Source organism: Prunus avium, chromosome 1 (genome assembly GCF_965620075.1).
Source record: "Prunus avium chromosome 1, drPruAviu1.hap1.1, whole genome shotgun sequence".
Taxonomy (NCBI): Eukaryota; Viridiplantae; Streptophyta; class Magnoliopsida; order Rosales; family Rosaceae; genus Prunus; species Prunus avium.
The window spans coordinates 58,181,446-58,232,100 of NC_142284.1; the positions used below are offsets into that span (position 1 = coordinate 58,181,446).

General features: G+C 38.6%; 4 protein-coding genes and 1 pseudogene across 5 annotated transcripts in view; 4 read left to right on the forward strand and 1 right to left on the reverse strand.

Moving 5' to 3' along the window:
• Positions 1–10,876: 10,876 nt before the first annotated feature.
• On the forward strand, positions 10,877–16,286 carry LOC110772079 (disease resistance protein RUN1-like). Its single transcript, XM_021976459.2, has 6 exons — positions 10,877–11,348; positions 11,452–11,986; positions 12,388–13,474; positions 13,682–13,960; positions 14,089–15,075; positions 15,417–16,286. The coding sequence occupies exons 2-6, from the start codon at positions 11,466–11,468 to the stop codon at positions 16,053–16,055; spliced, it is 3,513 nt and encodes a 1,170-aa protein (XP_021832151.2). The 5' UTR covers positions 10,877–11,348; positions 11,452–11,465; the 3' UTR covers positions 16,056–16,286.
• Positions 16,287–16,393: 107 nt separating this feature from the next.
• LOC110772043 (glycine-rich domain-containing protein 1-like) lies at positions 16,394–20,636 on the forward strand (annotated as a pseudogene).
• Positions 20,637–30,022: 9,386 nt separating this feature from the next.
• LOC110772044 (uncharacterized) lies at positions 30,023–33,398 on the forward strand. Its single transcript, XM_088247330.1, has one exon. It carries the CDS (start codon positions 30,030–30,032, stop codon positions 33,168–33,170), a length of 3,141 nt encoding a protein of 1,046 aa, XP_088103456.1. The 5' UTR covers positions 30,023–30,029; the 3' UTR covers positions 33,171–33,398.
• Positions 33,399–36,043: 2,645 nt separating this feature from the next.
• Positions 36,044–39,906, reverse strand: LOC110772067 (uncharacterized). Of its 2 annotated transcripts, XR_015832850.1 has the most exons (3): positions 38,228–39,906; positions 36,480–36,598; positions 36,044–36,443 (listed from the first exon to the last, which is right to left on the reverse strand). XR_015832850.1 is itself a non-coding variant. In XM_021976443.2 (2 exons), exons 1-2 carry the CDS (start codon positions 39,729–39,731, stop codon positions 36,579–36,581), a joined length of 1,524 nt encoding a protein of 507 aa, XP_021832135.2. In that variant the 5' UTR covers positions 39,732–39,906; the 3' UTR covers positions 36,044–36,578. The 2 variants fall into 2 exon arrangements, 1 of the variants encoding a protein (XP_021832135.2); XM_021976443.2 differs by having other exon boundaries at positions 36,044–36,598.
• A 10,390-nt stretch (positions 39,907–50,296) lies between these two features.
• Positions 50,297–50,655, forward strand: part of LOC110772104 (oxidoreductase, zinc-binding dehydrogenase family protein) — a 6,794-nt gene continuing 6,435 nt past the window's right edge. Inside the window, exons 1-2 of the mRNA XM_021976500.2 lie at positions 50,297–50,457; positions 50,559–50,655. The exon at positions 50,559–50,655 is cut by the window's right edge and continues 119 nt beyond it. Of these exons, the coding sequence (XP_021832192.2) occupies positions 50,377–50,457; positions 50,559–50,655 (178 nt within the window). The 5' untranslated portion in view covers positions 50,297–50,376. The remainder of the gene's footprint in view (positions 50,458–50,558) is intronic.

Here is a 50,655-nt window from a genome sequence, read left to right on the forward strand (position 1 = left end):
ACAAGTGTTACTTACAAGTCTATAATAATGTATAATTATCGGTTCATCTGTGAAAAGTTTGTCTAACAAGTGTTACTTACAAGTCTATATGCTTGTTGATTTTTATTTGGTATATTTGAGCATATGAAACAAAAAGTAGTATATGTTTCATCAATAATTACTATCGCTTTTTTTAAATTAATAAAAAAAAAAGGATTAAGATAAGCATTACCACAGCATATTACAAGTAATTAAGCTGGACATCAAGTTGGAAACATTGCTCTTTGCATCTTTATCATTGGGATAAGATTTGTTGATAATCGCTTTCGTTTATAATGCGATGACAAGAATTTAGCACCTAATCTTTGGAAAAAAAACATCCAATCTTCTCACAACAAAAGTGGGTTAGCCCCACTTTCCACTAACTTTAACTTGTTTAATTTATGTTTACATTTTTGGTCTCCCATTATTGGACTTAACAGTGCAGACCACATAAATAGACCACATTCTTGTACTTTTGCCAAGGAATTTCAAGGGACATTAATCCCTGCTCAAATTTGATGCAGGCTATTTTGGTCAATTTCACTATCAGACATGTTTGACTTGTTTTGTACTTGCTTCCCCCATGGTTAACTCATCACCTCCTGCTCCTTACATTAAATTAGCTACAAAACTATTTTTGGTTATTAAAGTAAAAAAAACACAAGGGAAGCCAAAAAACAAATAAATAAATAAAACATGAAAAACAGGATTAGTAGCATTAGTGGTGGAGACCTCAAATTGGTGATTGAGAAGGAACTTTTTGATTCTGATGTGGCTGATAATAACCAACGGTTTTCCATACCGATGAAACAAGTTAAAAAGGATTTTCTTAGCGAAAAGTATCAGACTGAGTTGAAGCTACGTAATGGTCACAATCAGAAGCATCTTATTGGTATACCTGTTAAAGTGTTGGATCCATCTCTAAAGGAGTACACTTTACGCCTCAAGAAATGGACCATGGGAGGTAGTATTGTGTACAATTTGGTTTTAGGTTGGAGGGAAATTGCCAAGGCAAACAAATTGAAGACCGGTGATACACTGCAGCTATGGTCATTCCGAGATAACTCCAACAAGCTTGGCTTTGCACTCGTTAAAGTTAGCACCACAACAATGGAGGTTGATCAAAGTGGACTTGGTGCAAGTACCAGTAGCCAAAATGGGACAAACAGTCACACTCTCTCAACTGCAAAAGTAAATTCACTGAAGACATCTGATGACACAGTGCAGCGTTGGTCGATCAAGTGTAAATCCCAGTTTCGCTTTGCACTTGTTAAGGTTAGCAAGACAAAGGTGGAGGTTCAACAATGTAGACACGGTGCAAGCACTTGTAGCAGTGGCCAAAATGGGCAAACGGGCTCCTCCATTTCATGTATCAGCCATGACTGTTAATTAGCACATGCATATAATGAGTAAAGTCTTTTATTTTTAGAGATTCTTTTGGTTTCTTGCCCCTGAAACCAATTCTTTGATTCATTATACTGTAAATCACTTTATATATATATATATATATATATATATATATATATATATATATATATATATATATCTTTGTGAAAGATTGAGTTGTACGGTTGTAATCTCTTCAATGGAATTTTTCAAGGGCTTTTCTCTCTATACCCAAATCATGTTGTGACCAGTGTTCTTCTTTCGCCGCCTCTTCACACTCTTCTGTCCATGTGTCCAGTTATGATGATTTTCCTCATACATTATATTTGGAAATGGAATTTATTAATTAGATTATAGATACCTTAATTTCTAATTTATTCACTGTCTCATAATTTTTATATCTATGGTTGTTGTCAATTTTTCTTTTGCGCTGCCAATTGCACTGCTGCTGTTAACTGGAGGATAAATGCATTTGAATAAACTAAGCTCTCCTTGATTTGAGTCCCCATTTTCCCAATCTCGCAGCCCACCATTTCAGATCGAATTAGGAAGGGTTGAATATAGAAACATAATCTTCTGGTTTACTGTGCATCATTTAGAGTTTCCAATGTCCAAGTCCTTGGAGGATGCTAGTTTTGCTTATTTCTCATCATGCACATTCAATACAAAGTTGTTTCCTTAATCTTTCAACGTCAGCGAATATTAGACTGATCTCTGCATATCTGTATACTTACACACATAACTGGTATAAAAGGTAATGTCCCTTCACTCAGCAAATATGTATACATATTTAGGCTCATCAACTGGTTTATAATTATAATCTCTCTATGATTTTCTTCTGTCATGAAGCAATTGGTGTTATGTTTTTAATTCACGAAGCAACTGGGTGGAATTCCTTGCTCTGTATAACTGAATCCTCGGATTTATTGTTTAACTCAGCCATACTTTTAAGTTCTCAGATTTTGCAAGTGATTTTTCATCATATTCTTGCATTAAAGCAAAATCATTTTCTGATGTTGTTTCTGATCATTATCTCATTGAATCAATTTCTCTTAAAAGTCTGTTTGATCTTCATTGAATAGCACCCTACCTGAGCACATTCTCATATTTTACTTGGTTCTTCTAAAGGCACTATGTTCCAATATACTGATTAAATACTTTATTTGAGGCTTCATTTGGAATTGCACATGTGAGAGTATTTTTGTTAATCACTTGATGGAAAATAGAAAAAAGGAACAGGCTGAGCTGCTGAGGTGTATATCACTTCCCGTAACTCCCCCAAGAGATGCAGGACTGCTAGAACTTAAAAAAAGCTTTTCTTTTGTAAATTCATGTGCAAGATTAATTCAAGCCACAATGTTCTGCTAATTCCAAGACTTCAATTCCCAGATTGGCAGCAAAACCCAATTTGCAATACCCTTAACAAAGCAACAAAGCCATCAACACAGGTTTACATTTATTCAACCACCAAATCTTACTAGGAAAGGAGAAAGAAAGTTAAAAAGAAAGCACCAACAAGACACACAAATTTCAACATGCTCCATCCGATTGGCATAAAACTTATTCATTGGATCATAGAGATCAGAAAACCATCTTCACCCCTTTCTCATAATCGGGCATATGTGCCATCCGTCATGATACGAGCCAGCTGCGTTGAGTTTCCCACAGTTTCATCATACTTCTTCCACCATGCCATGAACCTGCTATACTTCAAGAAAATATCAGGAGTTACTGCAAAATTCTTGAGGGCATCCAACACATAATTTTCAAACACTACCAACTTTTGCTTGCATTATTGTTCCTTTTCTTGAACACTCGTTTGTCCATTCTCTCTAGTTTAGCTGATTGCAACAGATAAAGAGCCTCCTCACTCTTCCGTTGAGTAGTTGGCTAGAAAGACCCCGGAAGTGACCTTCCTCAAGGTGGATGTGTGGACGAACTGATGACTTCCGAGGAGTGGGATGTGGAGGCACTGCCTACCTTTCTCTTCCTCAAGGAAGGCAATATGGTGGACAAGGTTGTGAGTTTCAAGAAAGACTAGTTACAGATCAGTATTAATTCAGTAAAACAACTTAGTCATCATCAAGAAAAATAAAATGACAAGTTTTTGTTCTTTCATCTCATTGCCAGACTTTGAACTGTAAATCATCCATAAAACAATACTAATGCAACTAATTAAATGAGTTCATTATTAATTACATAAAATGTACATGGCCCAAAAGAAACAAAAGAAAACATCAGTGTGGATATGAACGACAGAGGTTTCTAAAGTAGTTCCTTCCCCCATATGCAAACAAACGTACGTAAAATGAAGCTAGCTACTCATGCATGACAGCCCATCAGCATCTCGATGCAGCTTCTTGGACAATCATGTCATCTTTCTTTGGATGCCTCTATACAATGAACTTGTACATAAGTTTCCCTCAACATACCATTTTTCCCAATTGATCGGTATTGAACACGAGGCAAAAGTTTACACACAATTCTATTCTGGTAATTCAATCCAAACACAAAGAAAAAAGTGAGGGGGGGTAGGGGGAGGCACTTGCACAGCTGTTTGGAATCTAACTTGTACGTACCTTGACTGATATGAATCAAAATCCACAAGCCATTCATGTGAAACAAATAATTTGTACGATGTTGTGGGGATTGGACTGGTTTGGCTCTAACCATACAAATTACAATTAAAGTTGGACCCCCAAGAATTTCAACTCACATGCATGCATGTTATATCCCCTTCCGAATAAGTTTGATGAAGAAAACCATATCTTTTAAATTGTAGGCAACCTTGCCTTTCATTTGGAATTTAGATGGTTAACAAACTTGCCTTTCATTCCAAATAAGTAAAATGAAGATAGAGAAACAGAGGAGAAACAGAGAAGAGCAGAGAGATTTGAAACAGAGAAGAGCTTCGTCTGCTGGTTTAAATGATGACTTGGATGAAGATGGGATTTGTTCTGTTTTTCTCTTTGAGGCATGAAACGTGTTATTTGTCTCGTCTGTTTTTCTCTACTTGGCTAAATACTTGAGCTGGAATGGAATGAAAAACAACATACAATTGCAAGCACGTCCCTTTTATAAGGAGATTACAACACCAAAGTCTTGATAGCATTAAATGCTATTGTAAAGAAAAATCAAATATTGCTGCAGCCAAAGTTCGAAGAAACCTCCAGCAGCATGTTTTAACTGTAAAAACATGTGGATAAAAAGTGATGCTCACAAAGGAACCTATTTCACCTACCCATATGCGTTGGAATGACTTGCGTTTCCAACCCTACATATATAGATAACAAACTCTCAAAAGCATAAATTCCATAACCCAAAATATTCACAAACTTCAAATATCAAATTAAAATCCGATAATCCTATAACATAAACTCATAATCCCATCAAGACCCAAGATAATTCAAATAATAATAATAAATTATCTCCACATGCAATTTCCATAAAATACTATATTCCACAATTAAAATAACAATGTACTATCATAAACAAATCCAATATCACCCAGTCCATATACTTTAATAATAATTCTAATAAATAATAACCCTTAGAAATTCCATATCCTCATTAATCCAAATTAAATCAATTTTCAATCAAGTCACATTTATGCAAGCAATTCCATATTTGAAAAATGAAGTACACTTAAAAACAAATGTCCACTCACAACAAGTCCAATGATGCTCAATCCTGAGAGAGCTCTTCTTCTGGAATACGTAAAGCAAGAGTACCTATTCGAAAGAATAAACGGGCTTAATTAATACGTGTACCCAAAAACGAACTTTAACTCAAAACCCTAGTTCCCGAGTCTCAAAGTAAGTGTGCATGACTATCGGGGAGTTTCTAAGGCCAATCTAACGTTTTTTGAAAGGTGAAACGACCTCGGAAGACTCACGGTCAACCAAGTAGTCAAACTTCCCATATTGGTCAACAGGGCCCACGAACTCCGATTCCCGATTCAAAAGTCCCTACGAGTTCAACAAAGTTAACTAAACATGTCTCATAAGTTTGGTCTCGATCAAGTGGTCGAGCTAAGCCAATCGCACGATCAGTCGATCGCTTTGCCTAATCCTAGAATCAATGATTCGGAGTATCCAGGACTCCGATTCTCGATCTATGAGTTCCTACACGATTCTAGAGATAAGAGAACAACATATTTGAAATTGGGACCGATCTAACGGTTTGAACTTATCGAACCCGCATATCGCATATTATGTGCAATATCCGTTCGACTGTTAGACAGTAACCAATTCCAAATCCGAGTATACTGTCGTGCTCGAGACGACGTGGGGAGTGTTTTAGAACACCATGGCCAGCTGTAAGGTGGCCCACAAGTTCGGTTAGGATATTCCTATAAGTTCACAATTCTACTTAACTTTGGAACAATTCAACAATCCACAAAACCTCAAGAATTTAACCTCTAAAATGGATTTCCAAAAATCAAACATCTTAAATATTTACATCTATCCTCTGAATCGGTTTGAAATCCTCAATTCACCTCCCAAGGAGAACAACCACCAAAACAGCACATGGAAACAAGGAACTTGTTCCAGTGTGTACTAGTTCCGTGATGGCTACACTTTCTGGATGACCACGGATTTTGGATATGTTGTAGACAACATAATTATCAACAACTTGCATCAAGAAACGTGTTTCATCTGAGCAAGGGAAAGTGACATGAAAGACAGAATCCAAGCCTACATCAACAGAGCATACAAGGATGAACATGTTACACTTAGATACGTCTTGAGATGGCTATACTTCTTGGATGAAGCTCCACTTTTGATAGACTATAGCCAAAACATAGATAAACAACTTTGATGAAGGGAAATATGCCATTAGAGCAGAGAAAGGCTACAGGTATATATACATCTCCAATGTTCTTGAACTTTGGATATGTTGTAGCTCTCAACCTCAACAACAACCTTTGTGAAAGAACAGAGGTGCAAATCGCAATAGAAACACAGATGCAAAGACAAATCCGTGCATAACACAGAATACCATGCAGAGATGAGTTGTTCATCCTCCAACTGGGGTTTGAGGTCTTTATATTTCTCCGCGTGGGCTAATTTTCGGATATGTTCTACTAGACATCCAGATGAACAAGTTTGGAGGAGAAGATATTTCGTTTTGAGTTCAGGAGAGAGGGGTTTCAAATCAATCAACAAGTCTGACGTGAAGAAGGAGAGCTGGAGAAGAGAAAGATGGCGAAAGAGTAAGAATGGTCAGACTTGGGAAGAGGAAGGAATAAGAATGTTTTGGAAGTAACAATTTGACCATGCGTGGGAAATATAATAAGCATGGTCTGACATTGGGTTCTTAAATTTTCACTTCTCCAAAATTATGATTGTGTCACTGCACTTTCGTAGATCACAACTTTTCTGTTAAAACTCCAATTTGAGCCCACTATATGTCTATGAACTCGTATCGATCAGTCCTACGCTACAATGCCACTCATTTCCTCAAAATCCTTATGGATCAAAAAGTGACCAAAGTGCCCCTACTCCCAAGAGCAAAATTGTACTTCTACAAATGAATAAATGTAAATAAAAACAATTAAATTGGGTCAGGGTGTTACATTCTATTTAAAGAGTATGGTCGGGCGGCTATACTGTTAAAATATTATATTTTAAGCGTATAGCCATGCGGCTATACTTTTAAAATATTTCATTTATAGAATATAGCGTGGTTATATTTGGAGGCTAAAATCCGACAACAAACCACTTGTTAAAATCTACCTCAAGGCGCACTCAATTAACTAGGGTTAGGTATGATTATGTCGTACTAACCGTATATTGAGATCGAAACTCTAATCATAAAACTCTAGGTCAAGTTACGTGAGCTAATCGAGTCATAAGTGCCCCATAGTAGGCTTAAGGTTTGGGTTCGCAGCTTGAGAAAGGTTTTGGAACAAGTTTGGAAGCTAGGATTTTTGGTTCGAAACTTGGATTTAGCCTAACTAATTTTATATTTAAAAAATTAAAAACAAAGTCCACAAAATAATTAAAATAATGAATTATTATTTATTAAATTATTTGTGAAATCAAATAAATATTTAAATATTCACTAAAGAAATAATTACTAAGTAAAGTAATTAAAAAAGGCTAAGATATTAGTTAATTACATATATATTAAATTAAAGAATTTGGCCAAAAACAAAAGTAAAGAAACTAATTTTTAATTTTTAATTTTTTTTAAAAAAAGCAAGAAAACCTCTCTCGATGAAATTGCGTCGGCTTATGTCTATACCGGCAAATATTTGTCGGATTAGACCCTTTCAGACAAAATTTACCTCGATGAAATGTTGTCGAGAGAGGTCTAATCTGTCAAATATTCGTTGGGATAGACTTGTGTCGACGAAAGTTTGTCGGGAGAGGTTTTTTAAAAATAAATGTCCCATGACACTTTGGTAGTGTGTGTGAGAGAAACTCTTTGTCTTGTTGTTTAAAAAAGCAATTGTTGTCTAAAACAACTTGATGTGTGATCCTAATGTCGGTTAGAAAAAGACATCCACTTTTGCTACCAATTATAAAAAGGCTTATTTAGACCAATGCTCCCCAAAATTATAGTCAAATTTCACTTTGCCTTCCAAATTTAAAGTGGCCCACATTTTCCATTGACTAAGGTTTGATGACTTACTTTGTCCTCTGCTATTAACTCCATCAAAAAGTCTATTAACTTTGATGACGTAACACAGGTTTTTTGTAATTTCATATACATGGATCATTATTCACCAATTGAGTGGGTGATGTGGCAAGTGGAGCCCACCTCCACATAAATAAAAATATAATTAAATTTTATAATAGTTAAAAATAACTAAAAATTGACAACAAAAAATCAAATAATTAAAAAACCTCCATCATCATCTGCCCAGATTCGTCCCAAATAACCCAAGACCAAAACCCAATCTCCAAACCCTAAATCCCCCATCTCCCAAACACAATCCCCTCAATCTATTTGAAACCCCCCTTCTCCAAACCCCAAAAATCAAGCACCTCAACACAAGCTCAACCAAAAAAATCAACCTAAACCATAACACACCCACAAACCCAATCCACAAAACCCACCAGCCCTTTTCCACCATTGGCTCTGTTCCTCTTCTCAGAAGCCAAAGTTGGCATCTTTTCCTCATCGTCATCTCTCTTGCAACTCGCCAAGAACAGAGACATGAGCGAGGTTGACGTGTGGGGTTTTGACCGCAGTCTCATGGTCAAAATGGGATGCGGTGGTGATGGGGTTGGGGATGACGATGTCGTGGCAGTCGAGCGAGGTCGACGTGTGGTCATGGGGAAATGGGGGAGAAGAAATCCCAATTGGGGTTGGTGGGGCGCTGGGTTCTGGCATCAATCCCATAATTCTCTTATTTTTTTCTTTCTTTTTTGAACATCGATCTTGGTTTTCCTTTTATATAAAAAAACCAAGCTCAGTGTTGGATGGAGGAAGCTCCCCATGGTTTGAAGTTGGAACCTCCTTTCCAGTTTTAGACAAAAGCAAACACCAAAAAGTAGAGCTCCAGGGATATCATTTAGAAATCACTGAGTTTTTTCTTTTTGGGTTTTCTATCTCTCTGATTCTCCGTTCCAGCAAGGTAATTTGTGGGTTTATGGGCTGGAGGGATGGTGTTGTTGGTGCTGTAGAGATGATGATGGAGGGACGGTGTTGTAGAGATGGTGTTGTTGGTACTGTAGAGATGGTGATGTGGTTGTAGAGATGGTGGTGTAGAGTTTTTTTTCCTGATTTATTTTAATTTTTAGTTATTTTTAAAGGCTTTTTATCACAAATGGTCCTTCACATTTACGAAATTATCACGAATGGTCCTTGAGGTTTTTTTGTGACACTAATAGTCCTTAACGTTTGGGCTTTTTATCACAAATGGTCCCTGCCGTTATAAATTCTGTTAAGTGTGATGTGAAAAATAAGTGAAGCCCACCTGTCCAATTACATTGTGACATGTGGATAAAAAATAATTTTTTAATTTTTTAATGAAAATTCCATATTTATTTATTTTTCTGCGGGAGAGAGAGACGGAGTAAGAAAGCGGGATGAAAAATTGCAGAAAAATAAAAGGAATTTTCATTAAAAATTTATTTAATTATTTTTTTATCCATATGTCACAATGTAATTGGACAGGTGGGCTCCACTTATCATCCATGTCACACTTAACAGAATGTTTTAACGGCAGGGACCATTTGTGATAAAAAACCTAAACGTTAGGGACTATTAGTGTCACAAAAAAACTTCAAGGACCATTCGTGATAATTTCATAAACGTGAAGGACCATTTGTGATAAAAAGCCATTTTTAAATATTAGAATATTTAATTATGTTTTTATCTATGTGGAGGCGGCTCCACTTGCCATATCACCCACTCAATTGGTGGATAATAATCTACGTGTAAGAACTTACAAAACTACCCCTACTACTTCATCAGATTTAACAGAGTTTGAGATGAAACTGACGATGGGCAAAGTGGATCACCAAACCTTAGTCAAGTAGGAAAAGTGAGCCACTTTAAATTTGGAATGTGAGATTTGACTATAATTTCAAGAGCATTGGTATAAATAAGGGCTCGTTTAGGAGTGCTTCTTCCCGAAGCGCTTATGCTAGTAGCACTTATGTCAGTTGCGCTTATGAAATAAGCGCTTCTACAAAGAAGCAGTTTGTCGTTTGGATGTCACATTTAAAAGTGCTTTTACACTACATAAAAGCCATTTTGATATTTTGTTGAGTGTTTGGCTGACATAGTAAAAGCGCTTTTAAAAGTACTTTAAAAAAATTTAAAGAATCCCAAAATATTATAATAAACACAGGAAATAAAAATTCATAGGATCCCAAAATAAAAACACGACTTAAAAAAGTATGAACTTCCCAAATTAAATTCATAGGAAATCTAAAATAACAACACAATTTGTAGACATAAGTGAGACTCAAGAGGGTATTAAAAAAAATGGAAAAAGTTTGAGGAAAGATGAGGTTTGCAGCAACAGCAAGAAAGGAAACCCAAGTTCAAACAACCGAATTGTCCCTTGCATAATATATGAAATTAAAAAGGAATTGGCAAGAACCACCTCAAAATTTTGAATAACACCGTCTTGAAGCTCGTAAATAAGAACAGTACAAGAAGAAAGGAAATGACTTTGCTTTCATTAAGAGAAAAAGAGAGAGAAAAAGAAAGAAAGGGAGGGTATTTTGGCATTTAAAAAAATTAAATATGGGTATTTTTGGCATTTTAAAAGTTTCATTAAAGGGAGCCAAGTGCTTCCCTTGTTTTTGTCCTGCAGCGCTTTTAAGAAGAAGCACCTCTCAAGTGCTTCTTCCAAAACCACTCCAAGTGCTTTTGAATCTCACCCAAAGCGCTTTTGCAATTTTTGCCAAACACCATTTTTAAAAGACAAAAGCGCTTTCACCCATTTAGAAGCGCTTTTCGCTACTTCAAAAGCACTCCCAAACGAGCCCTCTTATTTACACATTGACAAAGACTTCCAAGTCAAAAAGAAAAAAGAAAAAAAAAGAAAAATCTTTCACACTTCCAGTCCTTGCTTTGGACAACAATTGCTTCTTTATGCATCGAACATTTGTTTTTTCCATTGAATGGAATTCGTTCTAAAAGAATACTATACTATTAAACAGCTAGCAGAGTTTCCCTTTTTTATTTTTATTTTTCTGTATCAAACAACAGAGTTTGGTACATCTTGATTCCTGTCATTCATTAGCCATAGGCATAGGCGCATCACCCAACCCTACACCTCTGCATAGAGTCAACGGCATATGAGTGAAGGCAATTATGTTCTTTTACCTATGAAGGTGTCAAGTTTTCATGAAATTTTGTATGGAATGGGAGCAAGTTGTTTGACAAAATGCCTCAAAGAAGACAACCTGCTCTACTGCTCTAATATTTTCGTTCTTCTCTTTGGGCCGTGCAATAGAGGAACTAGGTAGAAGGTATAGAGTTTGTGTTACTAATTTGTGCATAGATATGTTTATATGATTGTGTTTTTTTACATTTCAAATTCAATTGATGTTCACTATTATTGACATGTGGTAGCTTAGTGTTCTTCTATGCAACCAATGCGTACCAGAAAAACCGATGAGGCCTCCTCTTCATCCTCATCATCCGCCTCCTCAAAACGTTGGAGGTACGACGTGTTCATAAGCTTTAGAGGCGAAGACACACGCAAAAACTTCACAGGCCACCTCTACGTGGCACTAAAAGAGGCTGGAATCAACACGTTTATTGATGATGATGAGTTAAGAAGAGGGGAAGATATAGGAGCCGAACTTGTGCGGGCAATCCAAGGGTCTAGGATCTCTGTCATCATCTTCTCCAGCCGGTATGCGGATTCTGGATGGTGTCTTGAGGAGCTGGTTAAGATCATGGAGTGTAAAAGAACACTTGGGCAAATAGTTTTGCCAATATTCTATGATGTTGATCCCTCAGATGTCAGGAAACAGACTGGTAGTTTTGCACAATCATTTCATAAACACAGAGATACAGATCATAATAAGGTACAGAGGTGGAGAGCTGCTCTTCATGAAGCTGCAAATTTATCTGGCTGGGATCTTAGAAACACTCTGGATGGGTAACTACTAAATTTCCTTAGAGAATTTTAATTTTAATTCTTTTTGTTTCTTTTCCTTGACCAAGTTCTTACACACAGCTATGAGTTCTTTTCTTAAATTCTGTTTTTAAAAATTTAATTGCCAACATCATGTACATGAATTGGTTTTCTTAGGCCTCTATATTTATATGTGATGCCTTGAATGATTATAATAAGAAAGCTTAAACTGTTAGGTCTACATGTAAATGCTCCAATAACTTAAATTATTAGAAAGTGGGTCAACAAGTGTTATATTATTACAAAGTTCAACAGAACTCGAAGATTTTGATTTATATCAATTCGATGAATAAGGTATTAGTTTAATTTGCTCTTGTAGTTTAACAATTCTAGTTTTGCTTTAATTTGAACTTACAAAATACCAGGCATGAAGCAAATTTTATAAGGAATATCATTAAGGAGATCACTAGACGATTGAACAACACCTACTTACATGTAGCCCCCTACCAAGTTGGAATAGATTTTCGCGTGCAAGCTCTCAGTGAATGTTTGGGCGTTGGATTCGATGATGTTCGCATAATAGGAATTTCCGGTATGGGCGGAATGGGTAAAACAACAGTTGCAAAAGCGATATATAACGAATTTTACGATAGGTTTGATGGTAAAAGCTTCCTTGAAAGGGTGAGGGAAAAGCAACTGGTTGGCCTGCAAAAACAACTTCTTTCTGATATCTTGAAACCAACCAAGATAAAGGTAAGTAGTGTTGCTGAAGGGATCAATGTGATAGGAAAAAGGCTTGGAAGCTTAAGGGTACTTCTCATAGTTGACGATATAGATAGTGTGGAGCAGCTAGATGCTTTAGCTATAAAACATGACACCTTTGGTCAAGGGAGTAGAATTATTATAACAACAAGAGATGAACATTTGCTAAATACACTTGAAGTTGACCAGATATATCGAGTGCAACCAATGGAAGAAGAAGAAGCTCTTGAGCTACTTAGCTGGCATGCCTTTAAAAATGGTTCTCCAAATCAAGGATATTTCAAGCTCGCAAGAGAAGTTGTTGATTACTGTGGAGGATTGCCACTGGCTCTTCAAGTTTTAGGTTGTTTTTTGGGTACAAGAAGCATAGGAGAATGGGAAAGTACATTGGGTAAATTGAAAAAAATTCCTTGTCATGAAATTCATAATCAGCTCAAAATAAGCTATGATGGGCTAAGTGATGACTACGAGAGGGATATATTCCGTGATATAGCTTGTTTCTTTATTGGAATGGACAAGAACTATGTCACACAAATATTGGATGGTTGTGGCTTTTTTGCGGAAATAGGAATCAAGGTCCTGCTTGAACGTTGCCTTGTAATTGTTGATGAAAAAAACAAGTTGATGATGCATGATTTGCTTCGAGACATGGGCAGAGAAATTGAGCGTGCAGAGTCTCCTAAGTATCCTGGAAAACGGAGTAGATTGTGGCATCCTGAAGATGTAAAATCAGTATTGATAAACAAATCTGTAAGTACTCTCTCAATCAAATTTTATGCATGAGACATCCAATAAATTGTATGCTCTCAATGTGTCTGTAAACAAGTTGATTTCATTATCCATATGACTGTATAGTCTAAGAGAGAACAAAGGAAAAGTGATTTAATTTGTAGTGTATCAACCATTTTTTCATGCAAATAACGTTCTTATTTAGAGTATTTTTTTTTCTTTTAACAGGGAACTGAAGAAATTGAAGGACTTGCTTTAAATTTGCCAAGTATTGAAGAGACTAGTTTCAGTACAGAAGCATTTACAAATATGAAGAGACTGAGATTGCTCAAACTCAACTACGTGAAACTCACTGGAGAATACAAATATCTTTCCAAAAATTTGAGATGGCTCTACTGGTATGGATTTCCTCTAGAGTTCATACCAAAGGACTTGTGTCAGACAAACATAGTTGCTATTGACATGCAATATACTAGCCTCAGACAAGTTCTTTGTACAGATTCGGAGGTACGTGCAATGTGGCCTCAATGAAATCATCAATTCCTTCCTTCTGGTATTGTACATAGCATCATATTCTCTTTCACTTCTTTTTGGATTTTGATTTATGTTTTAATTATTTTGGTTTTGTCTAACAGCTGCTTGAGAAGTTGAAGATTCTAAATCTCAGTCATTCTCATTACTTAACACAATCACCAGACTTTTCAAAACTCCCAAATCTTGAGAACTTGATACTCAAAGATTGTAAGAGTTTGTCCAAGGTTCACAAGTCCATTGGAGATCTCAAAAATCTTACTTTGGTAAATTTGAAAGACTGCCAAATGCTTAAGGGTCTCCCAAAGAGTTTCTATAAGTTGAAATCTGTTAGAACTCTTGTTCTTAATGGTTGTTCACGATTTGAAATCTTGGATGAGAAGTTAGGGAAGCTGGTATCATTGACAACTTTTCTTGCAGATAAGACAGCCATAACAAGTGTACCATCTTCCATAGTACGTCTGAAGAAGCTTGAACAATTGTCTCTATGTGAACTGAAACGGTCTTTGCAGCTACCTCCTTCGTTACGGGGTTTGTGCTCTTTAACGCATTTATCTCTTAGCAACTGCAATTTAAATGCACTTCCTAAGGATCTTGGGAGTATATTCTCATTAAAAAGATTATATCTACATCAAAATAGTTTTCATAGCCTTCCAAACCTCAGTGGCCTTTCCAACCTTATAACGCTATCATTGGATGACTGTAATTTAACTGATGATGCAATTGATTCTATGAATCTTGGGAGTCTATCTTCTTTGTGCAACTTAGGCCTTCGATACAATCATTTTCATACCCTTCCAAGCCTGAGTGGCCTTGCCAAGCTTGAAAATCTGTATTTGGATCATTGCACAAACCTTCGTGAAATCAAAGATTTACCAACAGGTATGGAAAACCTATTCGCCAGTCATTGCACTGCATTGGAAAGAATGCCAAAATTTTCAGAAATGCCACCGGAATATGTGGAAATAGATGATTCCCCCAAACTCATTGAGTTTCCAGGCTTGGATAAGGCGTTAAACTTGGGCATGTCATTATCAATGAAAAGGCGCAATAATATCAGTGATATCCTTCTTGAGGAGGGCATGCTACAGGTTCTCTCTCTCTCTATATATATATGTATGTATGTATAACTGATGTTATCTTTAAAATCTTAACTGACCAACGTGAAGTGTTTTCAGACAACTAAAAGTGCTTAATTGGAACTGTTTAACAGAAATAGTTACTAGTGTTAATGAGTTCTAAAAGCATTTTTTAGTGCTTTCTCAAGAAGCACATATCAAATAATTCCTCAGAAGCGCTTCTAAGTGCTTTCTCAGTAAGATGTGATAGATTTATTGTTTTGCAACGCTTACAACATGTGTGTATATCTATTGCTTATGCACAATATGTGTTATATTTATTGCTCATGCAAATCTTTCTCAACATTGTATAGGGATGGAATGGACCTACTCAACTTATTCTTGGTGGAAGTGATATTCCCCAGTGGTTCAAGCATGTTGGGGAAGGTGGCCAAGTCCATTTTGAAGTGCCTCTTGGTTGTAGTTTAACATCTTTGGCTATATGCATGGTTTATTGTTCTTGTGATGCCAAGTTAACTACTGCTTCCTTTTGTGTTATTAATCATACCAAGTGTGCTAGTTTCGTAGCCAAAATAAACTTCTTAGGAGCTTCCAGTGAAGATTTTCTTTGGCTTGGACATTTATCAAACTATGAGTTGAGTTTGGAAGGGGGCGACTCCGTGGATGTTCTTGCAGAAATTCCAGGTTTCTGGGTGAAGAAAATAGGGATCCGTCTAGTCAATGACAAATTTATCAATGAAAAGGATTCGTTTGATATATGTTATTCCATCCCATACTTGAGTCCCCAAAGAAGATTTTCTGTCGATGTTGATGATGATGACGACAATAAGGACAATGAGGACGATGAGAGTGATGATGATGATGACGATAACGACGAGGATGAGGATGAGGATGAGGATGAGGATGAGGATGAGGATGATGATGACGATGACGACGACGATGACGATGATGATGATGACCAAGACAGCACACCTCCAAAAAATAAGGTTTGATCCTAGTATTGGACCTGGGTAAAGAGAAAAGGTGGACCATTCCACTTTTTGTGCATGGAGGGGCCAAATGCCTAAAACAAAAAGACTTTTTGAAGTAATATTTTGAGATTGGTAGCTCCTATCAGCTAGTGTGGCTGGAATGGTAGCGTGGTGTTTGAAATTACTTTTTTACACTGGTGTTGTAATTGTCATTCTTTCTTATTAATGCATTTGAATTTTCTTTTATTTTTATTTTTTTAAAGAAAGAAACTCGATTGATCAAATTGATAGCACAATCCAAAGTCCTTAAATTAATTCGAACTTTTCTGTATCCCTTCCCCGTATCTAAATTGAGGCACAGAACAATCCCCATAATTTATCCATGTGAACCTTCATGTGAAGGCGTATATATAGAAAATACACATTTTTATTGGCTTTCATTTAGACTATCGCTTGCACTCAAAAAACAAACCTTATGGACCTCACATACAACTCATGAGCACCATATTTTCTTATGTGATGTTATAGTCGAATGCCTGAACTGAACCAACATATATTATGCTTTTCTTGTTTGGTCGGTACTTTCCTTTTTTAGGGAGGAATGGAGAGGAAGCAAGAACTAGAGTGGTCTGAAGCGCAGAAGATTGTGATAAGTGTTGCGTCGATTCAGCTGCACCAAAATGGATTCAGCTGCATCCTCAACTTGTGATACTCGCAAGTGCACGAGCCGTTCGGTAGTATAGCATATGTAAGTGCGAGGTCGATTCCACAGGGATTGGTGATTGAATAATCCAATTCATTTTTCCTACACAAAACAGAAAAACAAGAAAGAAAATAAATAAAACAAGAAAGAAAGAAAAGAAAATAACTCAAACAGATAAGTTCCCAAGTTCAATTAGATTAACGGATTGATTCTAGCTAAAGTATGATTAAGCCATGGTGTCTGGTCCTAACCTTGTATTCCTAATTCCCTAATTTGATCATCTGTTGTCTAACCTAAACTAAGCATTAGGAATCCATTAAGCATAGAAGAACATTTTAAACAACCAAGTATGTATCTAATCCCTGTTGTCGAATGTCCATACGTACTCTTCCTATTCATAGTTCAATTCGAATTAAAGCATGATGTCTACTCTTAATTCAAACCAAGATAGCTAACATGCAAGCCTAAATGGTGATCAATCATTCAAACTAGCATATTAACTTATAAGCATGATGAATAAGAACAAAAATCATAATTGAAACTTGGAAACTAATTAAACTTGAAACTAAAGAAAAGAATTTACATAACAATGAAAAGTAAAGTTGAACTAAGAAAAACTTAAGGAGAATTTCAGCACAAAGATTTTATTACAACAATTGAAAACTAGAAAGAGAAACTAAAAGAATTTGAGGGAGAGAAGGGAGGGGAGCTCTAGAGAAGTGTTTGAGAGCTCCCCCTTTTGGGGGTGTGTTTTGAAGCTTGAAGACTTCTTTATTTATAGGGCTAAGAGGGAGGAACATCATGATGAAATCCAACACCACCATTCCTCTTTTAATACAATCCATAACTCCCACTTCATCTTGTCTATGTTAGTGTGGTTGGAATCAATTCCATCCTATACTTATTTTGCTGCACCTCAAGCTTTCTTCACATGGGATTTCAAAGGTGTTCAATTGTGGCTGCCTTTTGCTGCCAACCCATGTGGGTTTTCTTTTGGTTGCTAGAAAAAACGATTCTTCTGAACCAGGCTTGGTGTAGGAAGGCCTGAGGTTTCAATATGTATCCAATGTGGCTCAAATTTGGATATGTCATAATAGACACCCATTAGAACAACTTTTATGGAGAATGTATTCCCATCTGAGCAGTACAAGTGTACGTTTTGGGCCTTACAAGTTGACTGCTGAAAATAGACTGGAATTGACAATGCATTGCAGTCAGCTTGTGGGCTTGTTTTGGGCTTGATCTTCCCTCCTAAAAAATCTGGAAAAATCTGGATCTTCAAACCCTTTGAATTATCTTTCCAAGAATATGCAGCCCAACTCAAGAAAAAATCGGAAAGACCTTCAAATGTCATTTTTAGCCCAGTAACGCAGATGCTGCTGAATTTGACCTTAAGCTGCCAAAACTTGCATAACTTCCTCTAGGAGACTTGGAATCATGAACCGTAAAATGCTCCAGAAACTAGACTTCCGCATCTTTCCAATGATATATGGCTCATCATCTGGTTCTTCTTGAGCAAGTACAGTCCAATTCGTGAAGTTGACTGATCTGCAGACACCGTTTTGAGCTAACTTGTCTCCAAAATGCATTTAATGAGTCTCAAGCTTATTACACTGAAACAAACACAAAATTTATTAAAAGCACAAGTTTAACTCAAAAACATAACCAAATCATAAATTAGAAGGGTACAAAATGATATGTAATTATGCACTGATCAATAAGCCGAGACCTTGTGGCAGCAGCTAAACAGCAGCTGCAATTTCTTGACGTTGTTGATCGAAACCGGCATCTCTATGACAGCCCTGGTTTGTACAAGGCCATTAACCGGTATGCAGATTAAAAAGTGATTTTGTTGCTATTGCTGTGGTGTTACTTACAATACATGAATTTTCATAGCTCAAATTACTTCATGGTCACAACTCCTAGCACCTTGTTTTTGCAGCCATTTTGTCTTTGTTTGTCTTGGGAGCAAATCCCATCTTAACAACCTTATGGTCCAAAGAAAAATCAAATTTCCGATTTAAGAAAAGAAAATAAACTTTCAGAATCTTCTAGTTCATCAAATGTCTGTAGGATATATTCTTTTTTTTTTTCTTTTCCTTCTGATCCATTAAATAAAAACAATTCAAGATTTGTTGTGAATTGTTTCCTCTGCGAATTTCAGGTACAAATATTGCTGGCTTCCTCTACTTGCCAAACATGCTGAATCTCAGGTTTCAGAAGGTCCTCTAGTCGTGCCTCTTGATTGTGAATGGATTTGGCATTGTCATAGGCTCAACCCGGTAGATTTCTCAGATTAAAATTCACACTTTCTTGGGTGTGTGTGCTCATAACACCAAATTCTCCTAGTTTGGTCACAACTATACTGATCTGCATTTACTTTGTCGGTTTTCCAGGTGCGTTATGTGACTGATTGTGCAAGTCTCTACAGGAGAATCCTGGACAACAAGAATGTGGTATCTTCAACTCAGAGAACTTGCAAAACCAAAACAGAAGAAATTTGGAACAAACTTTATCCTCATGAGCCATATGAACTCGATACGAAAGCACCAAGTATACGAAAGATTTATGCAGCTTCAGAAAGCACCAAGTCTGCTAGTTTCAGCTGTCAGAAGGCAAATCCCGCTCTGTTATCAGGTAATCATTTCAAATATCAATGTATCTGATTCATAATTAGTGGAATACATATCAAGCGGTATAAGTGGCCATTAAATTTCTTATTCTGCTCCAAGGATTTATTTATGAAATGCATATTGCAAGATTCTGAAATATGCTCAGTATAATGTCTCATACTAGAAACTTCCTCTTTTCTCCTTCTGTTAACAATGTCTCGTATATCTGCCAAGTTAATTATCTAATGCATGTACAACAATCCTAACAGGTATCTAGATCTTATGTGAATGACAACCTCTTGCTCAAGGGAGCTGTTGCCGGATATAAAGGTTTTTTGCATATGATCAAAAGAAACAGAGATAGGTCTATTAAGCACTTGTGTTCCAACTTATGACATTGACCTCATCTGGCACTCTCACCAATTGCATCCTGCTTCTTACTATAAAGATCTTGTGGCAATAATGGGCAAGGTGTTAGAGCATGATGACAGATTCTGACAGAACCAAGGGTCAAAAGCTAGATGTTGGGTTTTCTGAGATAACCAAGCAATGGGAAGAAACCTTTGGCACAAGGTACTGGAGAGCGGGAGCAATGTACCAAGGCGGTGCTCCATCTCCTCTCACCATCAGTCTCAGCCAACTGCAATTACAAGCAGTGAGAAAGAAGGTAGTTGTATCTGATTGATACCAAGATATCATTCAGCTTCCTAACAGGATTTCAACCCTTTTTTTTCTTCCTGATTCATATTCAGGTTGGTGCTGATTGTGGCGGTCAAAGATTTACCAGTCGGGCATAAAGGCAGCCTCTTTGTCTCCTTTAGTAAGAAACAGCCAGACCTGTTCTTCAATACCAGGAGAAGGATAAACATTTCTTCTGAATAAGAGGAAATGGTTTCTGGTTTTCAATGCAAACCTACTGGACATATGCTATTTGAACTTATGTCCTATTCTCCTTCGATTTTGTCAATATCAAAGACTCCTATACTATTAAAAAGTTCAACCATCACTCTAGAGGACTTCCTCAGTCCAGTTTCTAAACTGCAAGTAGAGAAGTGGTTTGAGTTGATGGCAAATTCTGCAGTTGTTGGATCAAAGCCCATCAACCTACGCATTGCTCTCTTTTTGACTACTCTGATTCTATCGTCATATGTACTGCACATGGTTTGTACACGTCCATTATCAAAGTCTTGTTTCCTTTCACTCTCTGGAAGGTTTCAAAATGCTAAAAGCTGGACATGTTTTGTTGATGAGGCCAATAATGAGCTTATGAGCATCCAAATGAGGTAACTCAAGCATATAAATTTGATTTCCAAGTACTTTCCAGTTCCTTACAGGAATCAGTTATAAGTAGTTATGGAATTCAGATTCGAGGTTGTGTTTTCACCATGTCACTTTTAGCATGCAAATGTAGTTCAACAGTCGTGAAAAATAGCCATTTATGCTCTCAATTAAAACTTTTCAAATTAATGAACAATTCGAATGTAGAATCATGACAACTTGTTGAACTCATTGACAATATAAGACCTCAAACCAAATGTTACTGGCAATACCTATAGTCATTCAGTCACGTTAATTTTGGAAATCCAAGAACTTCTAGACCGAAGTGTACCTCTACATTGCTCTATCTTTCTCACACACATAAAATCATGAATGAGTTATCTGGTATAAGGGGCTTCTGAGATTGGTACAAGAGCTATGTTGCTTTTCTTATTCTCCCTGATCTTAAAAATATTTATTATTCAGGGAGCGTTGATGGTAGTGAGCCATAATTAGGATCCTGCAATTCTGCATTCAAATTTTTTATCTGTTTGATGTGCATCACAAGGAGTCGATGGTAGCAGAAAGAAGAAACAATTGTCTCCCCAGAAAAGGAAGTAATTCTTATTATATGAGCTATTTTCAAGTGTATTTTTGCTAATTTATGTTCTAAACAAATAATTAAAACAATAATAAAATTCTAATATTAAAAAAACCTAGATAATAAAATTCTTATTATCTTTAGTTTAAATAAATACTAGCCTCTCCTCAAGCGCTTCCGCGCCTGCAAGAGGCTTTTTTAAAAAAAATTTAAATTTATTTTAGAATTAAAAAAGATAATGGGTAGTTATGTTCCATAAAAATAGGATCCATTATCTAATTTTTCTTTTTATTTTAATTTTTTTAATATGAAAAAGTGTGAATTTATCACATTATCCTCATTTAATTAATAATTTCAATTCTTAATGTTTGAATTAAATAAGGGCATTTTATGATATTTTGAATGTTTCACCATTCTCTGCCTTTTGCTTTATATATATAGATGGAAAAAAAATTGCCACAAAAATAAATATGAAATTGAATAATATATAATGGTTTTTATATACTGGTTTAACAAAATAAACTAATGAAGTGCAACGAAAAAAAATTTAGGAATCAGACCAACCCCACCCCCCTCTCTTTCACGTTCTCTTCATGCCACCGCACCCTCTCTCTCTCTCTCACTGCAACCTCACCTTCCAGTAGCTTCCCAGCTCCCCATCTCCCAGTTTTTCATACTTATTTTTATTTTAAACGTTTTTCCTTTTCTTGGAATGAAAATTGATTGGTAATTAGTGTCAAAACATAGAGAATATTGAGAGAAGAAAGTGGAAAGAGTAGAGAGAATGAGAGTTGTTGAATATTTTCTGATTTTCACTTATGTTCATTACTTACAATCAACACATATATATACAAGTTCCTAAGACATTAGTCAAGCCCCCCAAGTTAGGCAACCAACCAAGTTAGGCAACCAACCAAGTTAGGCAACCAAACTAATTAGGCAACCAAACTAGTCAAGCCCCCCAAATATTGTAGGTGCCAAACATAGTAGGTGCCAAACATTAATTGACTATTACTAGCCACATTAATTGACTACTAGACAACATAATTAACATAGACAAATTCAACATATGACAACTTCTAACATTCCCCCTCAAGTTGGTGCATAGATATCACCGATGCCCAACTTGATCAGTGAGTTGTGGAATACTCTGCTAGAAACTGCTTTTGTCAAAATATCTGCCAGCTGGTCTTCGGACTTGACAAACGGAAGCTGAATTTCTTTATTTTCAACTTTCTCTTTAATGAAGTGTCGATCCACTTCAACATGTTTGGTGCGATCATGTTGAACTGGATTGTGTGCAATGGATATTGCAGCCTTGTTATCACACTGTAGATGCATTCCTAATGTAGGTGCATATCCAATCTCTGTAAGCAATTTTCTCAACCAAAGAAGTTCGCAAATTCCTTTGGTCATTCCTCTGAATTCCGCTTCTGCACTAGACAAAGCAACAACATTCTGTTTCTTGCTCCTCCAAGTAACCAAGTTACCTCCCACAAATGTGAAATACCCTGATGTTGATCGTCTATCAGTGACATTCCCTGCCCAATCTGCATCTGTATAGCCACTGATATTCAGATGACCATTCTTAGAGAACATAAGTCCTTTTCCTGGTGCGGACTTCAAATATTTAAGAATCCGAAGAACCGCATCCATATGATCTTCACTTGGACAATGCATAAACTGACTAGCAACACTTACAGCATACGCGATGTCGGGTCGGGTATGGGATAGGTAGATCAGTCGTCCCACCAATCTTTGATATCTTTCTTTGTTAGTGGGTACTTGATTGGGATATTCCCCAAGGCGGTGATTCTGAACAATTGGAGTGTCCACAGGTTTGCAATCTAACATTCCAGTTTCTGCCAATAAATCTAGAACATACTTCCTTTGTGAGAGGAATATGCCTTGCTTTGATCGAGCAACTTCAATGCCCAAGAAGTACTTGAGTCCACCAAGATTTTTCATTTCAAACTCCTTTGCCAAACATTTTTGTAGTTGAGAAATTTCCTGCTTATCATTCCCAGTAATAATCATATCATCAACATAAATGATGAGAGCAGTTACCTTTCCTCCCTTGTGTTTTAAGAACAGAGTATGGTCAGAATTACTCTGCTTAAAACCATAAGTCTTCATTGCCACGGTAAAACGCCCAAACCATGCTCGGGGAGACTGTTTCAATCCATATAATGCCTTTCGCAATCTGCACACCACATTAGCAGGAGTAGATGTAACGTATCCTGGTGGGATATCCATGTAGACTTCTTCTGTGAGTTCTCCATGGAGAAAGGCATTCTTCACATCAAATTGGTGGAGAGGCCAATCGAGATTTGCTGCAATGGACAATAGCACACGAACGGTGTTAAGTTTTGCAACTGGGGCAAATGTTTCTTCATAGTCAATACCATATGTCTGCGTGTATCCCTTTGCCACAAGTCGTGCTTTGTATCGTTCAATTGACCCATCAGCATTGTATTTCAAAGTGTAAACCCATCTGCATCCGACAGTCCGTTTTCCTTGAGGTAAATTCTCCAGTGTCCATGTGTGATTTTTCTCCAGAGCATGCATCTCCTCCCTCATTGCTTGAACCCATTTTGGATCCTTCAATGCCTCACTCACTTTGGTTGGAATATGAATTGCGGATAACTGGTGTACAAAGCCTTGGAGGGGTGCAGATAATTTTTCCGCAGAAACATAGTTTGCAATTGGATACTTTGATACCTTGCCATTATCCGGTGAATACCGAATTGGCGGTTTTCCACGATTCTGTCTATCAGGTAATTTATAACTAACAGTTTCATCAACTAAAACAGTAGATGTAGTAGAATCACGTACCTCAGGAGTATTCTCAGGAGATTGATCAGCTGGTACTGAGATGTGAGGGGGGTCTTCATCATTATCGTCGGCGAAGTAGGAAAAAATATTGTGCTCTCTGCTGTGGAGCGACCGGTCGCTGGGCTCCTGGCGACCGGTCGTTTTTGTACAGATTCGAATTTCAGCTTCAGCGCTTGGAAGCGACCGGTCGCTGGGCTCCTGGCGACCGGTCGTTTCTGGACAGATTCGAAACTCAGTTTCAGCGCTTGGAAGCGACCGGTCGCTGGGCTCCTGGCGACCGGTCGTTTTTGTACAGGTTCGAATTTCACCTTCAGAACTTCTATGCGACCGGTCGCTAGGCTCCTGGCGACCGGTCGCTTTTGGGCAGGTTACATTTTCTTCTGGACTTTTGGGATCCGTTTTGCTCCAATCTTCAAGTTCTTGAATTTCCAGGGCCTCCTTGCCCAGTGGTTCTCTTTGTATGTCTCTGTGAGGCGAAGAGTTGGACATCGGATCATGAAAAAACATTTCCGATTCCATAAAAGTGACATCCAAAGTGACATATGTACGACGACTGGAGGGGTGATAGCATCGGTATCCCTTCTGATGGGCAGCATAGCCTACAAACACACATCTGAGAGCACATGGATCAAGTTTGCCACGTTGATTCTTATGGAGGTGGACGAATGCTACACAACCAAAAACTCGGGGCGGAAGCATCTGAACGGAGGGCAAGGGCCCATGTTGGGCAAGTGCTTGTAATGGAGTCCGGAAGTCTAAAACTTTGGAAGGCATTCGATTGATGAGGTACACTGCGGTGACTATAGCATCATCCCAATGGTGGCGAGGAACATGAGCGCCAATCAAAAGAGCTCGTGCTGTTTCAAGGAGGTGTCGGTTTTTTCGTTCCGCAACACCATTCTGTTGGGGAGTTTGAGGACAAGTGGTCTCATGGATGATGCCATGTATCTGGAAGTAAGTCTGAAAATCATGGTTGATATATTCACCCCCATTGTCAGAACGAAGGACTTGAATCTTGGTAGAGAATTGAGTTTCAATTTGCTTGTGAAATGACTGGAATATAGGGAACACATCAGTTTTATTTTTCATCATGAAGAGCCAAGTCATGCGGGTACAATCATCTACAAAGGTGATAAACCACCGGAAGCCAGAAGTTGTAGGGATAGGTGAAGGACCCCAAACATCAGAATGTATCAAAGCAAATGGAGCAACACTTTTATTTGTACTTGATGGATAAGAGACTCTGTGACTCTTGGCTAAGATACAAGTATCACATTGGAAATCAGTGGTACAGTAATTCGAAAACAAATCTGGAAATAGATGTCTCATATAGCCAAAAGACGGATGCCCCAAACGCCGGTGCCATAACCAAAGTTGTCGATCCTTCCAAGTCGATGAGTGCTTCACACTATGTGCCCTTCCCATACTGAAATCATCCACATAGTACAACCCCCCTCTCTTAGTACCACGACCAATGATCTCCTTGGTGAGAATATCCTGAAATAAACAAAAATCGGGATACATGAGTACACAACAATTTAGTTGCTCAGTAGCTTGGCCAACAGATATCAATTTATTAGACAACGATGGGACAAGCAAAGTATTTTGAAGAGTAAGGGATGGAGAGAGGCCAATGGTTCCAGCACCAATCACAGGAGAGGTAACACCATTTGCGTTGGCAATACTTGTTCGTTGTGGTGTGGTTGTGCTTAGAAAATCGGTTGGATCAAACGTCATATGATCTGTGGCTCCTGAATCAATAATCCAACCTGTGGAGTCACTTGTATATGATGTATGAAATACATATCCACAGTTACCTGAGTTACTGAAAGATGAAGAGTCCTTTTCTGATGTTGAGGTAGACTCTTCATGAGGAATTAACGTTACCAGAGGATCCGAGGTGACAAGGGCAGCACGACCCGTTCCTCCAGCAGCAAGTTTACGAGCCTTGAGACCATCCCACCAATCTGGATAACCATGTAGTTTAAAACAAGTTTCTCGAGTGTGCTTTGGATTCCCGCAGTGAGTGCAACCACTCCCATCTGTGGGAGCCTTGGGTCGAGAAGGTGGAGTAGTCTTATTGGCAGCTGTCTGTAGCTGGAGATGAGCAGTTGGAATTGGGCGAGAGGGTCGGTATGTTCCTTTTGTTACCAATCCTACTCCGGTTGGTGTTGGAGCTCCTAACATCACAGTTTGTCGGATATCTTCTCGTCGAACATGAGCATAAGCTTGCTCTACTGTAGGAAATGGACTCATTTGGAGCACATCACTTCGGGCTTTGTCTAGTCGATCATCCAAACCATCCAAGAAAATATAAACTCGATCTTCTTGGATGATATCATAGTATTTTTTGATATCCAACTCGCACTTCATCTCATTTGGACGGCGAAAATCGATTTCTCGCCATAAGCCTTGGAGATCATTGTAGTAAGCTTCAATCGAACCTCCCCCTTGTCGCATACGGGAGATTCGTCTTTTAAGATCATACACCTGGGAGGTGTCAGAGCCATCAAAGTAAGTTGTGGCTATTGCGTCCCAAACTCCTTTGGCCGTCGAGAATCTAATGAAGTTGCCAATTAACCTTGGCTCCATGGAGTTGATTAGCCACCCTTTCACGATTGCATTTTCTGTTCGCCATCGGTTGAATGTCGAGTCCGTCTGAGAAGGTGCTGGGAGTTCACCAGTGAGATATCCCAGCTTATCCTTGCCAGCAACATACATCTCAATAACTTGAGACCATAAGGCATAGTTGGAGCCATCCAACTTAATGCCAATTTGTGCAGGAGAGGTTTCGTAGGTAATAGTCGGGGTCGGGGTCGGGGTCGTATTCGATGTTGATGCTTGTATCTTCATCAACTCAGCCATTTGAGCAGCAAATTCGGTGAAAGTAGTAGGATCGGTGGTGCTACTTTCAACATGGGAAAAATCATCTTCTCCCATGATGGAAACAACAATTCAAGACTAGAGTCAGCAAGATCGCTGCTCTGATACCATGTCAAAACATAGAGAATATTGAGAGAAGAAAGTGGAAAGAGTAGAGAGAATGAGAGTTGTTGAATATTTTCTGATTTTCACTTATGTTCATTACTTACAATCAACACATATATATACAAGTTCCTAAGACATTAGTCAAGCCCCCCAAGTTAGGCAACCAACCAAGTTAGGCAACCAACCAAGTTAGGCAACCAAACTAATTAGGCAACCAAACTAGTCAAGCCCCCCAAATATTGTAGGTGCCAAACATAGTAGGTGCCAAACATTAATTGACTATTACTAGCCACATTAATTGACTACTAGACAACATAATTAACATAGACAAATTCAACATATGACAACTTCTAACAATTAGTTGTTCAACGATGGTGGTGGTTCAATTCAATTGGGTAGAGATTCCGTTGGGTTCGATTGAGTGGCGGTGATGTCAATCTGGTTCGATGGGGCGGTGGTGATTTTGATTGGGTTATGGTAGTGGTTCAAGCTCTGCGTGTGGTTGCGGTTTCGAGCGATCGTGTTTGACGGTCTGTGCTGGCGTGTTTGACGGTGGTGGTTGTGGTTTGATTGTCCTTGTTGGTGGTGATGGGTTTGATTGGTGATGTTATGTGCGTGTTTGACGGTAGTGGTGTTTGACGGTCAGTCAACTAGTCACACAATAGTCAACAATGATCATGGAAATAAAAAGCATCAATTGATGAAAGCTTTGTTTTCCAACTCCTTTGTCGAACTTACAGATAAGATGGGGAAAGACTTCCAAAGTCAAGCAAAGGAAAAATCTCATGGAAGCCTTTTATAGATATGATTGTATGAGATATTGGTTTGCAATTTTTCATGATTATGAGAACAATTAAGTTGTACGTTAATTACTACTTTCGTTATTAAAAATCAGTATTTCTCTGACTATGAGGGTTGACAGATTCACGATTAAAAAAAATTTGTATTTACATGATTCTGATTTCACAAAACAAAAATTAAAAACACCAAAAACAAAAACAAAAATTATGATGATATTTGCCACATAAGAATAAGATTTACATATCTGTTACTTGCTTGGCTAGAGGAACCAGGCAAGCTCATCTTACTTTTACTCTGTTTTTTTTTATTTCTTCAATTTGTTCTGTAATTTGTCGGGGAGGCTCATCTTTTGTTTGTCATGATATATATCTTGTCAGTATCTACCTACAATTAGTAATCGAGCAGCACAAAAGATTGCTCAGGTTCCCTTGTCCATAGCTGACAGCTTAGTTTGGATGTAGCACACAGAATCAGAATCAAGGAATTATCCACCAAAACCCATCTCGAAACAGAATTAACAATCTTTTAATCTACACATAAAGTATTAACTCCCTTTCACCAAATAAGTATAAAGTTTAATAAAAGGTTATTTCATTTTCTTTTACTGAACAATATATTAGTTAAAAAAACCAAAAACAAAACACGTGTCTGGAAACTTGCGGAGTCGCTGCCCAGCCTCCTCCGACCCCATGGTGGAGGTCGACTCTTTAGCATAGTCTGATTCGGTGATGCGGATTTTACTCTTTAGCTCTTCTGACTCTATTTTTGCTAATTAGTTTTTCTAATCTCTTATGGACTCTCAAAGAAACAAGATGTTGGGAAAACTTCAGTTTTCGTTTTTTAAATTCTGGGCTCTTTTACTTTTTTAGGTTTCTCCCATTGCTTTTTCTTCTGTTTTCTGATTAATAAGAGAGCAATCTTTATATAAAAACCAATTTTTTTTGTTGAGAAATTGATACTGGTTTGTTGATAAATCAATGATGTGTTGAATCAAAGGTGAAGACGAACAAGAAAAGTTATGATTTCAAATCTGGGTTCCTCAAATCATTCAAATCAAGGATTTCAAATCAGAAAAATTGAATCAAAGTGGTGAAGAAGAACAAGAAAAGTCATAACACCCAAATTAGCTCTTCTTTCTTTTACAATCCATCCACAAAAGCTGAAAAAACTAACCCAAAAAAACAGAGCAAAGGAATCAGAAGAATCCGCTGCCCCAATGTCAGAAGAATCAGAAGCTGATAAAGGGGTCGAACTCTACAGCGACTGCACTCCAAGTTTTCAGAACGTGTTTTGTTTCTTTCTTTCTTTTTCTTTTTTTTTTTTCCAGAAAATGTGTTTTTTTAACTAATAGAGTTTGAAAAAAAAAAACTTTATATGGATTTTAAAATAGGTTTTTTCTCCACCCTTAGATTAGATCCAAGGGTGGGTGGCGTCTAGGAGAACGGAAAAAACTTTAAGAATCAGACCAACCCCACCCCCACCCCCCTCTTCCACGTTCTCCCTCTCTCTCACTGCGACCTCACCTTCCAGTAGCTTCCCAGCTCCCCATCTCACAGTTTTTCATCCTTTTATTTTTATTTTAAACGTTTTTCCTTTTCTTGGAATGAAAATTGATTCGGTAATTAGTTGTTCAACGATGGTGGTTCAATTCAATTGGGTAGAGATTCCGTTGGGTTCGATTGAGTGGAGGTGATGTCAATCTGGTTCGATGGGGCGGTGATGATTTTGATTGGGTGATGGTACTGGCTCTGCGTGTGGTTGCGGTTTCGAGCGATCGTGTTTGACGATGTTGAATCTGTATTTTCTGAAAGGAATATTTGAATATCCGTCGACTTTACCTCAAGTTACATAACAAAATCACCCTACATGAACCCTATCAACTCCTTGCCCAAATATTCTTTCTTTCTTTAAACCTGAAATAACATTCAAATAGTAAATTATAGTTTAGTTTTCTTGTCACTGGATTAAACCAAAGCATTGAATATTACAGATGATGGAAATAAAAAGCATTAATTGAAGAAGGCTTTGTTTTCCAACTCCTTTGTCTAACCCCTCAGATAAGATGGGGAAAGACTTCAAAGTCAAGCAAACGAAAAATCTCATGGAAGCCTTTTCCGTTTCCAACATATTAAAGCCAATACACCAATTAACACTTCTTCATTTTCTCTCAGCGTCTCTAAAACTAAAAGTTCACCAAAATGACAACTTTGCTCCACTTTTTCCTTTTCATGACGACTATTCAGTTAATCCAACTCTATGTTGAAGCAATCCCAGTTCAGAGCCGGTGCGATGAAGACCAGCAGTCATTATTGTTCCGTTTGAAGGACACCTTGATCTTTGATTCTTCTTATTCCTCCAAGCTTATATACTGGAATTCAAGTACCGACTGCTGTGCTTGGGCAGGAGTTAGTTGCACTGATGGCCTTGTTACCGGTCTTGACATTAGTGACGAATATATCTCAGGTGGCATTGACAATTCCAGCATTCTCTTTGATCTTCAGCATCTTCAAAGCCTCAACTTGGCCTACAATCATGATTTCCATTTCAATGGCTCTCAAATTCCATCTGCAATTGGAGGGCTTAGGAATTTGAGGTATCTAAATTTATCCTCTAATGCTTATTTCGGGCAAATTCCCATTGAGATTTCACACTTGACAAAGTTGGTTACCCTTGATCTTTCTGGAAATTCCTTCATTGACACTCAATTAAAACTTGAGAATCCGAATCTAAGCATGCTCATTCAGAACCTCACAGAGCTCACAGAGTTATATCTTGGTGATGTAAACATATCATCAGCACATGGGGCTCACTGGAGCCAAGCAATATCATCTTCACTGCCAAACTTGAAGGTGTTGAGCTTGTACAGCTGTGATATTTCAGGCCCTATTCATCAGTCTTTTGCTAAGCTCCAGTCTCTATCCGTGCTTCTATTGGATGGGAACGATATCTCTGCTCCAATTCCTGGATTCTTTGTCAACTTTTCAAGCTTGACTTCCTTAAGTCTCAGTTCATGTAACTTGAACGGGACGTTTCCCGAAGAGATCTTCCACATAACTACACTGCAGAAAGTTGACCTTTCATGGAATCCCCTGCTTCAGGGTTCCTTGCCAGAATTTCTTAACAATGGATCTCTCCAATCCCTGGATCTAAGCAGGTCAAAATTTTCAGGGTTCCTGCCAAAATCTATTGGCAATCTTAAAATGTTGTCTGACCTACGACTCTCAGGTTGCAGTTTCACTGGATCAATCCCAAACTCAGTCGCAAACCTAACACAATTGAATTCTTTGGACATTTCCTATAATAGTTTTAATAGTTCCGTTGATTCTATTCACTGGGAAAACCTTGTTAATCTGGAAAATCTCACGTTGGACTCCAATCTACTCCATGGGAGTATTCCATTGTCTCTCTTTTCTCTTCCTATGCTGTGGAATTTAATACTTTCGCGGAATCAATTCTATGGTCAATTACCCGAATTTGCCAACATCTCTTCAAACTTACTGTACACCCTTGATTTGAGTGGCAACCATTTGGAAGGACCAATACCTACTTCTATCTTTAATCTTAGAGGGCTTCAAGAGCTTAATCTTTCCTCAAACCATTTCAGTGGCTTTCCTTTCAATGGTCCTCAGCAGCCTAAAAATCTTTCGTTTCTTGATCTTTCCAACAATAGCTTGTTGATTGATTACAATGGAAGCAGTCCAACATCTTCCTCCTCCCTTCAAATTCACACCTTGTTCTTGTCCTCGAACAAGTTGAGGGCCTTCCCAGACTTCTTGAGAAATCAATCCAGATTAGACTATTTGGACCTTTCAGAAAACCAGATTCAAGGCGAGATACCCAACTGGATTTGGAAGCTCAATTCTCTTCGTGTACTATTTCTTTCTTATAACTACTTGACAACTCTACAAGGTCCTTTCCTTAACTTTACTTCTACTGTCTCCATGGTCGTCCTTAATTCAAACAATCTTCAGGGAAAAATCCCAATTTTATCATTTGCCACTTATGTGGATTACTCAGGAAATAACTTCAGCTCTATACCAGCTGACATTGGTGATGTTGCAACTGCTTTCCTCTCTCTGTCAAGCAATAACTTGCATGGCATCATTCCACCATCAATATGCAATGCACTTGAGGTTCTTGATCTGTCCAATAATTCTCTGAGTGGCATGATTCCGGAATGCTTGACTCAGGTGTCAGTACTTAATTTGAGGAGCAACAACCTTACTGGCCCTATCCCGGATAAATTCGATGAATTTTGCTATCTACTAATTCTAGACCTCAGCAGAAATCAGATACAAGGTCAGTTTCCAAAGTCTCTAGTCAACTGCACAGAGTTGGAGGTTTTAAACCTTGGAAACAATCAGATAACGGACACCTTTCCATGCTTGCTGAAGAACATGTCCGCCTTGAATGTCCTTGTATTGCGATCGAACAAATTTTATGGACACATTGGATGTCCCGAGGCCAATGGCAGCTGGCCATTGCTTCAAATCATAGACTTGGCTTACAACAATTTGAGTGGTGAAATAGCAGGAACATCTTTGAAAACATGGAAAGCAATGATGGTAGACAAAGACGGTTCCCTAGATTACCTTACATACCCAGATTACATTAGTTTTTCGACCAGCACAGTAGGTAGATCTGAATTGAGTTTTTCTTATGAAGAGGCAGTAACAATTACCAGCAAAGGTTCAGAAATGGATCTGGCAAGGATTACAAATTTGTTCACCTTGGTTGACTTCTCGTGCAACGAATTCAACGGATCAATACCTGAGGAAATGGGAGAATTCAAATCACTCTATGCCCTCAACTTGTCCTGCAATGCTTTCACAGGAGAAATCCCACCATCATTCGGTAACATGCGAGAGCTCGAGTCCTTAGACCTGTCAAAGAACAACCTGAGAGGGCAAATTCCACCACAGCTTGCAAACCTTACCTTCCTTTCATTCTTGAATCTCTCAAACAATCAACTCGTTGGTAGGATCCCAACCAGCACTCAGTTCTCAACTTTTCCAAAAGCCTCCTTTGCAGGTAACAAAGGCTTATGGGGTCCTCCTTTGACCCCTGACGACAAAGCAGGATTGCCAGTGCCACCACCAGCATTGAATGAAAGCCGTCGAAGTTCTGGACATGAGATTAATTGGGATCTCATCAGTGTTGAAATTGGATTTGTATTTGGATTCGGAGTTGCCATTGGATCACTTGCCTTTTACAAGAGATGGAGGAATTGGTATTACAAAGCTACGCTTAACATCATCTTTAAGATGTTCCCTCAGCTGCATCAAAGACTTGGCAATCAAGGAAGACATGTTTATATAAACCAAAGGAGAAGACGTTGAAATGATTATGAAGATCAAATGTCTCCAAGTTAGCAAAAGGTAAGAGTAGTAGACTTCCATGCAAATAATAATAATGTGGTGGATGCCGTTAAATCTTGGATTATCAAGTCACAAATTACATAGCTAAATGTCAAACTTTATAGATATGATTGTATGAGATATTGGTTTGAAATTTGTTCATGATTATGAGAACAATTAAGTTGTACGTTAATTACTATTTTCGTTATTATGGCGGATCCATGAATTTTTCAGGGAAGGGGCAATGTTTAACAGACTAATTGATCATAGTTTATATAGTATATTCATGTCAGTTAAACAATTACTCTACCAAAATTCATATCAAATCGTCAATTAATATAATCAAAATCAAGATCAATTAATCCAATAAAAATGCATATCAAATTATCAATTAAACAAACAATCATAACTGATTCTTCCTTGAGTTGTTCGCGTAGTCACTTTCTTCTCGAGTTTGCTATTGATCATACGATTATAGAGGGAGCCAAATAAGAAAAGAAAAAATAATAATTTAATTTAACAGAAATTTTTTTTAAAAAAAAACGAGAAGAAAAAAAAAGAAACAAGTAGTCAACAACATATTGATCAACCACTTAGACAACATCATGTTGATTTTGGTTAGAGAATATATAATATAAAAGACTTTCAACAAAGTCAAACTAAAACCAAGAAGCCCGGTTTAGTTTCTTCGCCGTGCACGTTTCCTTTTTTTCATTTTTTATTTCAGCCTGGTCCAAAACGAGAAAATTTTAAAAACAAACAGGCGCAGCCTGCTGCACAGCGCTGCGCAATAAACAGAAAGCCTCTTTGAGGCAATACATCAAGCACATGGTGGACGCACCAGCGGAGCTGCGGAGGGGCATATTTCTTCATCTACAATGACTTTTCCGGCGAGGGGAGGTGCAGTTGCACCTCCTTGCACCTCTGTAGATCCGCCATTCACGATTAAAATTTTGTATTTACATGGTTTGAATCTTTGCACACAAAAACAGAAATTAAAAACACAAAACAAAATAAAAAATTCTGAGATATTTGCCGCATAAGAACAAGCTCATCTTACTTTTACTCTGTTTTTTTTTCTTCAATTTGTTGTGTAATTTGTCGAGGAGGCTCATCTTTTATTTGTCATGATATATATCTTGTCAATATCTACCTATATCTAGTAATCGAGCAGCACAAAAGATTGCTCAGGTTCCCTTGTCCATAGTTTGGATGTAGGAAGCATTTGCATCGCCCTGCCACGTGAACTCATTGAAAGCTTAAACATGAAGGAAAAGGATGAGATTGAACAAAATAGTGTGTTTCATTGGGGTTCCTACTTCTTAAGATAGGGAATTCGCCGAAGGAGGATATTCTGAAGATAATCCAGTCTAAAGATAAAGGAAGATGACCTACGAGTAAGAAAATAGTGCAAAGCAAACAAAATAAGATGGGAGAGGGATTTGCCTATCCCCGGGTATTCCCTATAGGCCATGTTTGGCGATTGGGATTGGATTGGAGTATGAGGTAAAATTAGATTGTATTAGATTGGAAATGATAACACTAATCCAGTGATGTGTTTGGTACTACACATAATTAAATGGTTGGATTAATTGAAATGTGCTATTACATGGTTTAATATAATCCAATCAAACTTAATCCCAACATTTTGATAGGATTCATAATCCAACTACATTTGGCCCTAGTAAGATTAGACATAATTCAATTCATATTGTTTTTTGGACACTAAACATTTGACTAAGATTATAAACCCTATCCAACTACATAATCCAACTCATCAAACGAGTGCACCTCACCTTATGTCAGGTGTTATAGGAACAAGTGTGTATTTTATCTCGGATAAATATTTCTGCTAGGAAGGAGAGAGGATTTAATAAGGCAATACCTAGGTTGCCCAGTAGTCCCTTTCAATCTTTTTTTTGTGTGGATAAAGTACCCCAAGAAACAGACTACACACTGGTCTAAACAGACCAGTCTAAAACGACCCTTTCAATGTTTTTAAATTGTCCTTCATCATTTTTTTTCTTTTTAAATTATCCTTTTTAACTATTAGGTCTTCATCCAATGTGTGTTCACTGAATGTAAACTTAAATTTTGGCAGAAAAAAAAATTGCCAACTTAATTGGTATTAAATTTAAAATATATATATATTATGGATTTTTGAAGTAGGTAGCAAATTGACCCCTGTGATAATTGGGTGTCATCTGATGCACACAAAAAAAAAAAAAAAAAAAAAAAAACCCTTACCTATGACGGAAATATCACTGTTTTGCTATTTCCGGCCAATAACATAATGATACGCGAAAAAGTTATCCTACGTGTCACTACTTTATTGGCCAAGCAAAAAGTACAATCCCTGTTACATGAGAGTTTCTCTTCATGGTCACAATTCTGGGACCATACATCAGTTTTTGATTTCTTAATCTCTTCTTTTGATGAATTATTTGTCATTATATATATATTCCCTTTCTATTGAAAGATTCCTCAAATAATTTTATTTAGGAACACCTTTTAGGGTTCTCAAAGAATTTTTTTTTAACAATCCAAACTATCTATTTTTAAGTCTACATTCATAAATCATCCTTGCAAAAAAATTAGACAAATCTGAAACCGTTTCAACATCTAATTGCGTCCTACAAAATCAATGAACATGGTGGTTTAATATAGTACTAAAATTTCAATAATTCAATTGAGTGGTCAAAATGATGTTGGATTCAAGTGATTTTTTTTTTGTAAAGATGATCTTTAAATGAATATCTACAAAAAGACTATTTGCATTAGTGAAATACAATTCGGAACGAGCCCTACAAGGGTGTCCCTCAAATAAAAAAATCCCTATATATGGATGCAATACAAAAACACAAGATATTTCCCATATACGCTTACCTCCACATATTCTCACATTCTTGTACCTTGACCAACTTTTGCAAAGAATACAACGAGTGTTTATACACCAGAATCCATTCAACATTAAAATAATAAATATAATTGCCAACTTGGATAAGAATAGCACACAGAATCAGAATCAAGGTATTACCCACCAAAACCCATCTGGAAACAGAAGAATCCTCTCACCAAATAAATAAGTTTATATTTCTTATTTAAGAAAACGAGAGCTGGAGCATTCTTCTTGTCAAATTGCTCATGAATAAGATATGCCAAAAATGCAAGCCTTTGAATAAAATAGTGTTTGGGATGCAGATCCCATCATAAACGCAGCAAAGATTATCTAAATTTGCCCAATTGCACTGCATAATTGAGCTTATATAATACTCAACTTCACACTAACCTATTGCCATTATCTCTATCTTGTCATCTTTCTTGGTAAACCAAAGCAGCAAGTTAGCAACACGTTGCCCGGAAAACCCAATCACAACATTTAATGATATTTTAGTCTTTTGCTACTCTTCCTGTTCAAAGATCAACAAAAATAAAAATTAATAAAAAAAATATACCAAATCTCTTACACAAAGGCTTCGAATAAAATATCGACCGCAACGGCAGCACTTCTTATCTAGTGATGCACACATATATGGTATTATAATTGAGCTATGAAACAAGCATTCAACGTAACGCTAACATAATGACACTATCTTTATCCTGGTTCTTGTGACCTTTCTTGGTAGCCAAAGCACTATTTGTTACTCAAAAGGTTCAAACACAACATCCATGTCAAGTGTTTTTAATTTTTAACTATCAATTCAAGACCAACAAAACAAAAGAGACCCAATAATTCACACTCAAACAATCCCTCTATACACTAAAAACAAAGTAAATTATCATATACCACCAACAAATCTAAAAAGGTTTCCAAATTCAAGCCTAGTCATTCTTATAACTGAACTATACAAAACCATATAAAAACAAAGATTTAAAGAAAAACAACAAAAAGATTTTTATTTCATATATTCTTTCCTTATGCTTTACTCCACCACCATTCTGATGACATATTTTCCCATATTCTTCCCTTCTATCTTGACCAACTTTTGGATGCAGACGCCCAATGAGCATTAGAAAGATTGTTTTTTTGGTTGAAAGCATTAGAAAGCCTGTTTATGCCCCAAAACCCATTCTCTATAGAATAATTTACATAATAACAATAATAATAGTCTACTTCAATAATCATGGCTGAAGGAATCAAGGGATCGTCTAATAAAACCAGGCTGGAAAAGAAGAATCAACAACAAAGATTTAATCTATATAAAGTATAAATAGCGGCATTTGATTGCAACAGACATTTCATTAAATAAAAAAGTTCAAAAAAGAGGAGGCTCATTCTTCTTATGTCAATTTCCTCATGAATAGATGACAAAACTCGAAGGTTTTGACTAAATTAGTTATATCAACGAAGATCCCACCGCAAATGCAGCATGCTTATACAAGGTAAACAATATATGCATCGTGACTAAGCTATGAATGATAACACTAACATATTTCCATGGTAACCAAAGCAGCGACATGTTACACTTTTTTACTCTTTTACTACTTGCAACCCAATCCAACGACCAACATAAAAAATAGACCAAATAATTTCCACCACACCCGCAGATTAATAATGAATAGATACCAAAAGTCACAAGGTTTTGAATAAAATACTGTATCGATGCAACGATCAACTTTCTGGGTAACCAAAGCAGCTACATATCAGGCCAAAATGTTAGCGTATTTTCAATATATTTATCTTGGTTCTTGTCACTTTTCTGGGTAACCAAAGCAGTAAAATATTACTCAAAGGGTTCAATCACAGCATCTATGTCAATTAGTTTTTTACTACTATCAATTCAAAACCAACAAAACAAAAGAGACCCAATAATTTACACAAAAACAATTCCTCAAATACACAAGAAACAATTTCCATTGTCTTACCACCACACAACCAGAAATATCCACCACAATCCATATAATTAAATTCTTCATTCTTCTTATTTAAACTATAGAACCATATGAAAACAAAAATTAAAAAACATTATCTATGAATTTATTTGTTTATATTTGTCACATGGCAGAGGCCTGGGAAGCCATGGAAACAACAACCTTACCGTCTTGAATTTGATTCAACGCACCAACACCACCTTGTCTTCCGTCTACTGCCACCGGGGCCACCGGGGCCACCGTTTGATATGAGGAAACAACACCTCCAGCTGTTGTGTAGTACACCTGCCTCCCAACCGCTTCGTATCCAACCTGTGCAAACCCTTCACTATAAGCTCCAACCTTTGCCTGCTGAGCCTGCTGAGCCTGCTGTGCTTGTTGAGCGTGCTGTACTTGCTGAGCTTGTTGAGCGTGCTGTACTTGCTGAGCTTGTTGAGCGTGCTGTACTTGCTGAGCTTGCTGCATTTGCTGCACTTGCTGTACTTGCTGAGCTTGCTGTGCTGCCACTGCAGTATTGTATGCCTGAGCGTCCCGGTACACCTCCGGTACCATCCTCTGCGGTACTCCATAGTACGCCTGACCAACCGGTCCAGTTGCGGGTCTATGAGCCGGCGCCTGGTACACACCGGTCGGCGTTGAAATGAGGTAAACCGGCTGCTCCGGTCCAGACTGACCAGCCGTCACCGGATAACCCCCAGTGTTCATGTGCCTCTCCGGCATATAGGCAGTAGGCATTTGCACAGGCGTCGGCATTGCCACCGGAGAAGATCCTTGCACTGGTGCTAGGTTTTCTGGAAGTTTCTGAGAGTAGTAATCGGGAGTATAAGCCCTAGGGTTTCCGATTTCATCGCTTTTCCGATGATAGATCGTCGTCGGCTCATGACCAGCGGCGATTTGCATCCTCTGCAACTCCTGGATCTGCCTCTGAATCTCCACCTGAGACATCACTTGTTCTCCGACCACCTGCCGATCCTCCGATCCAACCAGAGGGCTTTTCACAAGCGAATCGGGAACCGTCGGAGGAGTAACCGATTCGGGAAATTTCTGAACCGGTACAGCCGAGTATCCCTTATCGAACCCGAACAAGAAATCGGGGTTCGCCGGCGACGCCGTGACCGGAGCAGTCGGAGAAGAACCATCGGGAGACCCAATCTGAACCGAATTCAGAGCGTCGACGAACCACTGCCGCTCCGACTTACTCTCGTTGGAGCCGAAGCTAGCGGAAGGGTTGTTGCCGAGAGGAAAGAGGAAAAGCCTGAGCCTTGCGGGCTTAGCGGAAGCGCGGTAGAGGCGGTCGTACTCGATCATCATGTGTTCGAGGTCCTCGTCGTTGGTGACGGATATGAGGGCGTCGAGATCTTCGCCGGGGAGCTGGTACTTGAAGCAGACGACGTCGTTGGGTGTGTCGCAGAGGGAGGCGAGCTTGGAGGCGAAAGCGGAGAGCTTGATGTTGCGATCTACGGCGAGGATTTTGGTGTCGCCGCCGACGTAGGCGAGCTGGTGGTCATGCGGGCGGGGCTGGATTTTGCCGCCGTAGCTGCACATGAACTTGACCTTGTAGGTGGACGTGGCGGACGGTGGTTGGTCGTCGGCCCAGGAGGCAGTTTCGCAGTCGATTTCGCGGGAGCGAGGGGAGGACTCGCGGGAGTCCGGGTAGGAGTAGTTCTCCATTGGAGAGGAGGAGGAGGAAGGCGACGAGGAGTGAAGATTAGGGTTGCGATTTGGGAGCCATGGGAAATGACCAGGGTTTTGGTGATCTTGGATTCGGTGGGAGATGGGAGAAAATGGAAAGATTTTGGGTGTGATTTTGGTCTCACACGAAAATGTCTAGTGTGGTGGGATTTTTTTATTTTTATTTACAATGCTTTGGCATCAGTTTCTAAACTTTCTAGAAGGAAAATTCTCTCCAACAATATAAAAGGAAAATTCTCTCCAACAAAAAAAAAAAGAAAATTCTCTGGATTATTTTTTATTTTTAGGCTAAATGGGTGATTTGTCTATTAAACTTGTACTTAATTTTCAATTGACCTTTATTTTTATTTTTTTAAAAAAAATTAAAGATATGAACTTTTTTTCAACAATCTTCCCTACTGTCTAAATCATCAATATTTCATCCAATTTGCCGTTAAATATGAGGATAAATTGGTCTTTTCATACTTTAAAAATAATTAAATACTATAAAATAAAATAAAAACTTTTAAAATTTGAGATAATAATAATAATAACAATTAATTTTTTTTTAAAGGGAAAAAAAAAAAACCCCTCCCTTCTACTCTCTCTCTGCATTCTCTCTCGGCAGTACTGCCCACCGCCCACCCCACCTTGTCGTCGCCACCGCCCACCCCAACCTCTCATCTTAAACCAATTTACCCTGGTTCACAACATCTGCAAAGCAAACTGTAATTTTTTGTTGTTTTGCATAAATCAAAAGGGGAAAAAAAATCAAGATAAGGAAAAGGGGTGGCATTATGAAATCATGTTTTCTATGATTAAATGAAAATAATGGAAACTTTTAATGGATAATCAAGGAAGATTAAGGATCAATCAAAAGACGTTTTTCTATAAGTGATGGACAAAATTTCATTAGTTTAGCTTAAGTTAAGGGTTATTTGTAGCAATGGTTCCTTAACTATACTCAGAGTTACATTTTGGTCACTCAACTCAAATATTAGTTGCAGAGGTCACTCAATTGGGTGTTGCATTACACCATTAGTCCCTACCGTCAAGTCTGTGACTTTTTATGTTTAAAATGATGACATGACAAGCATCTCTTAGATTATTAACGGGCAAATGTGACTTTTCAGTTAGGATTATTTATAGCAATGATCCCTCAACTATACTCAGAGTTACATTTTGGTCACTCAACTCCAAAAATAGTTGCAGAGGTCACTTAATTAGATGTTGTGTTGCACCATTAGTCCCTACTGTTAGAGAGACTTGACGGTAAGGATTAATGATGCAACACAACACTCAATTGAGTAACCTCTACAACTAATATTTGAGTTGAGTGACCAAAATGTAACTCCAAATATAATTGAGGGACTATTGCTATAAATAACCCTAAAATAAAATATCGTCTTTATCAAAAAGGTAATGGGTAAAATAATTTTTTATGCATGTGTTTGGCACTGCTTAAGTGCTCATAAGTGCTTTGCTTTTCTATAAGCACTTTATAGGCACATTAAAATTTTATTAAATTTAGTCGACAAGGTATAGCCTAGTGAAAAAAAAGTCTTCATTTGCACACCAGAAATCTTATGTTTGAATCCCCACTACATTATAGTTATGTGTGTGTGAGAAATCCCCCTCCCATATAGTTTAGACAATCACTTTAGAGTAGGCCCATTTAATAAATGGATCAAGTCAGGTCCATCCATTAATAAAAAATATTAAGTCAGGTTGGGCCCACAACCCTAGCATATATAGGACTGGGTTGAGCTCATGTCGAGCCACTAAACGAGCAGATAAAAGCTCACGCCAAGGTCGACTTATGTGTTGCATTTTTTTTTTTAACAATTTCATTTCAGTCTCTTTTACAATTATGTATATACTAACAAGATTTATTAATTGTTGGAAAAAGATGTCAATGCCTATATTTAGTCATATACCCATTCTTAGCACTAATAATATAGATAAAGCATACATCATTTAATTTCTATAAACAAACCCCAAAAAAATCCAAAAATGATAGTGTTTGGGCTCAAATTTGGCGCACCCAGGCCTAAAGAAGAAAGCCCACGACATTCCCAAGCCGACTGTTCCAAAGCTCTGAGCCCATCAACGCGATCCGACCCTTTAAATTAAACGGATCGAAACAAATAAACACGGCCCAAAACATTAAGAGGCTTGGGAACAATAGGAATCAGAAAAAACTTGGGCCTCGAAGAAATCCAAAATTAGGCTCAAAAGTAAACTAGACTCAAGCTGGCCTTCAAAACGGAACAGTCCCACGTGATCCCTGACTTGGAGGAGTCAATAATTTCGGCTGAAAATCAAGATTGAACAGGAGCAGGTATGAAAGAAGAACGTTTCTGAAAAACTCTGTTGCCAGGAGACCAAGCCCCGTTTTGTTTATTCGGAAAATATCCTTCTGCACCAAAGAAGGCGCCATTTTCAAAGGATAAGCACACACTGGTTCTATGAAAAGGAGATAAAGCGGGAACAGGGAGTTGTTCAAAAACTGGGAACTTGCCATCGCAAGCTTCAGACTCTTGCAAAAGCAGTTGAAATGGAAGAACAGTATGGCATCCCATCAAAACGCAGGGAAATGATCACTTCAAGAAACTAATTGATAAGTGCTCGCATGCTAGAAAATTGATAGAACCCCTGTTTGTTTTAAATTAAAAATTAAAAAGATCTTTTGATTACTTGCCGCCCACTTTCAAAAGAACATTTCATGTATATATATAAGAGGAGGTGAACAGAGGAAAAGGACAATCAACCAACTCAACCAAAACCCAGTCAAAAGACAAACACTCAAAATGATCACTTGATCACGAGAACTCCAAGCTAAGTCCAACAGACCCAGAGTCTGAAGCATCTTAATTTCAAAAGCTTTTTTCAACAAGCTTGCAGAATCATCCTGTTTTTCTCCCAGCAAAGACAGCTGAACCACTGTTTCTGATTTGAATTCCAGTTCACAAATCAACAATAACGAAGTCTCTCTCTCGTTACAAATTTGGTTCGGCAGAGCCAAGGCAAGCAGAGTTTTGAATTTTTCTCAAATATGAAAACCTCAACAAATTTATGAAGAGCCCTGACTAAGCAGCACATGTATTACAGCCCATTTCCAGCTCGAGTCCAGCCACTTCTGCCCATCCAAAAGCCTTCCAGGGTTCGAAATAGATTAAAGCTCTGCCAAACTCAAGCTTTGGTATCGATTTACAGCTGAAGCCTAGCAATTGAAGTTGTTAAAAGTCCAGTCCAGCACAGGCGTACCCAGTCCAGCCCAGAACAGAGGCAACTATCCAGACAGAAATGGAAGCACAGCCCTCTTCTTGTCCTTGTATAGTCAGTTTTTCCCTTTTTGAGTCTTGTAAAAGGGAGTTCTGCCTGAAATTGGTTCAATCTGTCATCTTTCATTCTGGTTAGAACTACCGGTTTTCGTACTGAGAAAAATTGTAAAAGTCCTTACCAGTCTAAGGCATAGAAAAGAATTTGGCACGCCCAGTGGGACTTCTCAGTATATACACCCTGCAGTATTTTGAAAGTATATGTATATTGGAAGTTCTAGCCAGAACCCATATCACACAATGGAACGAGACCAAGCAGCTTTCCAAGAAGGACCAGACTCAGAAGAAAGCGACGCTAGACAATCAGCTCATGGCAGTACAGGAAGCAGACGTTCCAGAACTGGTTCCAGGAGGCTGAACCAAATACAGGAAGCCGTGTTCCGACAAGAGGCTACTACACAAAGGAGTCAGGAGTCTTTGAACAATATAACAGCCATGATGCAGTGGCAAGTTAACAGGCAGTTCAGAAAAGACCGCGAGGCCGCTATGGCCAGAATTCCAAATCCTGACGCCATAGTTCAGCAGTTGGACCTTCCCTACGGTCCTCCACCAGGACTGGCATGGCCATATCAAGAGAATCCTCTTATTGCACAGATAGCTGGAGTACCGGGACCCGAAGAAATCCAACCTGGACAGAGGGGCGGAGCCCTTCTCGCCCAAGAACATGAGGCCCCAGTCAGGCCGGAAGGACCTGCACCAGTTCAGGTTCCCCAGAATCAGCCAGAACCGCCTGGGCCGCAACCTGTGGCCCCGCGAAATCAACCACTGCCACTTCTGCCTGAGGCGCCAGCTGTGCCACCCTACAGACCAAGAAGAATGGACCCCAATCCATTTCCTCCACTAGCAAGGGGCAGGAGAGGCATATGGGGAATTAACCCTTTTGCCAACAATGATAGGAACAGACCAGGGGCAAATTGGAGAAACCATCTGGAGATTGAAGAAGAGGAAGAACACAGGGAGGAAGCTCTACCCCGACCATACAGAATAGAGCACATGTTTGATCATGATCAGCCAGAACAGGGACGAAATCCACGTCCTGTCAATGCTTTGAATGACATGGGGGCACTACAAAGAATGATCAGAGAAATGATGGAGCCGGAGGCCAGGAGAGGAGAAAGGCCTACCTACAGAAAGCCGTACCCGGCTTACATAGACCAGATACCTTTACCTGCAGGTTTCAAAGTACCAAACTTCAAGTTATTTAACGGAGAAGATCCTCATGCTTCGTCGGTTGAGCACATAGGCAGATTTTCTGTCCAGTGCATAGCTATAGAGAATAATCCTCTGTTAAAGCTAAGGCTTTTTGGGAATTCTCTCTCTGGACAGGCTTTCACCTGGTATACTAGTTTGCCAGCCAATTCTGTTCAGACCCGGGAGCAAATGGAAAACATTTTTCATGACTATTATTTCAGGATCCAGCCAGAAGTCACCATCAGTGATCTTGCCGCTCTTAAGCAAAGCGAAGACGAACCTGCCCAGGATTTCATAACCAGATTCAGGAAGCTCAAGATGAAGTGCTGAATCCCCATGGAAGAAAGACATTTCATTCAGATGGCTCAGACCTCCCTCAAAATTTCGTTAAGAAAAAGATTTGACGGGATGCTGTTCGGAGATCTGGCAGAACTGGCAGACAAAGCATCCAAATATGAGCAACTGCTGAGGGAGGAACAGCAGAAGAGGAACTCTTCCAAAGGCACATACTACAAGTCCCCTTCTTCTTCAATTCATTTGATTGAAGTAAAATCAGAAGAAGACACAGATGGCTCGGAGGAAAGAGAGGTTGCAGTGGCAGAAATGGCAAAGTTAAAGCATCCTATCAGCTGCAAAGCTCTTACAAAGCCACCAAAGGACCAGAAGCCGCCACTATTTACAGGAGGATTTGTTCCAAACAAACCAACACAGAACAAGGTTTACTCTTTCGATCTAACCAAGGTCGATGCTCTGTTCGATGAAATGTTGGCGCAAAAGGCAATAGAGACGCCTCACAAGCTGCCCAAACCAGAGGAGCTTAAGGGCAGGCAGTATTGCAGATGGCACAACTCTTGGAATCACTCTACTAACAGTTGTGTCGTGTTCAGAGATGTCATACAGGAAGGAATAACTGCAGGAAGATTGAAACTAGCAGAAAAACCACCTTCAGTCACGACAGATCCGTTTCCCCAACCTCAAGTTAACATGGTCAATTTAAATTGGCCAGAACAGAGGGAAAATGCCAGTTCCAGCAGAAGCAGGAGAACTACAAAGGAGAATTTTCAAAGGCCAAATGCGACCATCTCGGCCGGGATAGTACTCTGCAGTAAATGCAAGTGTGAAAGTGAGTTAGAAGTTACTATGGACAGGCAGAAACAGCCCACGCACAGCGTGTTTGACCGGATTGGAACGTCGCACCAGCAAGGCCTAGCTCCGATTCCTCCCAGAAACAGAGTCAGACAAAAGGATTATCTCAGGCCAGTTCAGCAAAACAGAAGAATGCTAGAACAGCCTAAGGAGGAGATACCAATTAGGATGCCAGGAAATGACAAGCCTTTGGCAACTATCATAGAGGGAAGATGGTATTCCGTCGGAAAAAGCGGCAGACCAACCTTGGAATTAACCAGAACTCAGAAAAGAAGGGTTCAGAGGCAATATTCCACTTTCCTTAGAAACAGGAAGGAGACACAGGTTTTGACAGAGCCAAAATCTGCCAGAAGAAAAGAAAATCCAGAAGCACTTCCCCAGGCAGAACAGACGGGACATAAATCCCAAAAGCTGATAAAGACAGAATCGTCAGACGAGCCCTCCCTCTGTTCAGCCTCATCCCCAGTCGATCAATCTGAACTTCCACAGGTACAAACTGGAGCCGAGACTGTTCCTGAAGTAGACCAACAAGGCCGAACTGAAGAAAACGAGGAGGAACAGTTGGATTATGAGCCATCTGCGGAGGATGAAACTAGTTTCCACAAGATAGGAGAACAAGGAGATTGGTCAGAAGAGATGGAGTATGATGGAGGATTAGATGAGGAGACGGAAGCTTTTGGTACAGAATTGGAGGATTTGTTACAAGGTGATCTTGGCATTAACATGGTATTCATCTTGTCAGAAAGGTTCAGGGCAGCAGAAGGACAAGGAAGCACTCTGAAAGGAGACGTGTTCTCACAAGAAAGCTTCGAGTGCAGACTGACAGAAGTAGAAGAAGCGCCAGAACAGCAAGTGCCTGCGGCCAGAACAGGCAGAACTACCATGAAAACAGCCGCAGAACAGCTCTGTTTCTCCAAACCGACCAGGGAAATGGCTAATCACCTCAGGCCTCTGTTCATAACGGCAAACTTCGGAGGTATTCCTATTTCCAAGGTAATGGTAGATGGAGGCGCAGCCATTAATCTTTTACCACACAGACTCCTGAGCAAAATGGGCAGAACAGAGAATGACCTAATTCCAACACGACTGACCGTCACCAACTTTGCTGGGGGCATCACTAAGACTCATGGAATTCTGGACGTGGATGTCATTGTTGGAACCAAAAAGCTGAAAATTGCATTCTTTGTAGTAGACACTACTTCTACTACCTACAATGCGTTGCTCGGAAGAGACTGGATTCACCAAAGCCTCTGCATTCCCTCTACTCTGCATCAACAGCTAGCTCTTTGGCATGAAGAAGGTTACATGGAGACAGTAGAGGCCGATCCACGGCCATTTCTGCCTTCTGCCATGTGTTTTGAAGCAAGGTACTATCATGATGACCTTGGACCTTTCACTTTCTTTGGAGTCAACCAGAACGGCCGCCCTCACGGTGTCACGGCCCAAAGGCTCATTGAAGATGGCCTGGCCAGTTCTCTAGAAGACTGGAATAGGCCTTTTATTCTGAACCTCCAGAACTCCAATGTTTAGTCTCAATCAACAGGAAAAGGATCGAGCCGCAACAATCTGATCCATTACAAAAAGATTGTTGACGTACTGGGAAGAAAGGAAACTTATTGCGCAGAATCCAGCCATTAATATGGCGGAATTCACGCACGAGAGTATCGAAGAACAGGAAGAGAGTTTACAGGAAGAAATATTGGACTTCGCACCAGCAGCACTAGATGATTCCTTGCCAGAAGTAGAGGATCCATTACAGGAGATTAATCTAGGGACAGAAGAGGATCCAAGACCTACTTTCATCAGCGCACTACTAGAAGAACCACTCAGAAGTGAAATCATCGCACTTTTGCATGAGTTCAGAGATTGTTTTGCGTGGCATTATCACGAAATGCCTGGATTGGACAGAAGATTGGTAGAACACAAGCTGCCTATCAAAGAAGGCTACCTTCCAGTCAAACAGGCCAGGAGAAGAATGTCCATGGAGACAGAGCTCAAAGTCAAAGAAGAAATAGAAAGATTGCTCAAGGCAGGATTCATCAGGCCGACCATTTACACTGACTGGCTAGCCAATATTGTCCCAGTTCTGAAAAGAAAAACAGGGGCCGTAAGAATCTGTGTGGATTACAGGAACCTCAATGAAGCATCCCCCAAGGATGAATATCCTATGCCAATGGCAAACATGCTGGTAGACGGAGCTGCTCACCACCAAATGTTATCTTTCATGGATGGCAACGCAGGATATAATCAGATTATGGTGGCGGAAGAAGACATCCACAAGACAGCCTTCATGTGTCCAGGGCATTTGGGTTCTTTTGAATACACTGTAATGCCGTTTGGCTTGAGAAATGCAGGAGCCACTTACCAAAGAGCAATGAATTCCATTTTCCATGATATGATAGGACACTCTTTAGAAGTCTATATAGATGATGTGGTGATCAAATCCCCGGAAGCAGAAAAACATGTATCAAATCTGAGAAAGGCATTTTTAAGGATGAGATAGCACAAATTGAAAATGAATCCTAAAAAATGTGTTTTTGGAGTACAGGCAGGGAACTTCTTGGGATTTTTGGTACATCAGAGAGGCATAGAAATTGATAAAAATAAAGCAAAATCCATCATAGAAGCTCAACCCCCGAAAAACAAGAAAGAGCCGCAAAGTCTTCTAGGAAAAATTAACTTCCTAAGAAGATTCATATCCAATTCCGCAGGAAAAATTCAGCCTTTTTCCTCCTTGTTAAGGTTAAAACAGGAACAGACTTTCAAGTGGGAAGAGCAACACCAGCGAGCTTTTGAAGAAATCAAACATTACCTCTCAAATCCGCCAGTTCTGTCCCCACCAAAGAGAGGCAGACCACTTAAGCTCTATGTGTCTGCATCAGAAATGTCCGTTGGAAGCTTGTTAGCTCAAGATAACAAGGAAGGAAAGGAACAGGCAGTCTACTATCTGAGCAGAACTCTGACAAAAGTAGAAAGGAATTACTCCGCAATTGAAAGACTTTGTCTGGCTTTGTACTTCACTGCTATAAAACTCAGACATTACATGCTGCCATTTACCACTTATATCATTGCCAAGACAGACCTAATCAAATATATGCTAACAAGGCCAATGTTGAGGGGCAGAATTGGGAAATGGATTTCCTAGCCGATCTTCTTGTCCTTGTATAGTCAGTTTTTCCCTTTTTGAGTCTTGTAAAAGGGAGTTCTGCCTGAAATTGGTTCAATCTGTCATCTTTCATTCTGGTTAGAACTACCGGTTTTCGTACGGAGAAAAATTGTAAAAGTCCTTACCAGTCTAAGGCATAGAAAAGAACTTACTTGGGAGATATTCCTCACCCAAATTCACAATCGTTTGGTCAAAGTTAGTAACTTGGGGCGCAAGTTATTTTTACCATAAGTCTGTTATGGTTGAAAAATTGCTAACAGTGGCACGCTCAACACATAAAGAAAGTTAATTCACTGACCAAAACATGGTCTTTGAATTAATGGGGAACTTTGCCCTGTCATCTCAGGAAGTAAATCAAAACGGGTGAACAGATAGCTGGCCCAATTAAATTTAATTTTGATTATTAAATTACTTTGATGCCCTATTGAGTGTTTTGAGCTTTTTTATGAGGTTTTGGAGTTGGGTTTATTTTAAGAAATCAATTGTAGTTTTGTAATTTAAAAGAAGTTAAAAGTCTTTTTGTTATGTTGTAAATAAGTTTTGGGTGTGTTTCTAAAGTCCATTTCATATAGAGTTTTTTTTATAATTTGGGCTTCTATATTTGGTATAATAGTGAATCTCCTTAATTTGAAGTACATTTAAATAGAAAAGTGCTAGACTGTTCAGGTTTGAAAAATTCAAACTTTAAAAATAAAATCATTATTTAATTTATAAAGTAAACATTGAATTTTAATATAGTATTAGAGAAAATAAATAGGCTTGAATTTTAAGATATAAATACAATAACATTATGTATTATTTTTATTTTTCTCCAAAAAAAATAAAATAAAATTAATAATTGGGATTTAAACGAGTCGGCCCGTTGGAAAAATTGAGCCCATTCAATAATCCGTAGACCACTAGGCCTACTTTAAACGGCCCGGCACGGTCTGTCGGATACCTCTAGTCATAGGTTTGAATCAAAACTCAGCTGACAACTTCTTGTCCCATTCGTTGGATCCAATTATGCATATATAGAAAGCCCAATAAATCAATAACTAGAAGAGCTTTCTCAATAAGCACATCTATTCCAATATGAGCATAAAAACCGCAAGCATCTAGTGTTTCTCTTAGTTTATCCAATGCTCTGTTCCATGTACTTTGATCTCTTTCATGCAACTAACAATGAGACTTTTTCATCTCGACGACCATGTCATCTTGGTAATTTTTTGCCTTACTTTTCAACAAATTACGTCTCATTTTACATATCACACATTTCCTTTTCACTCTAATTCTCTCTTTATATACACAAGAACTATGTATGTTATTCTTTTTTATTTTTGTCACTATAAAAACTTCTCCCGTTGTGTGGAAGGTTTACTATCGGGTCTGGCTCGTGCCATACTCTAGTCGATCTGATCTGTTTGACAATATGACTCTACATGAAGTATTTTCAAATATTTTTGCCAAACATTTTCAGAAGTATTTATTTATTTTCAAAAGACGCTTTTAGCCATTTTAGAAGGGCTAAACTTCCGAATACCACATGATCTGTCACATTTGTCGAATTCAACATCCTCAATTATTTTTTTCAATCAATTTAGCCTTGGTACTAAATTTAAGTAGGGAAGATTTAACCCAAGAAAATCTTTAATAATTACATGTTTCTTTCTTAGATGGGCCGACTCAGGACCATGTTCTGATGGGCGGGTCTTCCAGGCCCGGCCTGGCCCATGGACGATTTCGTCAGTTAAACTCAGAAGCGACTTCTACTCACTCATCGATCGAACCAGAAAAAGAAAAACATAGAGTCCGTACAGCAATGGTGAAAGCAGTGGTCGGAGAAGAAACCCAGCTCAAATTAGCTGAGGATCGCCTCGAGCAATCCTCTACGCCTGCCCAGGTTCTTTCTCTCTCTCTCTCTCTCTCTCTCTCTCTCACTCACAAAGAGAGAAACATGGCTGATTCTGAGTTTTACGGTTTTTGTTTGCTATGCAAATTCAGATGGGTCTCCTCATAGGCAAGCTCAGCTCTTCTCTAGATCGAGGCTTCGTCTTCGATATCGTCCCAACCCCACCAAACGACGCCGGAGCGCCTGCTT

What these genes read in the sequence shown, in the direction of transcription:
- LOC110772079 (XM_021976459.2), top strand. Translation starts at nt 11,466, where the DNA reads ATGCAACCAATGCGTACCAGAAAAACCGATGAGGCCTCCTCTTCATCC. An exon ending in CAGTATTGATAAACAAATCT is followed by an intron (nt 13,475 to 13,681) that starts GTAAGTACTCTC and finishes TTCTTTTAACAG; the next exon opens with GGAACTGAAGAAATTGAAGG. An exon ending in TTGAGGAGGGCATGCTACAG is followed by an intron (nt 15,076 to 15,416) that starts GTTCTCTCTCTC and finishes AACATTGTATAG; the next exon opens with GGATGGAATGGACCTACTCA.
- LOC110772044 (XM_088247330.1), top strand. Translation starts at nt 30,030, where the DNA reads ATGACAACTTTGCTCCACTTTTTCCTTTTCATGACGACTATTCAGTTA.
- LOC110772067 (XM_021976443.2), bottom strand. Translation starts at nt 39,731, where the DNA reads ATGGAGAACTACTCCTACCCGGACTCCCGCGAGTCCTCCCCTCGCTCC. An exon ending in GTTGAATCAAATTCAAGACG is followed by an intron (nt 36,599 to 38,227) that starts GTAAGGTTGTTG and finishes ATCTTTGAACAG; the next exon opens with GAAGAGTAGCAAAAGACTAA.